The following is a 71,318-nucleotide window of genomic DNA, read 5'->3' as shown; positions in this document are numbered from 1 at the left end:
ATGTAAATGAAATCAAATTCTTATGGGTAAATTTAAGTAGCCATTTGAATTCTCTTAAGGCACATGCGTGTAATCCCAGCACTTGGGAGCTAGAGGCAGAAGGATCACTGCAAATACAAGGCCAGCCTGAATTACACAGCAAGACCCTGTCTCAAAATTAAAAAATTTTTAAAAGCACTTACGTACTTTTAAAATCTTTTTATATCTAATTGCTTTCACCCTGTTTCCCTGTTTGGCTTCTGCAGCACTATGCTTGTGGATCTTTGTCTCTATGACTTTTGCTCCTCAGTCTCCCTTAGAGCTCTCTATCCACTCCTTCCCAGTGTGTCTTTCTTAGATTTCCTTGCTAATTTTCTCTTTTTAAATTCCTGAACTAGGACAGTGGCAGCTATAGAATGATCATTTTTTGGTCTGCTCTGTCCCCTTTATGTTGTTGACGTTTACTTTCCTGTGCTTAGCTTCAAGGCCACTCTTGTTTGGAGTCATCCAAAGGTCTCCTGCTTTTACAGTGGCCAGCATCTTTGATACTGTATTGTAAAATTTTCTTGGCGGGGTTGCTAGGAAATCATATCAGAACCTTGTAGAAACTTATTCCTGTGCTGCTCCCCCAGCCTTGTAATGATTTCTTTATCTGCTTTCTCCCTTAGACTGGAAGTACTCTGAGGGTAGAGAGTACCTTTCTTTTATGTCTCTATCCCCATTGCCTATCTTAATGCCTAAGGTTCTTATACGCCCTCAAAGTAATTTGAATAAATTAGTGAATGAAGAGGATCAAGAGATGGAGGGAGGAGAGAAGAATGAGAAGTAAAAAGAGTCAAAACGTGCTATGTACGAAGGCCTGCTGCCCATGATCAATGTAATCATTACTTTCTGCAAACATATACTGAGAAAAAAATTGTAAAATTTAGTGAGTGAGGTACAATCGTACTTGGGTGGTACTGAATGTTTAGAGGAAAAGCACCATCCAAGGTGAAAATTTCCAGCCTTTGAGAGCTGGGTGCACTCTGACATGTTTAATTCAGATTGGGAATAAAGGAAGAAGAATGGTTTTTAGCAGGTGCAAAAGTAAAGTCAACTTGAATTTGGGAAGTTTAGTTGAAAGTGTGGGGACCTTCAGATACAGATTAAATATTCTGAAGTTTGAAAATAGCTAAACAGTTTTCTTGTTTCATACTTGAGAATTCTCTTTTTTAATGTTTTGTTTCTTACCATTCACGTTGAGGTGATGAATAATATCTGGTGCAAGAAAACTGAATTGGAGCAGTGAAATTTTACCTTGGGGTGTTGGTGATAGAAGTTCCTTTTTTTGCCTCTTTTTTTTTTTTTTTTTTGGTCTTTTTGAAACAAGGTCTCGCCATGCAGTTCAGGCTGGCCTTGAGCTCACTTTGTAGCCCAGGCTAATCTCGAACTTGAAACGATTTTCCTGCCTCAGCCTCTCTTCCTGCCTCAGCCTTGTGAGTGCTGGGATTACAGGTGTGTGCCACCACGCCTGGCTTGCTTACCTCTTCACATTTCCCTGTTTGTATAACTTCAGCCATCTCTTCTTCCTAGTGTTTAATGCCTGAGTACTTTGAACCCTTGATAGAAGATGTAAGTGAAGCTGCCCTGAAGGAACGAATCAGGCTCAGAAAAGTCAAAGCTTCTGTGAACATGTTTGATCAGCTCTTGCAAGCAGGTGACTCATTTTGATTAAAGCCTCTCTCCTCATAGGCCACAGTTATGTGATCCAGCAAATGGTACTGAACTTCGCTTGTTAACGGTGTTTCTGTTTTTAAGTTGAGTAAGCAATCTCTCATATACTGCTTTACCTTTGTTTTAAAATTACAAGCAAGATTGAATTGCAATTTTGTGCGGTCTGAGCATATACCTCAGTGGCATAGTGTTTTTCAGTGTGTGAGAGGCCTTGAGTTTGCTCAATATGTCATCAAGAAAAGTTGGATCTTCGTTAGTTGATTATGTTTTGAGCTCTATAGCAGTAGTGATGGTAGAGAAATTATATAACCATTCTTTGTTTAGCTTCTACTTTTAATGTTAGGTAGGTATATATCTTGAGTTTTGGAAGGGAGGGCCATGTAAAGCAGACAGATATACTTAAAGAGCACTAATCTAGGATCAGGGGTTTGATACTGCTGCTGGCTCTGATGGTGATTGTTCTGTGGCCTTGAAAGTCACTTAATTCCTTACCCTCTAGCTCTGAAATCCTGTTGCACTCTGGGTTAGATCTGGCTGAACCTCCAGGGATATACTTCTAAATAGCACAGCTGATTCACTGCTATGAGAATATTCATACAGAACATCGGAGTCAGCTGGCATGACTTCTTTAAATTTTGAAGTTTGGAGCGCTGTTTGGTGATATGGGATGAAAATCTGGTAAACGCAGAAGTGATGAGGCTGAACTGGACTACTCAGTGTGTACTTGAACACAAACATTCGCATAAAACTGTGTTGGAGAACTTCCATACTTAAGCTGTTACAGTATAAGGTGTACAAGTGAGTCACTACAGCAGATTATAAATTGGTGAGGCTGTTCTTGTCAAATGTGATCAACACCTGGTATCAGTCTACATTAAAGTTCTTAGTCCCGTATATCCTTTTATAGTTGTTTTACAGTTTTTACCCACAGTGATTTTGTTGTGTGCTGTCATCCAGTGAACATTTTTTAAACACAGTGTGTCAGAACCATAGCTTGGTAACAGTGAGCCAGCTCACTGGGGAGGCTGATGGAGAAGTACGTTCATTTTCAAGCGTCTGTAAGGGCCACACATTCTGCTAGCCATTTCACATGCTTCATTCGATTCCATAGTGCCTTGTAAGTTGATGTGTTTAATAGTCATTTTGTAAAGGAAACTGACTTTAGGCCATTTTTTAGGCTTGCACAGCTCTACGATACAAGACTAAGTTGTGTCCTCTTTACTCTGCTTTCCCTTTTCTCAGCTTTTGGTTTCCTGGTGAACACTTACTATCAGTGTATTTTCTTTAGAAAGATACCATCAATTATCTTAATGTAGTAAATTGTGTCTCATATCTTCTCTCTTCACTCTGCCCTTTTCTTTTAATGAGTACCAAGATGGAAGGGTTTGTTTTTTTTTCTTTTTGAGACAGGGTCTCACTGTATAGCCCAGGTGGCCTGGAACTCACAGTGATATTCCTGTGTCAGCCCCCTGAGTGCTGGAATTACAGACCCACCATCCTCAGCTGTAGCATGTTTTGAATAACAGGTTTTTTTTCAGTGCTACAGCTTGAAGTGAATAATAGCTTTTAAAGGCTACTCTAATTAGGTATTTATACTAGTATTTTTAGGCAAGATTTTAGTGAGGGTCTTAATCCAAGTGGAAGATTGTTTGTGTTTGTTCATGCTGTCTAGGCCAGGAGAACTAAGTGGAAATAGTTTGCAGAATGGTTGTTTTGGAATTGATAGTTAAAACCATGAAGTTGTTTGTAAGAGTATGTAAAGTAACAGAGCACGGGGTCAAACTCATCTCATATTTTAATCTTTTCATTCAAACTATATGACACTTGAGGATTTGTCCCTGTCCTCGTGTCTTTTGTATTTGGGCTGATGTTGAGTGCATGGTCATTAATTAATAAAGTGGTAAATGATGTTAAGTATGTAGCCAAAAATGCCACTGCTAATAGAAAAAGTGAAGGACTTTAACAGGCTTTAGTTCTTCTTTTTTTTTTAATTTTAAAGAGAATTGAAAAAAAAAGAACAATCGCAAAATGCTAACAACATAGACAAAAACAGAACAAAGTAAAAACAATAAGAATGTTACAGGGTTTTAGAACAAAATGATTAACAGTGGTTGTTATATTACATATTTTTATCTTCATTGAAGTTGGTCAGATTACCAGGTGTAAGAATGGAAGATTAATCAAACCATTAAAGAGAATAAAAAAGGAAAACAAAAACTATAAACAATGCAGTTTCACCAAACAAAATGATAGGAATTCAACAGTGGTTATGTTGCATATTGTTGTCTTCAAATTAGTTGTTCAGATTATCAGATATAAGCATGCAAAATTGGTCAAAAAAAAAGTAAAGCATTAACTGTTCTTGCAATAAACCATTGGACAGCAGCAGTCAGGCTTTAGTTCTTGACAGCTTGAAGTTTTTTTTTTTTCTTTCCCATAGGAACCACTGTCTCTCTTGAAACAACTAATAGTCTCTTGGATTTGTTGTGTTACTATGGTGACCAAGAGCCCTCAACTGAATATCATTTTCAACAGACTGAACAGTCAGAAGAATTGGTAATGACTTTTGGCTTTTTTTTTTTTTTTTTACTCCTCAAAATAGAACGTGTGCTTGTGCCATACGTCATTGTAGCAGTAAGACAACTGTATTGAAATGTGATACAGTAGAGATGATAAAAAGTGGTGCTGGAGGAAGAGAGAGTTTTAAACAATTATTTTAACCCTAGACTCATGCTTAGAATATTTTGTCCTCACTTACTATGTATTCATGTAAAATTTTGACCAGAAGTGTTTGGACCAGCCCTTCTGTCATGGTGACAGCATGATTATTATAAATGGTCATACACAAAAAGACTGCATGGCTGAGCCTTTTCAAAAACTCATGAGTGTGTAGGGAGGAGAGAGCACTCTAGGCTAGAGGTGCTGTGCCGTATGCTACCTGTGGGGTGGAATCATCCTGTGTCTCCAAACTCAAGAATTTCATTTACAGAATAGATTTTGAGGAATCCTTTGAGTCAAGTAAATGAAGATACATATGACATTTTTTGTAATATGGATTTTATACTTGTAATTGCAAAGATACTGAAAACAATCCAGATGTCCAGTCATGAATGATCAAATTATGGTAGGAGGATTGAGTAGCCACTGAGAACACTGGGTACATGTTGGTTCCAATATGGAAAGATTCACTGTATAAGTGGGAAACAGTCTATACAACAACGTATAGGCTGCACATCGTTAATCTGAAATCCCTGATAAAAATTTTTGAAACCAAATTCCTCACATACTCTTTTTGAGCACCACTAGTGGAAAATTCCACACTTGACCTCATGTGACTGCTTGCCATCAAAATTCAGACGCTAAAAATACTGTATAAAGTTACATTGTGTGTCCTTTGTGTATGAAACATGAATTTCATGTTTTAACTTGAGTTCAGTTTCTGAGATGTATATATGCACATATTCCAAAATCAGAAGTCTGAAACATTCATTTTAGATAAGGAACACAACATGTATATATTCCATTTTTGTTTTTTAAAAAAGTGTTTTATGTGTGCATAAGAATAAAGTCACTAAAAGTATTTCTCAGGTATGGTGACACTACAAAATTGCCACATTCTGGAAGGCTGAGGCAGGGGGATTGCAAGTTTAAGCTCAGCTTGGGCAATTTAGCAGCTTAGCTAGACTCTGTTGCAAAATAAAAACAACCTGGTGTTGTATCTTAATGTACTTCCAAGAAGAAAAAAACTTTTAGATAATAGGATTACTGATACTTTTCTTCCGTTTATACGCAGAGTAATGTAAGTCTTCTGAAGTGCACATGCAGTGGGTTGTAGGTCACCTTGTTTCCCAGAGGGACCCTTTGCCCTTTTTTTTTTTTTTTTTTTTGGTTCTTTTTTCCGGTACCGGGAATCAAACTCACGCTTGCGCTTGCCAGGCAGGTGCTGTGCCACTGAGCTAAATCCCCAGTGCCCCCTTTGCTCCTTGCAGCACCTGAGGCTACAGCCTGAAGCCAGCACTGGTCTCTGCAGTGCTAGCCAAGCCTGCAGGGCAGCTTCATCCCAGAGCCTGGCTTCTGAATCAGATGGCAAGGCTTAGTCTTTAAAAAAAGGTCTTGGCTTGTTTTTCTCAGTTTTCTTTGCCTTTGTAATTTTAAGTAGTCTGACTGGGAGATTGTATTCCATTGTCTTCTCTTGGTTTTTCATGATAATCCAGGAAGAGGCCACAGAGGAAAATAACAAGAAATCTAAGGAGAAGACTGGTCATCAGTTGTTCACTACTTGGAAGTAAGTTACACATAATTAGAGTTTTGTATTACAGTGGCATACAGTGTAGAGTATGCTGCACCACCTCCTAAAGGTGATGTTCTAAAATAGAATTTGCAGTGGGGCATCTCTCTATCCCAGCACTCAGCAGGCTGAGGCAGGAGGGTTGCAGCAAGTTAGAGGCCAGCCTGGAATGCCTTGTGAAACCCTATCTCAGAAAATAAACAAACAAACAAAAATAGTTTGCTTTTATTGTGCAATATAAATTTCATTATATTTGTATGATTAGGACCTTTTGTCATAAAGTCTTCACCTTCAGCCAGCAGTACAAAAATCTTTTAGGGTTCATACTTGTTTTGTTTTTCCATTGTTTAATTTGGCATATTCTTTACATAGTATGGCCTTTGATAGTTTGATCAATAGTGCTACCTTGAAATATATACCCTTCATTCTGCAGTTTTTGATAGTTTTATTTACTAAAAATACACAGACAATGGAATGTGGTTCCAAATTAAAACTTGACTAGTCTGGGGATGCAACTCAATTGGGAAAGTGTTTGCCTTGCATGCAGGATGCCCTGGGTCCAGTCACCAGCACTGAGAAAACAAAAAGACGACTATTGACAAGCAAGCAGAGATATTCAGTAGTTCTGATAAAAGATAAATAACGTTTAACTACATTGAGAATTTGTAACTGAGTTGAGTGGGAGTATCTAAATATTAGAAAAATATTTCAAGTGTGCATTTAGAGAAGGAAAGCTCCTATTATCTAAAACTCATTTTGAAGTCGTGAATGTCATGGAATGGTAGATTAAATATCTTGGTCGATTTTAGTCATTTTGAATAGTTGTGAAGGGCATGTGTGGGCTTTGAAGAAAGACCTTGGTTTTTTTTTAAGTACTAGAAGAGATATGTGCACTTATGCTAGATATGACAACAGGTTCAGAAAGAACTGTTCTTAGTGGTTGCCTCTGGGGAGTTCTGGCTGAGGGGTCATACGGTTTGCTTTCTGTATGTGAGAACTTTTTGCTTCATAAGTATTTCATTTTTATCATTATGTTCCCTATTTGCAGTATTGCAGGTAATTTAAAGTCTTTTAGCCTGATCTTTCCCATTTTCAAGATAATGATAACCGTCTCTCCTTCTCGGGACAGGAAGAGTTACTTGACAGTTTGTGCCTAAAGTGCGTGACATATTGCCAGGAGTGCTGAAAACTGTTAGTGGTGGTGACTGTTTATCGGTTTTCTGTGTTTCCCTGGTTCATGTTTATTCTGTTAATAATCTAGAACACATAACAACGCTGAACGAATCTTTGCTGTAATGCCAGAGAAGAATGAACATTCTTACTGCACAATGATCCGGGGAATGGTGAAGGTACGCTTGTTTTACTTACTATGTTTATGGTCAACTAAGTCAGGGTTTTTCAGTCTCACAGCTACAGGTTGGGTGCAAAATGCTTGGAACCAGAAGTAGGATTTCAGATTAAGGATTTTGGGTATTTGCATGTACCTAATGACATGTCTAGGTGATGAGACCAAGTTTGAACACAAGGCATGTTTAAATTTCATATACATTACACACACACAGCAAAAAAATAATTTTGTACAATGTTTGTGGGCCTTCGTTTGGTCTGTGACCTGTCACATGAGGGCAAGTGTGGAGTTTTCCACTTGGCAGTATTGTATCATTGCTCAGTAAGTTTCACACTTCATACCATTTCAAATTTTACAGTTTTTGGATTAGGAATGTTCAGCCTTTATAAATGTACTGTGTCTGATGATTTGTTGGGGAATTGACCTGTGCATTTTAGAATGGAGAGGCTTGCTTGCTTCTCTCCATTAAATGTAATACTTTCCTCCCTCACCCTGCGTTGTGACCACTACAGATATCTTCATGATCTCCCAGTGCTTCCTGGGTAGAAAACTGCTGCACCAGAGTACAAACTCCTGAGAATGGGGGTCTGGTCTGTTTTGTTTACTGCTGTATTCCCATCCCTGGCTTAGTAGATGTGCAGACATTTCTGTAATGAATGAATCTGATGATTGGTTTTTCCTTCCCCTTTTCAGCATCGAGCTCTTGAACAGGCACTGAACTTGTACACTGAGTTACTAAACAACAGACTCCATGGTGAGTTTGAAGCATTCCCTTTATTCCTCTTGTCTCAGGAGTGTATGAAATGCCTCAGTTGTTGGCCCACATTCTGTTTTTCATCTTTTACAGCTGATGTACACACTTTTAATGCATTGATTGAAGCAACAGCATTGATGAATGAGAAATATGAGAAGAAATGGGATAATATACTGGTAAGGAGAAATCCTCATTTGTCTTCCAGTAGACCTTAACTCCTTCATGTGGGATGGAGACAGCGCTCACTGAGCATCTGTATGGCAGTTACTGCTCTCAGACAGCAGTTAACTTGTTTACTGACTTCCAGTAACGCTGTAAGTTCAGTAGCTGTGGCTGATACCTGAGAAGAAAAGGTTGCCTGACGTAGAGTCTACAGCTAGAATTCAGGAAGACCTGGGTTACTTTTTTCATTCTGCGTAATAGGTTTTTTTTTAAAAAATAAACCCAAGCAGTTTCTGTCAGGTAAGTTAAATTGAAATCATTGGATTGTTGTCTAGTAATTTAGGGATATAAATAGTGTTTTTACATCACACTAGTTTAGTCTTTTGTGTTTTGTTTTTTCCTTTTTAGAAAATAGGTAGAAGCCTGGAGACAATTAGACACCTTAATCATGTGGGTTGGATGACTTAGGAGGCTTCTCTGAAAGGCAAAATCACTGGTCCTGCTAATTAGTAGACAATTTTTTTTGTTTTTTTTTTTTTTTTTTTTTGGGGCTCGCCCCTTTTTTTCCCCCTTTTTTAATTGTATTTTGGTTTTTTTTTTTTTTTTGGTCTTTTTGAGACAGGGTCTCACTATGCAGTTCAGGCTGGCCTTGAGCTCACTTTGTAGCCCAGGCTGGTCTCAAACTCACAACAATCCTCCTGCCTCAGCCTCCCAAGTGCTGGGATTACAGGAGTGCATGACCACACCCGGCCAGGCAATTCTTAATTTAGGGATATAGTGTAGTTACTACCTTGCTACAAATGTAGCCAGAAAGCTAAATTCTCTCCTTTTACATGAAATAAAGTTTTGGCAAATTAACTACCAAGGACTAAAAATTATTTCTTGCTTTGAAGAGTCTGCTGAAACATATGGTTGCACAGAAGGTGAAACCAAATCTACAGACTTTTAATACCATTCTGAAATACCTGCGAAGATTTCATACTTTTGGAAAAGTGCCAGCCTTACAGACCTTACGTGAAATGAAAGCCATTGGAATAGGTGAGAGTACACCTCAGAGTCCTCGGAAGATGAGAGACTGCTGACCAAAGGTTTCAGGGCCACATAAGCACTGAAGATGTGTGGTTTCTTTTGCTGTGTATGTACTGTGGTATGTTGGGAACTACCTTTCCACTATTTGGCACACTTAGTTACATGTGCAGTTGGCTTTTGTGTCCACGGATTCAGCCACAGATCAGAAGTATCTGGAAAACAAGACTTTTGTTAATTTCTGAACAGTATTGTGTGCCAAGTGTTTACATACCATTTGTGTTAGGTATTACAGGTAATGTAGAGCTGATTTTAAATACGTGAGACATGAGTTGTATGTTACTTTATTTAAGGGACTTGAGAATCTGCCAAGGGCCAATTGTATGTACTATCATGAGGAGTGCTTTTATCATCTTCATGTTCTTTACAGAAGGTTATAATGTTACTTTAGTATTTTAATCCTTTTTTGTAAGTCTTGATTTTGTAAAAGTACTGTGTGCTAACTGATTGTGCCACTGGAGCTCCAGGTCTTGATTCTGAAGAGAACTGATCCCTTTTGGTTAGATGGTTTTTAATTCCATAACATTTCTCTGGCATAACTATTTCAACCCAAATGTGTGTCTGTTTCAATAATTACTTATTTAGAAGGTTGCTTGGAGATAAGTTCATTGTGCATTATTCTCAATGAAGAGTCATATATTCATATTATTTACATTAACAATATGGGCTGCAAAATGTCTCTTTCAAAGAATAGATAGGCATCTTTTGCTTAAATGTGAACATCAGTATTTACAGTTCAGTGTGCCTCATTAAGCTGAATTTTGAGCTGTATTTTTACTTTCTTATTTTTTTCTATCCATCTGGTAATTTGAGAGCCCTCGCTTGCAACATATCATCATCTTATTCAGGTGTTTTATCAGCATGGTAAGTATTACTTTAATTTACACTTTAATTTTTGTAGAAGATTGACCATCTCCCTTGAGTTTGTATGATTGTTGCAGGTTATCTTATCTGCCCCTGAATTAAGAATGGAAAATTCACAACATTTATGACCTGAGAAGAAAGTTACTCTTGAGGATAATGACCCTGTTTGTGATGCCAAAGTTGAGCTGGAGAGGACAGGGTTCTTAAATGTACTGGTATTTCTGGACAAATAAGAATGGACAGAGGTGTTTTAGTATGTAGTTCATTTTGGTCTCTTGAGCTCTGTGTCCAGTACAATAGTCCTTAACTACATGTGGCTGATTGAGTAAAATAAAAAACCACTTCGTGCCATTGGGGGCCAGCAGCCCTCTGTGGCTGCATATTCAGGGGTGCAGGTAGAGGACATTTCCATCTTTGTAGAAAGTTAATGGACAGTGTTGCTGCAGAGAAAAGTGTGAAGCATCTGGGAGGATCTTTAGACCCTGTTTGTCACCTACTTAGAGGTCAGTTAGTTCCCGTGGGAGCTGTGGACTTCGGAGCCAGGCACATGTGAGTTGACGTTTCAACTCTGCCCCTTACCAGTTACGTTCAAAGGGACTATGGGTGTGGGGATGAAGTGAATTGTGCAGAGTATCTTGTGCCATGCTTGGAAGGCATGTATAATAGTAGGCACTTAAGAATCTTACTCATTTGCCCCAAGCCTGAGAAAAAAAAAAACCCTGAGTGATACAGTAGTACTTCTTGTTATTGCTTCCTGTGATAGATTTTATAAAAACAATAGTAAGGAAACCTGGTTCTCTGGTTTAGAGGGCTAACTTTGCAAGGTCCACACCTTCACCTGTAGTTTTCTGTTTTATGGAGAAAAATAGTCCAACAGGTCATTGACTATCTTGGTAAATGGTTTCCACGATAATTATATCCTGTGAATTTTTACTCTTTTAAACGTGGTGAGATTGTAGCCATGCTAGTGTTTCAGAGCACAGAGCTTGTTGCTTTTTTCTGTGCCATAATGTTCCTACTTTGGTTCAATTGTTAACCAAAGTCAGAGCAGTTCAGCCATCCTAAGTAGCAGCCATGACTGTGGTGGCCAGGGAGCAAAGAGGAGTGCCTGTTTCTCTATATCACTTGGCTGTTTGCAGTAGTGATTTCTAAAATGTATCCGAAGGAGAGAGGCTACAATAATAAAGAAATGCACATATAGTATAATCGAGTGAATCTAAGAAGAATTTAGTGAATAATAAAATTGACAGCAAATGTATACATGCTTTAGGAAATTATAACACAATATTTGCAGTTATTACAGTTGTATTATCACTAAGGTATAGAAAATAGGCACGAGAAGGAAGTTAATAAATACTAGTATATACTATAGCCCTTAGACTCAGGAGGTGTGAGTTTCACCAGGTGTTGTGTATTTGGTAGTGGTACAAGAAGTGGACCCCTGGTAAATCCCTTTGCTTTCTTACTCTGCAGGAAGCTCTTTAAAAGGACACTCTCTCATCATCTACAGTATAATGAACGAATTAGTGGGAAAGACATTTTCTCCAGTGGACCTGGATGATGGTATGTATAGAAATTGCTTGTGTTTTTCCCATTGAAGGACAAGACCATTTGCCTGAGTGCTGGCTATTAGAGGTCTGGTGATGAAGGAAGGGTTTAATTATCTTTGTAATCTTTTGGGTGATTATTGGGAGGACAAAATTTCTGTCATGTGTTTCTTTAGCTTTATTCTTTGTTTTTAAAAACAGGTGGCCTATTTTGTTTACTAGGTTTTTATTATAAAACATATTTCCTTCTTAATAACACAAACTCTTTATCAATTTTGATTTCCAGATAAATTTTTTCAGTCGGCTATGTATGTTGTAAGTACCATTTCTTCATAGTCCTGATTTTTTAGATGATTACTTTCCATTTCCTGAATTTAACTGTAACTAGGTTCTTTTACTTCCTACCTCTTAACTTTTGTTCATGTCTTCACTTCTGTTTTTCTTTCTCTAAAATTTGCCTGTAAATTATATAGCATTCCTACTCTGTTTATTATAAAGATTGCCCTTTTTATGCCTCTGTTCAATAAGCTTCTGGAATATTTTATATTTGCCTGTTAACTTTTTAAATTTTTTTTTTAAAACAGAATGTTAGTATGTGGTCCAGGTTGGCCTTAAACTCATTATTCTGCTGTCTCTGCTTCCCAACTGCTGGGATTAGAGGTGTGCAACACCATGCCTGGCTGGTTAATTTTAAATTGATAAAAATTGATTTTGATTTTGGCTTTTAATTTTATAAGAAAAGTATCATGCTGTTTCAGGATGAATAAAGTATATCTTGGATCAGAGGACAATTTGTTTGCAGTTCCATATTCTCCAGGCTTTTTTCTTTTCTGTGCTAAAAAGTATGCAGAGTCAGACATCTTTTAATTGTTGATAAGAATCAGTGTTTCACAGGAGGAAAGAACTGTGTTCTGTGGGTGATTTCTTTTGGGAGCGTTTATAAAGGTATAATATTAGATCATAATAATTTTGTTAATTTTTCTAAACTTTATTTTTTTCCCAATTCAAACTTACTTGCTGGCAAACAATAAATTGAATCAGCGTAGGTGTTCCCCAAGAAAATGTACTTTTTTCTTTATGTAATGAGCCACTGTTTAGCTTCTAGGAATGTCAGAGTAATACTACTTGCAAATTTTCAGTGCTCATCCCTCAGAGATCTAGACCTTGCTTACCAAGTACATGGCCTTTTAAACACGGGAGACAACCGGAAATTCATTGGATCTGATTCTCAACGTAATTTCTATTAGTAAGTGTGCTTGGAAATGTATCCTCTTGTTTTAATTGGTAGGTTTTGAAGGTGGAAAGCTTTTGGTGGTTTTCCGTATCTCATTCCTGATTTTAAGAAGCATGCCTGTTATTTAATAATAATTGAGCACTTAGAAACTAAAGCAGTAGTAAAATTACTGAATGTGGTAGTGTGTATGCTTTGAGAGTTTTTTCTTTGTTACACTTCAAAATCCATGTACCTTTATTTTCCTATGTCCTCTATATGTATTTTCAAATTATTGTACCAGGGAGAATCCCTAAAGACTTTTTCCCAATCCCTTGCTTTTTAAAAAGTATTTGAAGATCAGTATACTGGAGACGAGGATATTCCATCAGTGAGTTTGTGTTTAGGCAGATAACAGCATGAGTTTTAGGAGGCAGCCTGAGGCTGGGGGTATAGCTCGGTGGCACAGTGCCTGCCTGGCAAGTGCAAGGTCCTGAGTTTGATTCCCGGTACCAAAAAAAAAAGAGGCAGCCTGTAAATCATTGTGGGAGGATTGTCTTTTGTGTGTTTCTGAATCCTTGCTTCACATTGAATGCTTTTAACATGGCTCGTAATACTCAGTACCTGCTTGCCAGGACCTCAGAACACTGAGGAGACACTTGGGCAGTGGTAAATGGCCCGTTCAGGGGCAGGAAAATGTTGATTGGAATGTTAGGCACAGTGAGCATCTCTTGGGTCAAACGTTGGCTCATGTAACTTAAAATTGTTTATAAATTTCAATACGTACAGTCTCACTAAGCCTAAGCTTGTTAGATGTAGAGATGTTAAACATGCCTTTTCTCTCCATCACAGTTCCAGGTTTTTCAGCTTGCTTTGTCTAATGGAACAAATTGATATCACCTTAAAGTGGTATAAAGACCTGATACCTTCGGTAAGCTGGCTCATGACTCCTCATTTATCATTGTACATGAATTTGTGGGTATCTTTCCTAATGATTTAAAATTATATTTGTGTATCTCCTAATCAGGTGCTCTTTCCCCATTGCCAAATGATGATAGATCTTCTCCAGGCTTTGGATGTGGCCAACCGGCTAGAAATGATTCCTCAGATTTGGAAAGGTTCGTAGCAGGCCTCTGTTTCTTCACTGTCCTGTAGCTTAATTAACATGTTAACGTTATTGTTAGAGATACAACTTCCATTTTGGGCTGGGTTGACTACATTAGTTGAGGTTCCTTTCATCACTTGCTCATGCTGCATATAGGACTGCATAAGTAAAACTTTGTTGAAAATGCCGTTTCTCCCTTTGTGACATTTGAATAAGTTCAGTTTTGTGCAGCACTTGTGTGATGTGACCCAGGAAAGATTAGGGCTAATTATGTGGCAGATTCTAAATCTGAGCGCAAGTCTGTGACCTTAAAGCCTCGGCTGCTCCTCTGTACACTGTTGGATCATTTTGGTCCCGTTACAACCATGTTTCTTGGTAGCTGCCATGGCATGGATGTGTGTTGTTCTGATCTATGTGTGTGAATAGGGTGCAAGATGAGACACAGATACTCTGAATCTTTATTAGGTGACTACTATGTTACCATAAAATCCATTTCTAGCTGCCTTAGTTTCCATGAATGAAACTGAACAGTCCTGCCCTGCACAAGACTGTACTAATGACTATGGAAGAGAACACTGGAAAGTTTCCAAATATGTAGATAGAGCTGGGGGCTGCCCAAACGTAGTACCTGTGTTATATTTGACACCTGCCTGAAAACAGGTGCTTTCACTACTCATTTGTTTGTACCATTAACCATCTTACTGCTTTTCTGGAATTTTGGGATAAACCTAAAATAGGAAGTATCAGCAAATGTCAGCAACTTGTGTTTGTTTTTAATTTTTTTTTTAACTTTTTTTTTTTTTTTTTTTAGTACCAGGAATTGATGCTTGCCAGGCAGTGCTTGTGCTGCTGACCTATCTCCCCAGTCCTTCTGATTTTCTGAGACAGGTTCTTGCTATGTAGCTTAGGCTGGCCTTGAACTCACTATGTAGTCTCAGCCTCCCAGGTGCTGGGATTATAGGTGTGCACCATGCCCAGCAGCAACTTTTTTTTATGCACCAAAACAATAATGTTAACAACCCAACAATGCCAAAAGTTTAGCATTTTGGTGATCACTCTTTTTTTTTTTATGTTTTAAGATAGTAAAGAATATGGTCTCCCATTTCGTGGTAACATAAGAGAAGAAATCCTGATGCTCATGGCAAGGGATAAACACCCACCACAGGTAGGACTGTCTTGAAACTCAAGTTTCATTATCATTATTAGATGTATACTCATCAGTAATCCTCTAACACTGAGGTCCTTTTAGAGGGTGATTTCTCTGGTTTCAGCTGTCCTTGTGAAGAGTTCTGCCTTCCAAACCCAGATTTAGGTTATGATACATCTAAGCATCTTGCTGCTAGCAGAATGCCAGTCCTAAAGTCACTCTGTTTCTTGTAGTTGAAAGCAAGCTGCAAGAAAATAGCTCTTCCCTATGCTGAACATAGCTTGGTTTTTAAAAAGTTTTCACATAAAAAGAAAACTCATAGTTGAATTTGAAACTACATATAATCAAATTATTTATCCCAGAACAGGGCCCTTCGTTCTTTTCACTTTTTTTATGTACCACATACATGACGTGTTCACATGGTAAAGCGTTATCTCCTGAGTTTAAATTACCATCACACTTTTTAGGAAGCATAATAAAATCCCCAGATAAGTTGAAATTAACAGGGCTCAGTTCTGCTGACTCTTAGAGCTTCTCAGCTTCAGATGGCGTTTGCTGATTGTGCTGCTGACATCAAATCTACTTACGAAAGCCAAGAAGCCAGACAGGCTGCTCCCAGTTGGCCAGCCAATGTTCTCAACTGTATAGCTCTCCTCTTTTTAAGGGCTGAGAGAGCCCAGGAAGCCTGGTGAGTATAGACCATGAGTGTAAGTTAGTAGCATTTCTGTTGAGTCTAGGACATTTACCAAAGTGCATAGAGGTTCTCTAATTTGGCTGTATGATGTGTTTGTCAAGAATGCATAGGGAATTTTCAGTGGGAACTTGGAAATACCAGCTAAAAAGCAAATTTTTGGGAGAAGATCACTGTGCATGAGATAGTTTTGAGAACAGGGTATATGCATGGGTTAGGTGGCTGAGTATTGTCTTTCCCTTCAGTGTTTGGTCACTGGGTTATTGTTGAGTGTTCCTCTCATCTCCACTCCCTAATTTAAATTGGACTTCTTAGTAATTAGCATTTACTGAATATGGCCTGACTAGAACCTGTTTGGGGTTTATGTCATTATGTGGGTTATGTTTTCATCAACACTTTACTCATATACTAACTTCTAGCAATTAGTTTTATGAATGGGAACCTTATGCATACTCATTTTCGAGAAGTGAGGAGTCAACCAAAGGATGTATTGGGGTAGTCACAGTTGGTTCTACTTTAGTTCATGTTGGATGTACATGCATTGGTTGAGGGGCCAAGGTGCACTGTGCATGGCTTCCTACTTAAAAAAATAACTTGAACATCTGACTACCAGCCTAAAACATGGCTGTTAAACTGTCTCCAGGTTATGTAAGTATGTATATACAGGATAGCTAACATAGTTGTACTGTCTTATATTGCTCTACAGAAAGGAAGAGTTAATGATTACTTGTTTGATCAATCTTGTACATCTCTGTTTTTGTTTTCCTGAGAAACCACTTTGAAGATATCAATAAGTAATACAACAACCATGGTTAATTTCCTACAACTTTGTCTGTAACTGTTTTGTTTGTATTATTCTTACGCTATTTTATACATGGATGTCTGTCTGTTAATGTTTTCCTTGTTTTATTTTTTAAAATAAAAAAAAGAAAAATAAACTATCTCCAGGCAAAGATGCTGTAATTTCTCTTAGAAGTGTGGCTCACTCAACACATGACCTGCTTAGCTCCTTCACTGCTTGTGACAAACCTAGCATTTGCATGTGTTGGTTAGCTCAGATAGGTTAGCACACTTGCTAGGACTCAGGCTGTGATGATTGGCGCAGGGGTACGGACCTCAGCTGAATCATGGGAGCTGAATGTATGTGTTCCGCCTTTGTCCTGCATGTGGCAGGTTGATGGCGTGCACTTACATGAGACTTGCCTCGATCTGAGCCTGCTCTTTGTAACAGAGTTTTAGGACAGACCCATGGTGTGTTATAGAAGGGGAGGAGGCCAGGCTGTGCTTCGTGTCTCAAGGGAGGTAGGGTGTATTCTCTAGTTCTCAGCACTGACCATGTTCAGATTTGCCCATGAAATGTCCACAAGTAGAGCCCACAAGTAGACATCTTAGGAGTTTACCATGTGAAAAGGGTGTTTAGTCTCTGAGCCCAGGGAAAACAGTTTTATCTGATGACCTTGTTTTGCTGAGTATTGATAGTCACCCTCCTTTCTCTTCTTGTACAGGAAGATGTTGGAACTTTTTAGGAAGCATAATAAAATTCCCAGGTAAGTTGACATTAACAGGTCTCACTTGGTATAGGCTGGAATTAGATGAACTTCACTCTTGTGCCTGGCTTCTTGCCTAAGCAAATAACATGCATGCCCATTTTGTCCACATCAGCCACTGTTTGGGTGCTCTGTTGAGGAAGCAAAGCCAACCTCCCATCATGGGCCTCCTGGCGCAACCAGTTTTTACCTATGCACAGTGATCATGACACTTTGGGGATATGCTGAGTAAATCCTTAAGATATGTGGAGTGAATATTATCTCTTTGGGCCTTTAGACATCGTGTAATTTGACTCCAAAGTTACTGTTTGAGGGTTTTATTAATAAACTTAGTCTGAATTTTATGTGTAAGCCTTCGAAGGGTTTCAGTTGGAGACTGTTCATTATTTTGCCCTTTTTAAAAAACAGAAGTGAACTTCTGAATGAATTTATGGACAACGCAAAAGCATGTAACAGTCCTGCCCAGGCCATTGAGGTTGTGAAGCTGGCGAGTGTGTTCAGTTTGCCTGTTTGTGAGAATCTCACCCAGAGAGCAATGACGGACTTTGCAATGGACCCAGAACAAAAGTAAGCCCCAGAACCAAAAAGCTGAGCTTGACTCTTCACCCTGAAGGAGCAGGGTGTGTATTCCTCCCAATCAGATACAAATCTCTCTCTTCTGTGTTCCATTCTTCCCTTACAAAAAGGATGTAGTGGTTTAGTGATTTAATGATTACTTCACCATCATGAGTTAGGGGAACTTGTAGATGAGGGTGCAGGAACCCCTTCCTTTGTTCTTAACATTGTTGAATGCAGCCTGGTGGGGCCTAGTGCCGGACAAGCTGTAGTGTAACCTCCATTACTTTTCTGTACAGGGAAGCCCTGGGCAACCCCACTGCACTGGCCAGTGACAGTGATGGTGACAGCAGCAGTGACAGCGACAGTGACAACAAATGAAATATTTAACCATGACACGAAGAAAACAAGAGGATGCCAGTTTGGTGAATTTGGGACTGTGAAGTAACTGGACACAACACTGACTTTAGATCAAGCTCCTTATGTCCTATTTACTAAACCATCCATGAGTGCATTGCTCAAGACGTACCATTTAAGCAGTAGCACTGCCATCTCATCTCTTCTGATACAAGCACACATGAGGTCCGTGGCTCTTATAAATGGATAAGCCCTGAACACCCACAGTGTGTTCCCATTGCCTATATTGGCATGCTGTTGCTTATCAGACTTTGCTGGCCTGTGTACTGCTGCTGCTGCTTTGAACTTAAAGGTTTTGAAATTACATCACAGTTGCTATTTGATCAGTAGTATCAATTTTAGAATTGATTAAAACAGGATAATGGCAATTTTAGGCTGCACTGCTGGTAAGTGAAGACTAAATAAATGTAATTAATCTACATATATATTGCCTTTTAGTTTTTTGAGACAGGTTTTCACTGTGTAATTCAGGCTGGCCTCAAACTCATGGCAATTCTGCCTCAGCCTCCCAAGTGCTAGGATTACAGTTGTGTCACCATTCCCAGCTTGCATTACTTTAATGTTTTAATTCTGATACAACCTACAGCTCTGTGTAAGATGAACATGGTAATACACACCTACAGTCCCAGCATTCTGGGAGGCTAAAGCAGGACGGTTTTAAGTTTAAGCCTAGTTGGGAGGTGGAGGCTGGGGATGTAGTTCAGTGCAAAGATGCAATCTCCAGTACTGCAAAAACAAGAACAAAAAAGCTATAAAGTGTGGACTGTGGATAGTGAAACCTCTGAGTAACTTTTATGACAACAAATGGAAGTAAGGACTTCCTTAGACTGGGAAAGGGAGAGGAAAGATTCTTTACATGGGATAAACTTCAGAGTGGCCTCAGACTTCACTTACCAGTGTGAAGCACTTAACCAATGTGTAAGAGTTCCAAACTACACAACAGAACATTCCAACAAAACATCAAGAACTGCCTTATTACAGTGGTACTGGAGTATTCAAGCAAAACACTCAAGAGAATCAAATAACCTCATGGATTTAGAATTAAACTGAAATCTAGCACTTAGGTGTTAGTAAATGCTGGATGACCTTAATGTTTCAACCTTTGCAGAGGTTAAAACCTTAATCTTAAAACCTTACTTTGTCTTGAGATGCAATTTAAACACAAGTCCAAATAGGCTTGGGGAAAATGTTATGCATGTGTTGTCACTAATTCTGCACTCAGGTTCTACATGGTGACTTTTGACTGCAGAGACTCAAGTCATTTTCAATGGGCAGTGCCTAGAATTTTTTAGGAGATGGATCAGAAAATACAAGTAAAAGCCAGACACAGTGGTGTATGCGTGTAATCCCAGCTACTCAGGAGACTGAGGCAGGAGGATTGCAAGTGTAAGACCAGCTTTAGTAACCTGGCCAAGATCCTGTCTGAAAATAAAAAGGGCTGGAATTGACACCTAGTGCAGGGTGCAGGGTTCAGTCCTCAGTACTGAAAAACAAAAAATACACCATATGCAGTTTTAAATTGCAACATGGATGTGCCTACAGATAAGCATGCCCACAAGTACGTGAATTTTTTTACTGCTGGTCATGGTGAAAAAGTTTTGAAAAGTACTGTGAGACAAGAGTCTCTTGGAGCATAGATGGACAAGACCAGTTTCACAGAATCATTCACAGGTTAGACTTGAAAGCTTAAGTGGGATTTTCCCAGAGAAAGGAATGTGTTGACTTAGCCATTATAGGACATGTGCTAGGACATGAAATAGTATAAAAGAAAGGTGTACACGGTCTGCGCAGTAAACTGGTCTTCACCCTAACACAGGGCAGAGCCCATTTAAAAATCCTGTCAAGCTGAACCTGCCCAGCTGTGAATATTAGAGAATTCAGGACTGCTGGGGATCAAGCCCAAGAGAAGTTCAGAAAGACTGAAGATTCTTAAAAACTGAGAACATCCAAGGGGATGTAAGGTCATGATAGAATTTATTCCCAGGACAACCTAAACTCTGCCACTTGCTCCTGTCCCAACCCTTCCAGCATCCTTCAACAGAACTAAGAAGTATTGGGAGCCTGAGGCAGGAGGGTCAAGAGTTAAGGGCCTGGAAAAAAAAGAAAAAAAAGAGTTAAGGGCCTGGGACACAGCAAGTTTAAAGGCAGCAAGAAGTACACAGAATCTGTTTCAGGAAGTGATAAAAACCAACAAGCTAAAGAATACCACCTTGCACAGGTAAAAGCTATTATAGCTTCCTCCTTGCCCCTGGATAACATCAAACCCAAAGAGACCTGGGCTTTGGGGGGATGCTATGAGGTAAGTTGCCTGACACTTAAGCCTTTTTATCTTCTGTATTAATGATTTGTTCTCACCAAGCTGAAACAAGTTATTTTATTTTATTTATTTATTTTTTTGGTTTTTCTCCGGTACCGGGAACCGAACTCATGACCTTGTGCTTGCCAGGCAGGCGCTTTGCTGCTGAGCTAAATCCCCAGCCCCTGAAATAAGTTACTTTAAAACTTGTGGGACGCTGGGCGTGGTGGCCCACGCCTGTAATCCCTGAATTTAGGAGGCTGAGGCACGAGAATCATTGTGAGTTCGAGACCAGCCTGGGCTACAAAGTGAGCTCAAGGCCAGCCTGAACTGCATAGCGAGACCCTGTCTCAAAAACACACAAAAAAACCCAAACTTGTGGGACAACTCATTAGGGATTTGGGAGACTGCTTTTATCCATAACATGTTGAGCAGAGAAGTTAATACAAAGGACATAGTGGGGTGTGCCTTAAATGACATTAATTCCCAAATTTAACACACATTCAGATTGTAAACTTTCACAGCTATACTTATGAAGTTACAGCTTACAAATGAATTCTCCCAGAAAGGGAATTTGCTCCTAAGTATCAGACTTATTATATCAAAAAGTATGCTTAATGAGTCAGGTGTGGTGGCACACATCCATAATCCCAGCATTTGGGAAGGTGAAGCAGGAGGATTACCATGAGTTCACGGCCAGCTTGGGCTATACAGCAAGACCCTATCTCAAAAAACCAAAAAGGCTTAATTTGTTTACTATTTGTTCTGGAGCTTTAAACATTAAGGAGTTTCTATCTGATACTTTTTTTTTTTCCGGTACCAGGAACAGAACTCAAGACCTTGCACTTGCCAGGCAGGCGCTGTGCTGCTGAGCTAAATCCCCAGCCCCCTGATACTTATTTTTTGAGACAGTCTCACTATGTAATCCAGGCTGGATATGCTCCTGCCTCAGCCTCCTGAGTGTTGGGATTGCAGGCCTGTGTCACAATGCCCAGCAACAGCAATCAGGATGGGAGGGAAGATAATCAATGTAAGGCTGAAACATTGAGACAAGGAAAGCGTGACAGAAGTGAAACGTTAGCTTTATGTGACCTTTAATAAAAAAGAAGTGGGAGCGCTGTGACATGCTGAAGTGAAGCTGGCCTGCCCCAACTGCCCAAGGCTGTACCCACCTCCCGCAAACCTTGATGTTTGGATTCCATTCCCTTGATGCACAGCTGAGAACCCAGGCAAGCCTCACTTTAGTGGTAAGGCCATCTCAGGAAGGCTGAGCTGTGTGGGGCCTGAAGGAGAGCAAACCAGACTGGCCAAGCAGGGACCCCTTTACAATACTGTATCATTTCCTAGTAAGCAACGGAAGTGGGAAGCTTTGTACTAGATGTGAAAGCCAGTGGTTGGTCATTTATATCTTACAGAGCTGCAATCAAGTTGCTTACTTCATCTGAAGGACCTTACAGTCTTCTTTTTTTTTTTCCCCTAGAAGTAAAACAAGAATTTCAAGCACTTCTTTTCAAGTTAATTTATTCTACAACTTCATGCCATTTCAAAGGAGGGCTGAATTTAGAACTGCCCGGTATCTCATGAAAAGCATCATTCCCAAGTAGGGCCCCAAAACCTCTACCTTCAGAAACTAAGGCATTCTGCAAACAGCTGCCCCAATCAGGGAAACTGCATGTATTTGGGAGGGAACACATCAGGCCAAAGATGAGACTAACGTATCCCAAAATGAAAGGACAACGTGTATAGTGTGCAGGGACCTACATCTACTGAAGTTGAGGAGAGGGAGGGGATACCTGTACAAACAGTGACCTCATGATTCACCTGTAGGTCAGATAAAAGCTCCTCCTCAATCTTAGGAACATAAACTCCAACAAGAAATTATTAATTCTGAAAAATAAAATTGGCAGTAGTTTTACAAAGAGGTGGTAGTCTTCAGGGCATAAAAATTAAGTCAAAAGATAGGAATTATCATTTATCCAATATGATAATCATCTCAATCTTCTGAGAAAGTTCTCTAGCTTCTTAGGGCAGTCCATGTGAAGTACACAAAATCATTTAATCCATTTGCTAGGATTCCATGCTCACTACCTCCACTCGAGTGAAGATTTATAACCCAAATACCAGAAAACAGTGCAACACAAGTAGAAATGACAAGCAGTGGTTCGAGCACAGCTTCGTGCAGATGCACACAGGTGTGTGCATACTGGGTCCCAACAAAAATACCTGCTCCTGTGGATCACAATCCAGTTTGGGAGGCATACATTTTCTCATGCTGACCACTGGAATGATCTGTCTTCAATTATAAATTGAAGACACTCAATTTAGCTGGAACATCACTCTGAATTTGACTAGCAGGAATCAGTTCACCAAAGCTAAGAAGGAGGCCTTGGACTGCTGCTAACCCAATTCACAACCTGAGAACACCAGGGTTCCGAGGGACTTTTGCTGCTGCTTAAGGAAGCTTTCTGCATATGCAACAAACTAGAAATGGCACTTTTTAAAAAGGGATAAGATAACACAGATTTCATCGTGTTGTTTTATTCCGTTTGTTCCAAGGGCAGACTCAATAGTAAAGATCACAAACATTATTTTGAGTGGCTCACAAGCCTGATCAGTAAAACCTGAAAAACAGGAAATGTTACACAAGTTGCAAAGAAAGCACTCCTGGAGTTCACTGACATGATAGCAAGTGGGAAGATGAATGCAACAGGTGCTAACATTTAGCACAGGACTGGAACCTGCTCACTTCTAGACAATTCTGGGACCCTTGTTACAAACCCTTCGTATGTCACTGCTGATTCCTCTGACAGGAAATGAGATTACACTTCTCATCCTAGACCTTACTCTTGCTGTACCTGTGTAGTTCCTATTCCTACGGCACTGGCATATGCTGTTAGGATGTCCACTATCTGTTTAGTTTCTAGGGTCATTCGGGCTTCCTTCAGCCAGTCCTGTGCCACACGTCTGGACTCCCCTTTCAGTTGATTGACAAACTTTGCTGCCAGCTCCAGATCACCATGCTCAATGCAATAGGAAGCATAGGAGAGTAACTTAAATGTGTTGATATCCTCAGGGTAGAGTTCTGCTGGTGGCTTCAGTTGCTGAGGTGGGAACAGCAGCAGTGACTGCAAGTAGGACAGGAAGTACTGGTACAAGCTATTTCTAGTTTCATCAATCATCGCTACCCTTCGGGCTAGTTTTTGGACAGCATAGAAACGGGCCCTCAGGGTCTCTTCACTGTACACCCCCCGAGTCAGGGACTCTGGAGGGATAGCTGCGGTTAATGCCTGGGCAAACTCACTATCAGAACAGCTGGCTCTGATGGCCTCAACTGCACCCCCTAAAGGGACAGTGGGTGAATCTGCTGACGAGGTCTTCATACTGTATTTTAGTGCCTCCACTGAAAGCCAGAGTTGGTGGGCTTTTCTGGCTTCTTCCTCAGCAACTGCATGACCTATGAAGAAAAAATGGATTAAAAAATTTTTTTTCTGTCCACCTGACCACATGTATCCACAGAAGTGAAGCACATTCAACAAGCCAAATCCTCGAGGGAGATGTGGCAAGAGAGACCCTTCCTACAACCCGCCCCACCACCTACTTATTTCTTGTGTTCTTTCTACTGGCCTTTCACACTGAGGCGGTAAGTAAGACAAGCCACACTTTGATGAGGCTTTGCTCTCACTAAAATAATGGAGAAGGCTGGGAGGATGCTTGCACTAAGTTTCCTTTCTTCCTGTGACACCCAGGACAATGCATGGCCAAATGCAGCACACAGAGGTCATTCTCATTTGCAGGCCCTCTAAGTCATGTTGAGAAGGAAGCAAGTTACACAAATTAGGCTAAGGTTTATGCCACTATAAATTTGCAGGAAAAAAAAAAACAACAAAAACAAACACTTCAAAGAAGTACTGTACTAGATTGAGTTTTGAACTTTGCTGAGTACCTGTATTGTTTTTATTTTTATTGTTCTGACAAAAGATTCTTTAACACTGCAAAGAAACCTATTTTATCAACATTGCCATTGTCAGGATGTGTCCCTTCCCACATGGCACAGAGACCTCAGCATGAGTATCACCCACTTGGAGGGTGGACTCAGCAAACTGCCACCTCTGAATAACCCTCCAGGGAGGGAAATAAAGGGCACACACTGGCTTTCCACACATCCAGGACACACCAGATCCAAGAAAAGCATGTGGAGTGAACTGCCTTGAAAAAGATGATCTCACGTTGTCACACAAGTTACTTATTTTTAGATTGCTCCCCGCCTCACCCCCCGCAATGATTTCCTCTCACAATGCTCTATGTTCCAAACCTATCAAGTCTGGGACAAACTTTCAAGAAACAGGTGAAAGTGGAGTAGTGACTTAAGTATCTTCACGACCTGATGTTGGTACATGTACCCCGTTACCCTAAGATGCTGCACTGAGTAAGATTGTGAGGTAACAGAGACTGTGCTCACTTTGAACAGTCTGCTCAATTCCTCTCAGTCGGGCATAGGCAGTGTTTATATCCAGAGTAAAATTGTCCACTTGCTCTTGACTGAGACGGCGAAACTCTAATTCTTGTTCAGACAGTTTCTCAGACAGGTTCTGAAATAAAACAGAAATAGTATATGAAAAAAGAATGCTAGCTGCGTGCATATCACTTAACTGGATACTAGTTTTTTAGCAACTGCCATTTGCTGAACAAAGAGAGCATTTAAAAATCTCAAAAAAGAGCAGGGCATTGTGGTGCACACGTGTAATCCCAACACTTAGAGGAGACTGAGGCAGGATTAGCTTGAGTTTGAGGCCAGCCTGGGCTACATAGTGAGTTTAAGGCCAGCCTGAACTACATAGTGAGACCTCTACTCAAAGAGCTAATGAATAATTAAAAAAATAAATCTCAAAAGAATTGTCATGAAATTTATAAGACTGTATCTGAAGAAACTAAGATCTTGAGTATTTATGACTCTATTTAACATGTAATGCTCTGCAAATTTCCTGATGGACCTATTACTATATTAGAGGAATTTAACTAGGAGAAGGTAGAAGGCTGTTAAAACAAATTGGAAACTTTAGAAAATAAACGTACTGCAACATAATAAATTATACTACATACCATCTGCGAGCTTATGTATTCATTTCCTACAGAAAAAAATACACATCAAATAAAATATCTTTTCATACTGGCAAAATTTCAATTTTCTAGAAGACTTCCTTAGAAAATCTGTCTTTTTTTTCTTTTTTTGAGACAGGGTATTGCTAAGTTGCTCAGACTGGTCTCTAACCCAAGATTATTCTGCCTCAGCCTCCAAAGTGCTGGGCCTGCAGCACAGGCCCAGCCCTCATTCCCTTCTTTCAAAACAAAATATAATAAAGTGTGGCTAATATAATAAAGTGACTTGTTGGGTAGAAACTAATTATGATGAAAGACATCACAATGTGTGATTTCATAGCTTCTCCAGGAAGTTTCCAGTTATATAACCGTTATATAACCTCAGCACTTATCATATGATGTATAGGAGTCTGTGGAAAGGAAGTAGGCAATACATGTATTAAGTATTACTGTCTGCATTCTTGAGACTCCCTACTGGGAGATACATACCTGATCATCAACACCGGCACACCATTATGTAAAAAGGAGCAGCAGTTCTGCAGATACACAAAAGCACTACTCCACCAAGGTTAATTAACATTGGAAATCTTTCCTGTTCTTTAATATCCTTAATGGTACATTAAAAGGGCTGGGATGTAGTACAAATGGCTGATAAATCCATTAAAAAATGCTCAACATCTCTGGCCATCAGAGAAGTGCAAATTAAAACAACACTGAGATGTCATCTTTAGCTAGAAAGAATGGTTATCATCAAACATCAAATAATAGAAGCTGGGTTTGCTGGTACAGACCTGTTATCCCAGCACTCAGGAGGCTAAAGCACAAGTCTGAGGTCAACCTGGGCTACTTAGTGAGTGCAAGGCTGGCCTCAACCACATAATAAGACCCATTCAAACAAACAAACCAAAAAAAAAAAAATCAATAACATGCTGGTGAAGCTGCAAGGAAAAAGGTGCTCTTCTACATTGTTAGTGGGAATGTAAACTGGTACGACCACTATGGAAATCAGTAGAGCTTCCTCAAAAGACTTAAAACTACAAATTCCACTTAACCCAATTATTCCCTTTCTAGGTTATCTCCCCAAAAGGGTTAAAGACATAATACCACAGTAATACATACACACCCATGTTTATAGCACCAAAATTCATAACAGCTAAATCATGGAAGCTGCCTATATAATATCAACAAATGAATGGATAAAGGAAATGTGGTATTTATACTCAGTGGAGTATTTATATCTATGGAGATGGGTAAGTGAGTCATTTTTACGAAAGAGGATGCACCTTGAGACCATAATGTTAAAGTGAAATAAATCAGACACACAAGTTTAAATATTGCACAACTTCTCTTATATGAGAGACCAAAATATAAATAATTAAAAAAAAACAAGAAATGGGAAGAAAGTCATTTGCAAATGAGAAGGGGATCTAGAAATGAAGGGAAGGGGAAGAAAGGGAAAAAAAGGGGACTAAAAAGAATCAAGATATGTCAAGAAATGTACCTACTCCCTAAGATGAATGTAAACATTATGTACTACAAACACGTACTAAAAGAAAAAAAAACCGGGATGTAGCTTAGTGGCTGAGTACCCATCTAGGATGTGGGAAAAACCCGGGGCTTGATTCTCAGCAGGCCACAAACAAAATACAGAAAAGGAAAGCCTGTTAAAAGCAAGAAGTTCAGGCTTTTCAACCAGTCCTTACCTGCTCAAATTCATACTTCAGTTCTTGTTCTTGCACCCTAAGGACATCTCGCAGGTGATCAGTGTGGGCAGCTGCCTGTCGGCGAAGCTGGGTTCTCATCTCATTCTCCATGGCATCTCTGACTTCCTCCACCTGTGAAACAAAACACTGTTCTGATTAGCCCTCAATCCTCCACATACACTTTTAGGAAAAGGGAAAGTCTACTAAGACCATGATTACAGCATCTGTGTCCTACAGTGTGTCATGCCCGTGCATGCTTTTTCTATTATGAACCAGGATGTATTATGGGAGAATCAAGAAATGTTTAACTTGCAATGAATACTAAATACCCAACTGGGAATATGAAGGAGGCTGCTCATTAGCAAACTGAAGTCAAAGCAGAAGTCAGAGATAGAGGATTTAGCCGGGTGTGGTGGCACACGCCTGTAATCCCAGCATTGGGGAGGCTGAGGCAGGAAGATTCTTGAGAGTTCAAGATCAGCCTGGACTATAAAGTGAACTCAAGGCCAGCCTGAACTGCATAGCGAGACTGTGTCTCCAAAAGACAAAAAAAAAAAAAAAAAAAAAAGAATTTAACAGGTACAGATAGTATTTAAACTTCAAAGGCACAGGACCAGGAAAAAGAGCCCTTGGAGACATTTAGACGGAGAAAATGTTTCTGAACCAATGCCAGGCAAGCCAGTATTTAACAGGCTGGGCAGGGGAGGTAAAGGAGAGGCCATAAAGGTAGAGAAAGGCCAGGAGTGTGTGGTGTCTGGGAGTCTGAAAAGAGGGAGTTTCGAAGGTAAGATGAGTCGTCTTCGTGAATCAGCCTGTGGATAACATGTTCAATACATGTTGTGCCCAGAAAGACTGGTAATAGAGCTACCTCATCCATGTCTACCTAGTGCTACTTAAAAACACTGGCAGAAATAAAATATGTTCAGAATTCAGCAGAGATTATTTTAGCATGCTTTAGAGGACAGAGGTTATACTGGGAAAGATGAGATAGATAATTCAGGATGCTACCAGCTTATGACTTTTCACACCTCTGCATCTGCATCTTTCCCTATAAGTTCTGAGTAGAACAGGGTTGGCACAATTTACAGCTGGTACTCTGAAGTCAGTGGCCACCACTATTACCTCTAGAAGACGACAATCAAGTTACAAGTCATTTTAAATATTAGGCAATGATTCTCATTTCTACCTTTCTGTCTTGCTCAGCCTGTACTTCACTTCTATGATGTTCTAATGCTTTCGCCACTGCAGAGTCAAATGCCCGCTTTTCTTCCAGCTTTTGTTTTTCCAAGGCCAATGCAATGTGCTGCTTCTCTGTGGCTTTCTGTTCTGCTAGCTCTCTGTTTAGCTGGTCAATGCGGCGATGTGCATGAGCAATCAGGGAGTTCAGGTCGTCGGTAGACAGCTTGTCAGCTAAACAGAACCACATCAAAAAGTTAATGACTTTCCCGAAATTTTAAGTTACTACAAGGGAGTCTGCCTCACTGGATTGTGATTTTATAGTTAAAGAAAAGCAGAAAGTACCTAACATGAAGAGAGACTTTAATTCTCTAGTTCAATCAGAAATTAATAGCTAATATTAAAGAACTAAGGTTTTTTCAGCCCCAACAAAGTAATGTAGGTAGGCTTGAGGCGCCATATAATTAATTGTTTTCCAGGAACAGAAATGAGTACTTCTAATCTTAACATATTCTAAATAGCCTTTCTAACTTACTGTACTTTTGCCTCTAAAGACAAGCTTACAAACACTTCTATGTTTTACATCATGCCTAACTGATTAGTCACAATGGGCATCCACTTAGATTATTTCCCACTAAAACTTGAAAGAAATTCAAACTTCAAAATTTTCCCAGCAAGAGTTTCTTTTCTTAAACACATACTATCTAGGATAGTAACCAGCAACTAGAACTACTCAACTTGTACAGCTTTTGAAGATATTCATGCTCAAAGATTCTCTTTTAGGCTTAAACCCATGCTATATTGATTTGTTGTTGTTTGAGACAGGGCCTTCCTATGTTGCTTAGACTGGCCTTATAATCTTCTTGCCTCAGCTTCCTGAGCCTTAGGATTACACACAAGTGCTACCACACCCAGGTGGAAATTTGTTGTTTCTTTAAAATTTCATACTCCAAGGGCTGGGGATTTAGCTCAGTGGCACAGCACCTGCCTGGCAAGTGCAAGGTCATGAGTTCGATTCCTGATACCAGAAAAAAAATAAATAAATAAAATAAAATAAAATTTCATACTCCATAAGTATTTCTACGTATAACACAAACTAAGAATTATGGGTTCAAAAAAATTATGGTTTCAATAGCAAAATACATAATGTATGTAATTCTAATAATAAATAGCTCTATTCCTCAATAAATAAGGTACAAAGCAAAAAGAAAGAATGAGAGATTTCTTGAATAAATTCAATATATGGAACATCTCCAGATATTGATTTACATAAAACCTCATTCTATGAAACAAATGAGCTATTGGAACACCAAATAGATTTTAATGAAATAAGTACTATTAAAACAAATCTGAGTGTGGTCGCAGACATCTATAATCCTACCTACTCTTGGTAGGCTGAAGCAAGAGGATTGAAACTTGGAGGCCAGCCTGGGCAGCCTTATAAGACTCTATCACAAAATAATAGAGCACCACTGGGTGTGATCACCAAAATAACAATAAAAATGAACAACCTTAAAGTATTTACAAGTGAAAGGGCATATCTGAGATCTTAAACATAAGGTAGGACAGGAGACATAGACAAAACTGACAACTGAGTTGATAGCTACTGAAGCTGAAGTTGGGTGATGGGTCCATGCGAGTTTATTAGTTTTCTACTTTTTATGTTTGAAATTTTCCAAAATAACAAGTTAGAGGTTACAAAGCAGGGCAGGTGGCACATGCCTATAATTCCAGCACTCCGGAGGTTGAGGCAGGAGTTCAAGGTCAGCCTGAGGTATATAATGAGTCCAGGCCAGCCTAAATTGCACAGCAAGACCCTGTCTCCAAAACAAAACAAATCACATCATAGAGAGACATATACACATAAGCTTCCAGTCACTTTAAATTTTATTTCCGGACAACATATGGATACCACAAATATCCAATTCAGATTTAACACATCACACACAATTCAACTTAATATTTTAGATGACTTAGTAAGAATCAGAAATATGCTAGACAGGTAACCTACCACTGAGCTACATCCTCAGCCCCTCTTACTTCATTCTGAGATGGAGTCTCACTAACATGCCTCAGATGGCCTTGAACTTGGGATCCTCCTGCCTCAGCCTCTGAAGCAGCTGAGGTAACAGGCAGGCAACACCACACCCAAAGTTCAATATTTTGAAACAAAAACAAATGCTTTAAACATAATTACTCACCTAGGTCAGACACACCTACAAAAAAAATAGAACAGTTTGAAAAAAAGGAATGTACATATTTGGTCATTTCTCATTAAATAGAAACATCCAAAAGGAAACAATAAGGAACCACAAACAAACCAAGAACAGATATTTTAATATTGAAAAGGAAAGTAATAGTTTATTTCCTAACAATTAAAGGGATTATAAGACAAAATGTATCAAGATAAACTGTAACATTTTAGAAGCCAAGAGAGTCACTGATATTAAAAATAGTTTGAGTTATAAGGGACTCACTCTTCTGTTTCACAGAAGTAATCAACTTAGTTTTTCTTCTACAAATTACAATTTTCTTTTTTCCCTCTCATGTGCATGAATTCATGGAGTATTTCACTGTCACAATGTTGTTATCAGACAACTCTTTAACATTTCAAATAGTAAGAAAGTAATCTTTTTTCCTGCAAATTTGTATTCTTTAATTATCTTTATTAGTAAGTGTTTGCAATACATGTTTACATTCCCGGTGTGGAGTCAGCACATGTGCACAGCGCATCTTCATCCCTTTCCCCTCCCCTTCCTCCATCTCTTGATCACCTTCCCATCTAAGATCTACCTCCTACCTCCTTTGCAAATGTTTAACAAGGAACTCACATCAATTGCATTAGGCCGGGCGTGGTGGCGCACGCCTGTAACCCCAGCACTCAGGAGGTTGAGGCAGGAGGATTGCTTTGAATTCAAGGACAGCCTGAACTGCATAGTGAAACCTTGTCTCAAAAAGACCAAAAAAAAAATTTAAAAAAAAATTGCATTAAACCTGTAATTATACTAAAAGTTATGACTACTTTTCTGAAGGATAATGAAGAAAAAACTGACATTCTAAAGTCTGACGCTTATCACCAGCAACAGAGTGTGAGCCTTTGACAGAAGGCGGGAAAGGCAGCCAGCCTCAGTGACTGCCTCTCAATATGAGCTTCTTAGTAACTTGTGGGTGCAACAAATTCAAAGGCTAATATTTTTCATACAGCATAGATCTGTAAGTCAAATACCAAATCTGGAGAAACAACTGAAGAAGTAGAGATTTGTCCCACTATGGCACGAGAGACTGGCAGTGTGGGAAAAGCAGAGAGATAATATGTCAGTCTTGATAAGGCACAGAAATATGAGTAGCACGGTCATTATACAATAATGGAGATGTGTCTTGGGAATATTAACCATTCATAACTTGCGCTTCAGTCTCCAACCCTGGCAACACTGGGATGCACTTTTCCAGTGGCTGCCCCTCCCTTCTCTGAATGGGGGCAGCCCACCTCATTTCACTGATTGCTGTGGCAGCTTTTAACTAGGCTCCCTGGTCATCAGGCATTCCTCCTTAAACCCTCAACTTCATAAGGATGAATCTTCCTCATTATAACAATCACATCGCTCTTCTTCTCAAAAGGCCACAGGGAGCCCCATGCTGCTGATACAAATCAGTCAAGCAGAGAATAAATAGCATGGCTAGTACATAAGAAAGAAATCCCCTCTGCCCTCAATCTTGGGCAAGTTATTTAAACTGAGTCTCAGTTTCTCATCTATAAAATGGTGATAGTAATAAAACTAAACACAATGGTCCTATAGGACCATTGTGAACTTTAGCAGGTGGGAAGTGCTTAGCCTGCAGTGCCAGGTACAGAATAATGCTCAATAACATTAGCTGTTATTACATGTTTAGCATTGCGCCCAGTTAGGGAACCACAGAAAAAGTAACATACATAATGAAGAGTGGTACACTTATAACTTAGGAAAAGAGAATAAGACCAAGGGAGGTATAGTGGTGCACACCTGTAATCTGAGCACTTGGAAGGCTGAGGTAGGAGGAGCACAGTGAGTTCAAGACCAGTCTAGGTCACTGCATAGTGAGTTCAAGAACAGCCTGAACTACACAGCAAGAAACTCTCAAAAACAAAACAATCATAAAACCAAATAATTCATAACACTAACTAATAGTTTGATATGGGGCCTAAATATGTCTTTACTTCAGAGCTAAGGAGGCCGACTGAGGGCTAGTGTAACATGAAATAATTCACTATCTCCAGAGGTACACAGCAAGTCAGCAAAAGTGACCAAACCTGGGGAGGAAAACCGCAGAGCTGTGGGCAGAAGTGAAATGCAAACTTCACCAAACACCATTGTGCCTTTCCAGTTGGTATCCTCTACTTCAAAAATAAATTTAAAAAGTAGCAGCTGCTTAAAAAACAATTCAGACTGCACTGCAGGGGACTTTCACTTTCTACATGACACAGTTCTTTACTATAGGGCTTCTCAACCTTGGCAGGACTAACATTCTGGGCCAGATAGTTCTTTGCTGTGTACTGCAGGATGCCTGGCAGCATCTCTGGCCTCTCTGCCAGCCTCATGGTTAGTAATATCCCTAAGCTGTGTCTCGAAGCTGTGTCATTAAGAACACAATGTCCTCTTGTTTCATAGCACACACTTTTCTCCCTGCAAGTACACTGCTTCACCAGCAATGTTTACTGCTGTGTAAGTTTTTGCAGGTAGAGAATCAGACAGCTGGTTTCCTTCCTTGGGAAGAATCAGGGTCCCTATGTGAATTCTCAACCTGTTACTATCACAGAACAATCAAAAAGTGTGCCCTAAGTAATTCACCACAAGTTTTTGAATGCCAAAAATTTTGAGTAATTTTATATTTGAATGAAATAGTTGTAAGAATCAAAGTTATAATCTCACTGCCATTCATTTGGAGAAACTAGAATGGGAATCAAGGATTACAGAATTAATCATGAAGTACAGAATTAAACATTGGCTGGAACTATGTTCACCATGGTTCACACCATAGGAGTATTATAACACGTATACCATCTATATGACTCTGGTGGAAATCAAGTGTTGAAACAAATGAGAAATGCCAGGGGGATCTGGATATAATGAATGGATCTGAAACAGGTTTTAGATTAGTTGATCAGTTGCTAAAAATTATAAAAAGGAAAATGCTAATATTTCAACTATACTTACTCATCCCTTTCCACCCAGGCAGAACCTCTGGAGTGATACTGTCCAGTTCTCGTTTAAAGTCATCTCGGGCTTGCACCACCAGCTCGTGATACTGAGATACAACTTTAGCCTCAGACTGAGCTGCTTGGACCTGATCAAATACAGGGAGTGGATGGTTAAACTGAACAAAAAGAACCATAAACTTCAAGAACAGAAGTAACGTTCCTTCACTTATGTCAATAATACATACAAATCTGAAACCCAGAGGCCAAGGGTATAGCTCAGGGGTAGCATTCTCACCTAAGATACACAAAGGCTCTGGGTTTAACCCTAGCACCACAAATAAAAAAAAGGCTAATGAAGTCTACAGCCAAGCCCCAATTCCATTTAAAAATAAAAGTCAGGTGTGGTAGCACACATCTGTAATCCCAGCACTCTGGGAGCCTCAGGCAAAAGGGACCCAAGTTTGAGTCCAGCCTGGGCAACCTAACAAGACCTTCAGTGTGAGTACCTTGAGTTTAATCCTCAGTACCACAAAAATTTAAGATTAAAATAAATTAAATTTTTGAAAAATCTGAACCTCAGAAAAAGCAACACAAACCTTGTCTTCATGTCCTTCAAATTACTATTCAAATGCCAGGAACAGGTCCTCTCCAATCTCACTGTGTCCCCTCTACCTCTTTGCTCTGGGCCCTACAACATCACCCACACAAGTCATCCAAGTAGAGACAGACATCTGCCACAAGACAGAAATTTTCTTTTTCTTTTCTGAGGTTTTTTTTTTGGTCCAAGGTCTCGCTATGTAGTCCAGGCTGACTACCCTAAACTCACTATGTAGCCCATACTGGTCTCAAACTCACAATGATCCTCCTGCCTTAGTTCCTAACTGCTGGCAGAGATTTTCATAAATGACTATAATGCATGAACAAAAATATTATCAATTGTAGGAAGTGTCAACAATACTGAACAATCTATTTGGTATTCAAGGTAAGTTTTTTTTTTTTTTTTTAGAGTAACACAACTAATATTCTTTGCAGGGGAAAAGGGGAGAGACAGCAGAAATCTTTTTATTTTCCTGAAGGTCGGAGATATAGCTCAGTGGCACAGCGCCTGCCTGGCAAGTGCAAGGTCCTGAGCTCAATTCCCGGCGCCCTCAAAAAAATCTTTTGATGGAAAGATATTTAAAAATATACAACATTAAGCTAGGTATAGTGGTACAGGGCAGTAATCCCAGCTACTCCTGAGGCTGAGGCAGGAAGACTGCAGGTTTGAGGCAAGTCTGGACAACTCTGTGATCCTGGCTTCAGTACACTGTATTTTATGTACATCACCTATGTGCACGCACACACATATACGCACAATATCTATGTATGTATACGTGTATATCTATATAGAGGGATATACAGATACATAGGTAAAACTGTAACAACTTAAGGAACACACCTTTTTGACCACATTATCCAGATCAACGATCATGTTGTGAAGTTTCCCTTCTGCAGAAGTTATATGAGGTTTGGCCCCAGCAACCTCTTTTTTCTTTGCATTTTCAATTACACTCTTCATTTTCTCTAACTCTTCTCTGAAAACCAGTGACAAAACAAATATTTTTTTACAAACCCTACAAATACTTAGTAGTATTCCTTTCTAACATTAAGTTGGAGATCAGTACAACATACAATTGTTAAAAGTGACTGTATGAAAGAAATATAACTTGAAAAAAATTAATCAATGCTTTTTGGTCAACAGGCAGAGAAGCTTTTCTTACCAACAGCAAAAACACTTCAGTCAGAAACTAGATTTACCAGAGTGAACCAGAAAGGCAGGGTGGTGCATGAAAATGGCTATACTTCAGAACCAGACAGACCTGGACTCAACTCCTAGGTCAGCCTCTCATTTGCTGCATGCCTGTGCATGGGGACAGAGGTGTTTCATGAAAAGTACCTGGCACCACGACTGCCACCTGCTGAGCACTCCATGAATGGCAGTTCTTGCAAGGATTAGCCTTATACCCCTGCCAGTGAAAGAAAACTTAAGGCAAAGGCAAGGCTGAGGGTCAAGGGCCTCACTGAGTGAATAAATACCTGGGTCTTGGGAGGTCTCTATGACTTAGAATGACTGCTGTACTTTCAGAAACAAATTCAGAGCCTTGAGCTTAATGTAGTACTCACTACTTTGTTAAAGAAAACAGACTGACATTTTCTAAACTCTGGTAAGACTGCCCAAAAGCACCCCAATAAAACCTGGAAATTATAGCAGAATCGCAGTAAACATGTACAGACATGTCATTGAAGCAATAATCCAAAGCAAATCTGATTTTTATATAAGATCCTTTATATCAATTTTGGGCAAATCTATTTTAGCTTAATTATATTTCATTTCCTCTCTCTTTTTAAGGCTTTTGTGTTCCTAATACCAGTTCAGAGCACACAGGTAGAAAAGAGAGGGAAGGGTTTCTCGCCTTCTTTTTATTCTATACAGATAGTACTGTACAAAGAAAACCCAGCCCAAAGAAAGCACCAGGAGCCCTAATTACTTGTTAAAGTCCATGAGTAATTACTTGGCTTTGAGAAGGGCATCGGCAGCTTCGTCTACAGCCTTTCTGCGTTCCTTCAAGGCACCCTCCACTGTGCGCCACTGAGCAGACTTCTTCTCCCCTGCAATCTGAACAAAAGAATTTAATTCTGTAAACATGACGAATCACTATTATTGTCATTGGCCAACAAGATTAATGTGGAAGTATGTGACATTAGATTCGAAGGTAAAAAGTTATATGCGATATTTCTCCAGAGTTGGAATTTGTAACTAAGCCTCACGTTTAGGTACAAGGAATTCCATAGCCATCTTGCTCATCAACTGTCCTTCCACAAAATTGTAAAAACAAACCCAAACACTGCTTTGGGAAAGTAATTTGGTATATACTGTATTATAGATTCTGTGTGCACTTGGCTTTTTACTAGAAGAAAATAAATGTGTTCATACATTTTTCTATTTTGTAACATTAACTAACACTCCTTAATCGTAATTTAACTACCATAAACTGTCCTTTAGTAGTAAAATCTGGATTATAATAGATTTTACATCATCTAACCCACATGCATGACACATTATGTGCTCATTGGAAAAGGAAATATCCTTTTATCTTGCCTACACCAAAACAGTGCCATGGACATTTAGAGCTTCTAATCCATGTCCTCAACTCAATATCCTGTACAGTTTCCACTTTGCTGACTGACTGAACTCTGTCAAGTACATTTTTTGCTTGAATTTCAAATACAAGAGAATTTTCTTTTAGGTTTTCAAAGCTCGTAGCTTCCAGGCAGCTACAATGGCTGATGCATACTTTTAATCCTACCTCCCTGGGAGGCTGAGGTAGGAGCATTCAGCCAGGGCAACTTAGTGAGACCCTGTCTCAAAATTTAAAAAAGGGGCTGGGAGTGTGCCTTGTACTGAAACTTGCCTTTTGTCTTCTTACCTACCAAATATATTTTCTACTCTTTGGTCATCTCTGATAACAATGATTAAAATGGCATTCTCGCTTGCCTTCTTTCTTTAAATGACCACGTCTCCAAAGGACCAAGTAGCAGAGCATCTACTTACCATGTGTGAGGCCCTGAGTTCAATTCTCAGAACCACAAAAACTAAACGTATAAAACATGATCTCATTCCTCCTTGGCTCACCTCAGAATTGTCCATAGCTGCTTTCAGTATGTTGGAGTGGGCAGTGACAGCCTGGACTGCAGCATTCTGGGCTGCAATAGCCTGCAGAGTGATGGAGGCAGTTTGGCTCAGAGCATCTTCTAAGCTCTTAGCTAGAGCTAGAGAACAAAAAAAGAACATTTAAAAAGCATATCCATCCCCGTACAAATGACTTTATTTCCAACTTCTTTTCCTACCAAATCTGCCACTGCATTTTCCTACAACCTTCAAATAAAATAAAATATACACAAACCCAAAATTAGGGAATCAAAGTTCACTTAAAAGTACACTGGGGCCTCAGTACTCGTCAAGTGGTTCTGGGAGGCATGATGAGCACCACATAAATTGTTCTGGATAAAAATGGCAGCTTGAGCCAGGAGGCAATAGACACAGACAATTTCCAGCTTGAGTATCTGGTTCTAACGTGAATATCAGGATGAAATGTGCCGAAAATGTGTTCAATGCCAAATTTGAGTTTCAGATCAGTCAGGTACCAAGGTCCGACTGGTTAAAATATTAATAGTAATTGAATCTGGATGTTAAATCTATCAGGGTTCATTATATTTCTTTTATAAATATCTGAATTTTTTCAGTGAAAAGTGTTTTCAATTTCTCAAAGGAGAAAAATGCTTAAAAAAGACATTTCAAGTAGAAGGGGTAAGGCTTAAAGATATAAATTCAATGTAACTACCAGCTTTTTTCATTTCAATTAATAATCACAGACTCACTAGGAAAAAGAGGTGCCCAATTTCAACTCTTCATCAAGAAGGAAAGGGGCTGGGGATTTAGCTCAGCGGCAAAGCACCTGCCTGGCAAGCGCAAGGTCGTGAGTTCGGTTCCTGGTACCGGAGAAAAACCAAAAAAAAAAAAGAAAAAAAAAAAAGAAGGAAAACTTACAGCAAAATGCCATACTACCAAGATACAGGAGATAAAGGACCAAGAAAGAAAAGGACAAGAAAACATGCAAACAGGGTTGGGTGTGGTGGCATAAGCCTGTAATCCCAGCACTTGGGAGGCTGAGGCAGAAGGATCGTTGCGAGTTTGAGACCAGCCTGGGCTACAAAGTGAGCTCAAGGCCAGCCTGAACTGCATAGTGAGACCTTGTCTCAAAAAAAAAAAAAAAAAAAAAAAAAAAAAAAAAAAAGAAAACATGCAAACCGAGATGCAAAGGCAACTGAATGGGATGTTTTTCCACAAAAGAACCCCAAAAATACAGACACCAATGTTTAAAAGGCTGCCTCCTATTATGATCACATTACTATATGCTACTTCAAAAATACCAAAAAGTAACATCAAAATGTTTTTAAAAATTAAGAAAGGCATCATTTTTAGATAACATATCAAAATAGAAAATACAGTCATTTGAAGAAAGACTGCAAATGAAAATATCAATTAAAAAATTAGTGCTATCAGAGAGGACCAAAACAGAGAATGTTTGATAGGTCAGACAAAAACAAAAGTTGAGTTTGAGCACAAGAAGCCTAAACTATAGATGAGAAAATGGAATCTTGCTGAAACACACTTGGTGCCTCGGTATCACAGGGAGGAGAAAGCTAAAAATGGGAAAATACCAAATCATTAAGGTGAGACTGCAGTTTAACTGAAGAGAAAGGGGTATAAAGAAAGTAAGAGGCAAGGAAGGGAAAGTAACAACACTTGACTACCTGGTCCACCTCCCTTGCAGTCATTCTTTCTTACATGTGGACACGTTTCCCCGGTCTAACGTGTGGAATCGTTTGAGAATTTTGCGTGGCTAACTTGCTGTGGAAGCAGACGTAGGGGCGCCAGGGTTTATGAAGCTTTGTGCCAACATGCTGCGTTTTGTCTCGCTGAGGCCATATGCCTGGCCATTGTGTGAGCCATGTTTGTTACTGTGTGTGTTCTTTTTCATGTTTCTGTTCACTTCCACCCATGTTTTCCTAGATCTTTTTTTCTCCTTCCCTTTCCCTCTTTTTGTTTCCAGTAGAATTCATCAGTTCTCCCCGCCCCTCAACATGACTATGCAGCTCCACTGCTCAGGACTTTGGAGGTGGGCGGGCCTGGAGATCTGCCTTTCTAACAAGCTCATCAGATGGTTCTGATACCAACACAATGGGAGACCTATGTTTCCAAGGCCCGCTTGGAGGGATGCCTCCTCCTCCTTCCAAGGCTTCTCCTGGTTGTTTGCAGGCTCCATGCTTTGCACTGTAGATTGCCTCAGGAAGATGCTGGGCTTAAGCTATAATGACTTCTTGCACTTACCTTCCTTGGCTAGAGCTACAAAATTCTAGCGTTTGATCTCACCCCTAGCTGTGAATAGACTATTTCTGCTCAGACTAGAGGGAAATTATCAAAACAAGCTTAAAACTGACTCTCCAATTGTGACTTAACAGGCTTGAACACATATATGAGGTGAAACTTAACGTTAGCAATACTTGTATGTTTGGGGCCTTAGTTTTAAGAAAATTCCTAAATAACAAATGCCCTAGAGCCAGGTGTGGTGGAGCACACCTATAATCCCAGCACTTGGGAGGCTGAACCAGGAAGATTACCGTAAATTCAAGGCCAGCCTGGGCTACACAGTGAGTTTAAGGCCAGCATGAATTAGAGTGAGACCCTGTCTCAAAAACAAAACAAAACAAAACAAAACAAAAACAAAAACCGCCCATGACATGCTATGATAATGTTGGATGAACATCCAAGTGCAACCAGTAGTGAGCCACTTTACGGAGCCCCACCGAAAGTGCACCTCGGGCAGCCACTGCTGCCTCACACCTCTCCAGAAGTCCAGTCATTGTGTTCTGACACTTGATTAAAAACCATACACATACATGCACCTTTTAAAAGTAAAGTTTAGGGCCAGGGATATAGCTCAGCGGCTTAAGTGCCTGCCTGGTAAGTGCAAGGTCCTGAATTCAATTCCAGGTACCAAAAAAATAGAATAAAATAAAATATAAGTAAAGTTTAGAAGAAAACAACAGTCAAAATCATAAAAATTTTCACTTTGCTCAAAATGAATGAACTGGACGGAAAAGGGGGAGACAAATAAACCAACAGATACACCCAATGCAAAATTGTAACTTAATTCAAGCTGTCCACATGATAAAGGGAAAAGTAAAAAAAAAAACCAAAAAACAGATTAAAAGATAATCTTAATTTGAAGTAGTAAAGAATTCTGGAAAAATTAAGAGCTTGGGGGTAACATACAGAAATACTTCACTTATTTAGAAATGATTGATATTTAACATTCTCAATGATCTGTAACATGATCAAGAATTCAGAACTGCCAAAAAACAAAAGATACACCCAATTGAGTGACACTAGTGCCCTCCAACTGTGTCAGTGTGCCCCTTGCACCCTTGCATACATTTCTAGCAATGGCCCATTAGAGTACGTAGAACCAATACACTGTGGGGACACAGGAGCCACTCAAGGCAAAAAGACAAACAAATGTAAGTGATGCTCCTTTGAAAAAAAAAACAAATTATTACATAATTTAAAACAAACAACTTTCTGCCCAACAAGAATATATATATTCCACTATCTCTAGAGACATCAATATATGAGAAATTGTGATCCAAGTGCCTTAATTGGAAAATACATTTTCAAGTATCTATTATCTTTTTTTATTTTTTAAAAAAATTTAATATCAAAACTTAAGGCATATGCTTGTTAGCTGAAAATCAGCAAGGTGTAGAATACTCAATCTCTCTCCAGTGTCAGGTAAGACTGCTAGTAGAAGAGAAACCAAAGGCTGGTGATAAGTCAGACTGTGAGCCATATGACTTTCACAGACAAATTTACAAGGTTTAACATGCTAAAACATAAACAACTCAATCTGTTCCCCAGAGACTCTGTTCCCCATAAAGACCTTTCAGTGCTACCATACTAGAATAATGGAGAAAGTATATGTATTATTTGGAATGTTCCTCAGCTATGCAGTAAGAGCAGTCCTGGTCACCTGGGTAAAAGTAGTTTAAATGGAAAGAATGTAAATGATGTAATGATAATGAGTGGAGCAACAGCACTAAAGAAACAAGAGCCATTGCTAGCTGACAGATGGTAGAAACTTGTCCTAATAGTTTAAGAGAGCAGCTGAGATGACCAGAAGTACTTAAGAAGCTATTTGATTTACATACACTCAATCTTAACTTGTTCTTGTTTTTCCTGTTGTGCAAGGCGAGCTGCAACTTCTTCAGGCGGTCGTTCCCTTACAGAAGATGAGGATGCTTCCTCTTGCAGCAAAAGTAAATAAGAGGAAATCAAATTTCAGCACAAAATTTTAACAGCAAACAGGGATATAAACCAGTTACATCAACACAGGGCATTCTGGTTTTCAAGACTCTAAAACCACATCATCACTCACAATGATTCCAAAATGAAGGAATAATGGATCAGCTGTTAAACTCTGAAAAGATTTACTCAGACTTAAAAATTTTATAAATTTCCTAACTAAATCTGAAGACTTAAAACCAGGATAAATGTATATGTACTTACTTAGTGTCTAGCTATTACCTATGCCAGTGATGGCAAACCTTTTAGAAGTTTCAGTGATATACACAGCCTGCTATGGCACACATTCCATACGTTTGCCATCACTGCCCTAGGCATTAACTAGTGCTGATGAGAGCATACCATCTATAAGGCAACGAATGTAAAGACAGTAATTCAACTACCTGAAGTTACAGGTGTGGGTTTTCCTCCACCAATTTCAGGGCGATCAGCTTTTATAGACTCCTCATGCTGAACCACAGGGGCTGGGACCGAAAGTGTATCACCTGCTGCAGAAATAATTTGAGCTGCCTCTGTAGGTGCTATAAATATATGTTACTCATGGTATGTATACTTTCCTGAGTTAACAGAAACACACAAGAATCTACTACTACTGTCCACTTCACACCTGACTATTTCAAAACACAAATACATCTACTGCCATGTTTGAGAACCACACAAACAGGACATTGTCCACTGCATTTGCAAATACATATAAAGTAGGGCCTGGGAAAACACAAGCAAAAGTGTTGTCAGCATCCATCTGTATTTTAACCCTTCTTATGCTCACGCAAGACTTTTAGCAAGTGTCTGATCTTAACATTCAAGAAGTAGACATTAGATTTATGTAACATGAAAGAAGACTAGCAGAGGAGAAAGAGCACCAATAAGAAAACAGGCAAAGAAAGCAACTAAAAATATTTTTAATTGCGCTGATGAAAGAAGACATGTGAGTGGAAACAACAGCTTTAAAAACAAAGTTCAAAACAAAAACAAAGGCAAGATGGTAAATACATGCAGAACAGAACTTACTTTTAGAAACATCATTTAATAACATTTTTTAAAAGAAGGTTAAAAATCAAAAGTTTGCTAATTTATAAGCAAAAGTGTTGATGAAAGAGAAAAACAATGGAGATGAAATGGGGGGAGGCAATAGAATGGTATTTTTTTTTTTTTTGTAGAAAACTGAAGGTGCCATTTAAGAAATAAGAGTGGATTATCACAATACCCCTTACTGGCTTCTGCCTTTAGTCTTTTATCTATTCACAACAGTCAGTGATCTTACTAAAACAAAAGTCAGCTATCTCCCCTGGTTCTGTCCTCCAATGCCTACCATGCCACTCAGAACATAAAATAAAATTCTTCCAAGGACTGCCACAACATGCTCTCTGCTCCCTCTGGCCACGTTTGCCACCGTTCTCCCCCACTCCACTCCAGCCTCAGTTGTGCCCTGCCTATTGCCTTTTCACTAAGTAATCCACTGGCTGGGATGCTCTTCCCCACCAGCCTTTTGCGTGACTCACTTCCTTCTCTCTTTCCAGGCTTTGTTCAAATGATACCTACTGGATGAGGTTTCTTAACCCACTCCCTGTAAAACTGCAATATTCCCTCCCCCACCATCTGATATCCTATATTCATTTTACTTACTTTGACAGGCTCTCCCCTCTTCATCCCACAAAGGAGTATTAGCAGTGTTTTTTAAAACCTGTTTTGTACATTGTTATATCTCCAGTGAATGTCTGACACAGGTAACAGATATTGGGTTAATATTTGCTGAATGTAAGTCAGGAGATTTAATCAAGGACAGAAGTAATGAAAGGGAAACACACGAAGTTCAAGTGTAACTGAACAGTTAGGCAGGTGCTATAACCTAGGGTGGGATTACTGGTAAATCCTAAAAGTAAAAGTATCTGAAGGGACCATACAAAAACCATTTTCACTACTAAGAAAGAAAAGATAAAAAAGAACTAGTAAAGAGGTAGGATAAAAGAGGAAAAGAGAATACATTTTAAGGTCCAAACTTGGAAAAAGGAAAGTCTTTTGTAGGCAAGACAATTTCACTGCTACCCTCAATCACTATTCATAAAAAGACCAACTCTGTGTTTCACTCAATCCCTAAAACAAGACCCAAAAGGACAGGTGAAAATACTACTTCCCCATAGTATGAGCTGATGACCACAAGAGTCCTTCATGGAGAAAGCTCCTCCTCTTGACTGTGGATTCAAATGCATCAGAACAATTCATTTGCCTATAGTTACTTTTTTTTTTTGTCTATAGTTTCAAAAGGGATGGTTCTAATCTGATTACCTGTTGTTGAAGCTGAAGTGTCTCCCTTCCGTTTTTGGAGTTGTGAGGCAGGCTGTTTAGATTCTTTCATTACTTCTGATACACTAGAGATTTTTAGTGGACCGGACGGAATCTTGGAAATAAAAACATTTAACACTTAAGATATGATAATATTTTTTTTTTAAATAATAACATTTTCCAAAAAAGGTAGCATATAATAATATTTTTTAAAAGTCTCTCAGGCTTATCAGCACGTATTTTACTAATCATAGTAAGAGAAGCCACTGTTACTAGAAAAATGAAGCCCAAAATTTTTATTGAAAGAGCCCATATTTTAGCACTAGTTTTTTCCCTTCCTTCTTTCTTTTCTTTTTCTTTTTTTTTGCAGTGGTGAGGACTAAACCCAAGGCTTTACCTATGGTGGGTAACCATTCTTCCACTGAGCTACACTCACAGACTAGGGTTGTATAATTTTATCAGACATTAACAGATCACTTCTACATAATGTTCTAGCAATTTATATTCTTACAATAAATATATGTATGATCTATTTCCAAATTCAGTGTTTTTCTTCCTTTAATTTCTATTGCTGTCAAAATTTTATTTTATTAAAAGTAGCATTACTACAAAATCAGTATCTGTTGTGTCTGCTGATGCCTCCAACCTCAACACTTTTTCAAAATTATCTTGGGTCGTTTCACATATCATTAATTCTTCAATATCAACTTTAAAAGCATCTTATCTGGTTCCTCACCCACTAGAAAAATCTATTAGCATTATTATTAAGAGTTGAAAATGTGCATATACATAAAAAAATCATTTCTCTCAAATACACACACATTTAGTTGAAATTAAACAGAAGTACATATATTTGAGAGAAATACATTTTTATACCTTAAGTTCCCCATAGAAACATTTATATTCATTCAGATAAGTCTTACTTCATGTCCATCAAAAAGACTTCACAGTAAGTATTCACATTGGCACTAAAAGAGTTACCATGAAATAAAATGTATAGTTTTTGAAAGCAAAAAATTGGTTATAATGTGCTAAAGTAAAGAAAGTTAAATAAGTGTTAAATAAAAGTGCTATTATAACTCAGGAGGTAAGAATATTCAAAGATCTGTACATCAAAGGACACGGGCCTTGAAGAAAACATCAGTGGGCACAGAAAAGGAAGTCATTCTATTGGAAAGAACACCACGGGGGAAGTGGTACAAATGGAAGGAATCTTTGTTATTTCTATGCTTTAACCAAGACTCTTAGAACAGTACCAAAAACATAATAATCACTTGACTGACTTGTTGAATGAATGAATGGTACATATTTGTAAGAAAGACCACTGCTAAGAGATAAGGCTGGAAAGGTAATAAATAACAGCTTGATTGCCACAGGTACCATGTGTCAACTGAAGAACTAGCAAAGTCACAAACTGTAGCAATAAAGGAATCCAGGGCTAGTTCCTAGATTGACATTCAGCCACTACCAGGTTTACTTTCTTTAATGAGCATGTAAGACAATTTTTAAGTCTCTCTAGCTTTTTTATTCTATGGTTAAACAATAGGAAAAGTCGGAACTTTCCAGTAAGTGGCATCACGAAAACATGCAGTGCTGATTTTAGAATCTTCTCTAGCATTGTTATGAAGATGGTTTAGACTCACTTAGAAGAGATCTGGGAGATGGAAACTGGGAGGAAGAGGGGAAAGACTGGTTGCGGGTAGAAGCAAGCAACAGGTCTAGTTTAGAAGATAGCAAATCCATGTTCACCTTGGCAACACACACACTAAATTGGAGTGATACAGAGACTAGCCTTGCCTCTGCACAAAGATGACATGGAAATTCACGAAGTGATCCATATTTTACAAAAAGCAAGCAAATCCAGGGAACTAGAAGTGTAGCTTAGTGGTATAGCTCATGTTTAGCAAGTGCAATATGCTAGGTTTTGGTTCTACACCTCCCCCTCCAAAAAGGCAAATTGTGAAGACTGTTAAATTTTGAGGTGGGATGGTATAGGTATATCGAGTTATGCAAGTGGAAATATTTTGCAAGCTGGCAACGAAGTGGGGAGAGGCCAAAGCAAGAATTTATCACAAAGAATCTCACTTGAAATCATGTTGAGGAAGAAAAGAACACTGCTCTACACTTCAGCCAGATCTCACGCTCCTAAAACAATTTCCAGTTATTTCTCATGGGCCATACAGCTTAAAATAGACCTAAGATTTTAGATTGAATCCATAGAATTTTGCTCTTTGATGACTGATGCTGCAAAATTATCTTCCTCAGTCACTACAGACATTTTAAAGTTCATATAAAAAAAAATAAATGATGTAGATAGAAGAGTAGCCAGAAACATTTTGAGAAAGTTTGATTGCAGTGGACCAGGGTGAGGAAGAAGTCAGAGAACACTTTTTTCCAAATATTACCTTGTGATAAGTGATAGGCTTGGTCTCTAGCTCATGCTACATACTACAGAGCAAAAGCTGACACAGCTTCTATGAAAGAACTGACTGGCCATGTCCAGATTCACAGAATAAAGAAATGCCAAACAGCACAAAATCTACATTGTTTTGTGCATGCATGTGTTGTGTGTGTGTGTGTTTTTCACAAGAAGGTATGTTAGAATGAAAAAATATTTAACATGAGTTAAAAAAAAATTCGAGCCTAGTTTAGTGGGGGAAAAGGGTGAAACTCTAAAGAAAATCCACAAAGTTCCAGGAATACTAGATATTCCTGTCAATCAATTAGCATATGCCTGAAGATTCTGTGACTTTGTTTTATGGTCTAAAGGAGCCATTACTAACTAGTGGGCTGTGTGTCATGGCTATACTACATTGTGTTTTTAGTATTCTAAGTCAGAACTTGATAGCCACAATGGTGTGGGCTGACACACAGCCATATCTGTGCTCCACAGTCCACAGGGCACAGATTACACGTCCACATGGCTACCTCTGTCAAACATGTCTCCTTCACTTACTCTATGTAACGCACAATTATTTACCACGTGGTAGCCTTCAGTGAGAGCACTCACAGAACTCCCAAAGATTCAAAATTTACATGTACACATTACTGTTAGTTTGATTTGAAGAGAACTAATACACATACATCTATCAAGCTGCGCTGAATTATATATGCATAGTATTTTCAAGATAAAAACAAGTTGCATTTAAAAGTATTCCATAGGATAAACCAAAATATTGCTTAAAACTCTTACCGACTTCTTTGGTGATGGAACATCATAAGGTGCAGAACCAAGGACCATCTCAAAGAGTTTATCCGAGTAAGGTATAGTTTTCTCTACACTTTCCCGGAAATGGGAATCCCATTTGGCATACAGAATTGTGCCACCAATACCTCCACCAACAAATAAAAGGCCAGCTCCAGCAATTTTTCCAGCAGTCACCCTGAGTGAAAGGAGAAACACATTTATAGTTTTTGGCTCTCCTGTTACCTATTTTCCTAGACCAATGAAAGGTTCTCAAAGACCTGGAGCTTCCACTTCTCTACTACTGACTCATATCGCGACTGCCAAGTTTACTACCACAGCTGCACATTACCTTTCGCCTTCCCCTGATATATTTTTAACATGTACACAATAGAAACATTTATTTTGGATATATTTTTTAAAAGACAATATCTAGAATAGAAATAATAAAGCAAAAATATTCATAATCATATTTACTCTGAATCCCCAAGAAATAACTATCACTAACTTTCAAGGCTCCTCCTCCTTAAGTAAGGATTTCTGTAAGTAAAATGAAGTAAACCTCTACAAAAGATGGTAGAATATCAAATAGAACTCACAAAAGCTTTTTTAAAGTCACATCATGCTGAGTTCTGGATATAAATCTATTGTCATAGAATAGAAATTAGCATTTGGTGGGGCCCGGGGCTCTGCCTTGGATGCCATCCAATGATCAAAAAGACAAAAGAAGCACCACTGACAGATTTGTGCCTATAGATAAATAATGCTCCAGAAGGTGCCCCAAAGATATTACAGCAAAACTGTAGTACATGTGCAGTAGTCCCCTTTATCTGAGGGGGATATATTCCAAGACCTCCAATTAGATGCCTAAAACTTTAAATGGTACCAAACTGTATATATGCTATGTTTTTTCTATACATACATGCCTATAATAAAGTTCAATTTATAAATTAAGCACAGTAAGAGATTAACAATAACTACAGGTAATAAAACACAATTACAACAACATATTATACTAAAGCTTATGTAAATGTGAACTTGCTCCCTTCTCTCTCAAAGTATCTTACCATACTATACATATTTCTTGTGATGTGAGATGATCTCACAAGCTGACCACTGGTAACACAGGCCATGAATAAAGTAGTGCTATATTCCTTAATAAAATGTTTTAGGCAGCTAATTCCATATTCAAAGAACACACATATATACACACACCCTTAGCAGCACACAGTAAAACGCTTGGTTCCATCAAATCATATTACATACCCAGAACTCCTTGAAGTAGAGTATCTACGGCATGGTCGCAATGGACGGAGAACAAACTTCCCACAGAGACAACTCTAAAGGAGAAAACAGAACAAGCAATAGTTAGATGGGCATGGTAATTTATCTGTAATACCAGTACTCTGGGAGACTAATGCAGAATGATTGCAAGTTTGAGTCCAGCCCAGGTAACTTAGTGAGATCCTGTTTCAAAATAAAAAGGAAAAAACAAAAGAAGGGCTCAGGGTAAATGCTTTAGGTTCAATCATCAATACCAAAAGCCAAACAAACAAAATAAAACAAAACACTTAAAGGAATGTGGAAAGCTTTTAGGGTTGGTAATACAGTAATATTTTTATTATAAATGTTTTCATTAAACAAAATACAACTTTACTTTCAGGATCAATTTACCATGAAACATATTTATAGATTCTTAAAAATATGAGCCCGGTGGAGGTGCACATCTATAATCCCAGCAGTCAGGAGGCTGAGGCAAGAAGATCATTGCAAGTTCAAGGCCAGCCTGGGCTATATAGTGAGTTGAAGGCCAGCCTGAACTGCATAGCAAGACCCTGTCTCAAAAAGACAAAAAATAAATAAATAAAGCAAACAAACAAATATACAAAGTGATGCTTCTTGTACCCCAAGGCTCACATAAAATTATTTTTAATATTTTAAAAAAGGATATCAGACTGACCAAATAACATTTTTAAGTGTTATGTATACAGTTATTTCTTTCAAATCATTGAGATTTTTCATATGGTTTCTTAATTGGCCAGAAAAAAAGAAATAACATAAAATATGTATTTTATACTAAGTTTACTTAGTAAACTTAACATCTGAAAAATCACCCCTACAGTATAGCTAAAACAAAAATAGATATGCATCCACTCATGGGAGAATCTAAACTTAGCTTAATACCAGAAAAGTAAGTATTCCATCTGTAAGTTAACTATGTAGGTAGTGAACCCTACAGGCATTCATCTAAATCTAAAAGCTTAGTCTTAGTTTATCCTAGTGTATCACTAGACTAAAAGCCAAGGCTTTTAGAAAAAAATGTAACTAATGTTGTAAATGCTCAAGTACAAACTATCTTCACACAAATCTACCCTTAAAGCAAAATGATGGGGGCTATGCTTCACAATTTATTTTAATCAAAGTGAATATAAACCCAAATGTTTCTTATCAATATGTGGTCTCTTAAATTAAGCAAACAAATAAGCACCTAAATACTAAGGTTTTGATGAACTTAAAATTATTTGTATTGATTTGAAAAGTCATACGTTGAATCCATAAATAATTTCTTTTTGTGTGTGTTAGAAATTAAACACAGAGCCTTGCGCATGCTAGACATTCTCCCATTGAGCTATACTCCTTGGGCTAAAATATTTTTAATACCATTTAGAAAACTAAATTGCAACAAATCAAGGAGAAAAATGCTTTCTCTATGTTCCTTAATGAAACTGTATCTAAAAGACAGGCTCAGTGGTGTGGCAGTCCCAGATACTCAATAGGCTGAAGCAGGAAGATTGTTTGAGCCCAGGAACTTCAGACTAGCCTTTGCAGCAGGAGAACATGCCTGGTACAGAGTCTCGCTATGCACTTCCGACTGGCCTTGAGCTCACTCTGTAGCCCAGGCTGGCCTCAAAGTCGCAATGATCCTCCTGCCTCAGCCTCCCAAGTGCTGGGATTACAGGCGTGTGCCACCACACCCGACTTGTTAAAAAAATTAAAAGATCCTACCTAAGGAATATTAGAAAAGCACAAACTGCCTTTTAAAAGTATTTTTAGCTTCAACAAAATATCATATGATCACAGAACAAATGAAATTACTGTAGAATTAACTGCAATTTATGGTTCATTTCCCAAAACCTACAAGTATCTAATGAATATATTAGTATATTTTTAAAAGGAAAAACAACAAAAAAAGACATGTTAAAACATACAAAGCAGATACATTTGTTTTTTAAGTATTTCAATTATCACCCAACATGTAGAATTCTCAAAATTTTTTAACTATGTTTATCAGAAAAGGGTGTTTCCCTTCTATTCTATAAAGCAGGTAGTATAAAACTGTACACAGAATTGCATCTAGTTTTAATTCTACTTTGCAACTCAGGGAGGGAAAAGCAGGACACCACTGAGGCTGTGCAATATCCTTGAACTCATAGCAATCCTCCTGCCTCAGATGCCCAGGCATGCACCACCACACCCAACCACTTAAGGTTATATTTTTAAACATCTCTGAGTACAAATAGGTATTCAGGTCACAAGTGAAGGCACTGTTAACAATGGACAAGTAGCTAATTGGAAGAGCAAGTTTAACGGATAACTGACTCCACATTTGGAGTGCAATTCAATGCTAAAGTTTCAGAACACTAATTTACATGAACAATTTTAGCCTGTTTATCCATCTTATACTTTCTTGACTTTCCTCCCTTGCACTGAATATACGGTCTGTTCCCCAGAAACTCAGTTCCCCTATCCAAAGGCAAATGATGTTTGTTTTGTTTATCCATAGGGATTTTGTGCACATTCACCCAAAGGAACACGTAACTACACCTTTCCCACCTTTACACAAATGCCACAATATGCAACACGAAAGTTCATTTAGGAGTATATATTTTTTTATTTTGGTTTTTTGAGATGAGGTTTCACTATGTAGTTTAGGCTGGTTTTGAACTTACTATGGTAGCCCAGACTTGCCTCAAACTCATGGCAAGCCTCCTGTCTCAGCCTCCAGTCTCAGCCTCCTGAGTGAAGGGACTTCAGGCATGTGCCACCATACCCAGCTCTAAGAATACATATTTTTAGATCACTGTATATTAGTACATACAAAATTTCCTCACAGATTTTACTGCAATTGGGTGTCCCGTCGTGTGGATGTTAATGTAGTGTTAATCAGCCCCTACTGATGAACACTGATGGTCTGTCTAAACTTTGGTTAGATAACTAATACTGTACATATATAACTGGGGTTGATCCTTGAAAGTAAAACTTGCCACATTGATAAATATTGCCAAAAACAGTCCTCTAGTAATAAGAGTGTATGTTTTCATTTTCTCCAAGTTATCATGCTTTTATCATTGACACTCTAAAAGGTGAAAATATAGTCGGTCATTCTAATCATAATTTCCTTTATTATATCTTTTAATTAATTACTGGTCAATTTTTTTCCTTTTCTATGACCTGTCAAAGTATAACCATTGCCCAGATTTCAAAATCAGAGTGATCCTATTTGTCAAAATGCTCTTTACAGATGAAACTAGCTATGTTTCTGCTCACTACAAATGTGTTTGTGACCTTTTCGTCTTTGCTTATAGTATTTTTTACACAATCAAATTTGTCAATCTTTTTTTTATGGCTTCTATAGTTTTTTATATTCTTAGAGGGTCACTCTCAGATTATTAAAATAATCTTTCATAGTTTCTTTTTTTTTTTGAGACGGGTTTTGCTATGTAGTTCAGGCTGGATTTGTCACTATGTAGCCCATGCTGGCCTCGAGCTTGCACAATCCTCCTGCCTCAGCCTCCCAAGTGTACTTTGATTACAGACATGCACCACCATGCCTAGCTTTTCTTCTATTTCATGGCTTATGCTTACTTTTTTTTACATAGTAGACCCTCCATCTCTACAGCTTCCACACCCATACATTCAACCAACTGCAGACTGAAAATACTTAAAAAGAAAAAACAAAACTGCATCCCTATAGAACATACTATTTTCCTTGTCATTATTCCCTCATAATACAAGTAACAAAGAATTACATAGCACTTATGCTGAAATACATATTATAAGTACTCCAGAGATGAGTTCAAGTACAGAGGAGGATATGTATAGATTATATGTAAATAGTACATCATTTCATAAAAATAAGGGACTTAATACAGAGGGAGAACTATTTAAATCTTTGAAACTAGTAGAAAGTGTGAGGTATATATTCAACTTTTCCTTCAGATGTCTATTCAGTTGTCCCTATTTTTTTTTTGAGACAGGGTCTTGCTCTGCAGTTCAGGCTGGCCTTGAGCTTACTTTGTAGCCCAGGCTGGTCTCGAACTCGCATCAATCCTCCTGCCTCAGCCTCCCAAGTGCTGGGATTACAGGCGAAAAGGTGTGTTTGCCGCGTACTTTTTTTTTGAGGCAAGGTCTCACTATGGAGTTCAGACTGGCCTTGAGCTCACTTTGTAGCCGAGGCTGGTCTCGAAGGTCTTGAAGGTCTCGAAGGTCTCGAACTCACAACGATCCTCCTGCCTCAGCCGCCCGAGTGCTGGGATTACAGGTGTGCGCCACCATACCCGGCTCTGTCCCTAAGTTATAAACCAATCCATTTTTTCCAAAATTTGAAACGCTACCTTTAATACACTAAAATTTTTTCCACTTTTAAAATTTTTATTGGGTTACTATCAAGAATTTAACAACACAGGGGCTGGGGATTTAGCTCAGCGGCACAGCGCCTGCCTGGCAAGTGCAAGGTTGTGAGTTTGATTCCTGGTACTGGAAACCCCCCAACCCCCCCAAAAAAGAATTTAACAACATGATAAAGATCCACAATTTTTATTAATACAAATGTTTTTTATATAAATTTGTATTTAATTTATATAAATTTACAATAAATTTGTATAAATGCATGTAAATTTATAGTGAAGTAATAACTGTAACAATTATTTTATTTAGGTCAACTTTATATTCATCATTTCTTTCACAGATTGGAAAAAAACTTACATACAACAATTGATCAAAAAGAAATTGAGCTCTTTGGCCAGTATCCATTTTTGGTGCTTGTCACAGAAGACAGCTGCTCCTCTATCCACAATGTATCTACTTCCTTAACGCTGATGGAATCCCCACTCTGGTCTTAAATTTACTGATGCTTGATTCTCTGGTCCAACAATCAGAATTATCCCTCCATCCTCCTACCGCCCTTCTAAGGTGGACATTTTTGTGGATTTACCATTATGTCTATCAAACTGCTTGAGTGGACGTTCCTATCCATCATTTCTGAATTTCTCACAAGTTTAGAAGTGCTTTTCAGTTAGCAATCCTAAACTTGACACTGAGTTTAAAGGGGCCTCTATCAGGATCACAATGACAAAAACTCTTCAGGACAGTATCTGCCCACTTTTTTATTCAGAGTAGGAGTTTTTCTCTCCCCTGTTCCTCTCCTGCTTCCCCTCCCCTCTTTCTTTGAAATAAAAGGTTTTGTTAAGCCATCACAGATGCTCACAGAAAAAGGACCAAGTATGAGGTCACATTTCTGACAACTACCAGCAGTAGGGCTAGGCAGCAATTGGAATTTGTCCAGACATAAAGAATTTTTAAAGCAGTAACGTAAAATATAGACCCTATTACCCTCTATCTGGTAAAGCTTAAAAAGAGAGTGACAAAGGCTGCAGGTCTCACTGAGTTATTCTCCAACAACACACAAACTCATGCATTCTATCCCTACACTACTTATCCCATGAATATTTCACATTCAAATCATAATGTTTTTCTCTCTGCTTCACATTGTTCAATCAGTATAATCTGTTTTCTCAAAAGATGAATGTTTTCTTTTTTCCAATTTTGCCTCTCAGTGTTTCTGATCACTGTTGCAAAGCCTCTGATGGTCCTAAAGCAGCATCAGATACCTGCCAGTCCCATGACCATGACCATGACCATGGTCAGCAGCACCTTCAACCTCCTCAACATCCCCTGCCAGTCATGTGGTCTCCTCCTGCCTGCCTAAAGCACCCAGGGCTGCTATGTTGCTGTGAGTTCAGGCTAGGCTCAACTGTAAATTCTTAAGAATTTCTTTTTTTTTCACTATGTAGGTCAAGCTAGCCTCAAACTCACTTTCGAAATCGCAATGATCCTCCTGTCAGCCTTCCGAGTGCTAGGATTACAGGAGTGCGCCACTACGCCTGGCTAAGAATTTAAAAAAACTTAAATTTCCTATTTTGATCCACTGATCTATTTATTTACACACTAAGAGCTCAATGTTTTAACTACAGCACTTTAGAATTAGGTTTTAATCTGGTAGGGCTAGTCCTCTCTTCCAGTATATCCCCCTCAATATTTCTGGATATTTTTGTTTGTTTTGAAGCTAGGTGTAAATTTTAGGTTTCTCATCAGGTAGTGATGAAGACTTTTTTTATATACCACTAAGGAAGGAAAAAATTAAACGCTATCAAAAAGGAAAGACTTAAGGATACATCCCCAATGGACCATTTTCAAGATGTCTTATTTACACTAGGAACTGATTTAGATGGCAAGATCCTGGTCCCAATGCTGACGCTGTGATGAGATGAAATTTCAGAGAGTTCTGGGGAAGTCTGTGGAGGTATTCATAGTTGGGAGGGATGTCAGTTGTTATAGCTGGATGGCTGAATGAAAACTGGCAGCAACAACATTTCTGTACCAAATGCTCTTTCAAAAATTTGCCACTTCTGTCAAAAATGAGTTCTATGTACCCTTCTATTAAACAAGGCGTTGAGCCGGGCATGGTGGAGCATGCCTGTAATCCCAGCACTCAAGAGGCTGAGGCAGGAGGATCACCTCGTGTTCCCCACCACCCCCGGTACTAGGAATCGAACTCACGACCTTGCACTTGCCAGGCAAGCACTGTGCTGCTGAGCTAAATCCCCAGCCCTACCTCAAGTTTGAGGCCAGCCTGAGCTGCATAGTAAGTTCAAGATCAGCCTGAACTATATGGAAAGACCCTGTCTCAAAAAACAAACAAAGAAACAAAAAGGGCTTTGTTAATAACTTACTAATACAGGGCAGTATAAAGATCCCATATGTAGGTTTTTAGCCAACAGTTATTGCTGAGGTGTCAGTTACAGTCAGTATCAACTTGACAGTAAGGAAGACTTGGAGCTGAGACTAGCCCCAGCCAGTGCGTGACTACAAACTCCTGAGGGCCAATAAGTGAGAGCTGCCCAACTGAACCCAGCCAAGCCCTAGAACTTAGTGAGGCAATTAATGACACTGCTCTACCCTAAGCTCATAGTAGCTTGTTAGCTATAGCTAATCAAAACAGTATCCTTAATTCACAGAGTTAAACACTTTCAACAGACTTACATCAGTTTTAACTGCTCTCTTTTTGAAGTCATGATTGTCCTTTCTTTGGCTAAGGGAAGCCTCTGCATCAGCCCAAAAGGAAAACTTAAGTTTCTTAAGGTTTTTTTTCATGTTCATCCACACTGTAACATGTAAACATATGTAGTTTCCAAGTCAAGTCTGTAAATGCATGTAAGTTTGTAAGTCATTTTATGGCTAAATGTAATATTCTATTATATAGATAAACTATATTTTAATGTGATGATGGTCATTTGGATTGTTCACCATTTGGCTATTGTGAACAGTGCTGCTATGAACATTCATCTAAAAGTTTTTGTTTCCAATGCTTTCTGTGCAAGGGGAGAGCTTTCAGGATCATACAGTAATTCTATATTTAAATTTCTGAGGAAGGGTCAAACTGTTCTCCATAACACCTGCATGAGTCGTTCCCATCGATGTCAGAGGATTCCAGTTTCTCTATGTCTTCATTAACATTTGTTATTTTGTTTTTATTATAAGAATCCTAATGATGCTTATAAAAGTATGGGTATCTCATACTTTTGATTTGCATTTCCCTAGTGTCAAAGGATGTTGAGAGTCTTTCCATATGCTTCTTGGCCACTTTTAAGTCCCTCACGATTTTTTGAGTTGTCTTTTTGTTAAGTTGTCAGCTCTTTACATATTCTGGATGCTAGATCTTTGTTAGATACATTATTTGAAAATATTTTCTCTCATTCCTTTCACTCTTTTGAGTATTCTTGGATGCACAAAAGTTAAACTTTGATGAAGTTTTATCTCTTGTTGCTTGTACTTTAGTGCCATATAAGTCACTGCTGAATACCAAGTATGCCTCCAGAGTTTTCTCAAGCACTAAGGTATATAACTATTCAACTTTTTTTTTTTTTTGGTACTAGGAATCAAACTCAGAACTTTAAGCTTGCTAGGCAGGCATTTGTGCCAATGAGCTATATCCCTGGCCCTAAATATCCAACTTTAATGCACAAAATATTATCTACTTCTTAGTTCTGGAATCATTTTTTATTAATAATGACCTATGTATAGAAAGGACAATACTGTTTGAAAGCAATTTGCCTTGACATATAATCTTGCCCAAGAAATGTTATAAGGTGCATTGCTGCTTCTAACCTGCAGAAACATAATTTTAACAAGCAAAAATTTTAAGCATGAAAAAATATAAAATTCCCATGTAATGTTGTTGTACAGACCATCAATCTTCTAGCTCTACCAAAGAGAAATGAGCATGTACAAAGAAATCATAATCCAGCATTACAATCTGGAAATGACTGTAACAGAAGTCTCTTCATATGAACCCTATCTGGAGGTTCTCGTTTTTACTGACCGCTGTAACTGACAGTTTGGTGGACTTTATCATAAGGATTCCTTCTACATAAACAAAAGACACCCAAAGTTGATGGCCATTTCTATATTTCAAATACATGCAATGACATAATTTTTTATTAACATCTTTTACAAGAAGTATGCACTTAGGTTAAAAAGCACATCCCACAAAAATCTAGTAAATTTGATACTAATACAGCATTATCTCTCCATGTAAGCATATTCTATATCAAAGAAAAAATGCTCTTCAGTTATTAAAATGGCAGAAATCAGTATGGCAAAAAAACAAAGTTGATACTTCTTTAGCTATTCCTGTAAATATGTGTGAATATACTTTATATATCTCACTTAAGTATACTGAATTATATAAAATGTATCTCCAAATGGTGTCTAAACCACTGATCTAGAGATATGAAAATGAAGAATAAAGAAGGGTTTCTACCTGGGTGGTAGGTGCAAACAGAAGGCTGCATAATTTACTAAACTAAACCAACTGCTAGCATGTGTGGTTAGAAGCCCTCCTACCCCCACCCGGAAGCTATTACAGTGGAATCAATCCTAAATTAGCCAGGATTATCAAACTTGGTCTTTAGTTTGTTTGGTTAACTTTCAAGAACAATGTTTTTTCCTCTCCTTTTAAGGTACAAGCAGAAAGTCTACTACACATGCAAATGAACACTCCCAAGTCTATGGTCCAGAAGAAGGCAAGGCTAGGTTGAAAGCCCAAGTCCTCCGAACCCAATGCCTGACTCAAAAGATCGGGCCCAGTGATGCAGTACTGGGTCTAGGAGAAATAAACCCAGGGATCAAAGTTCTTCAGCATGTTTCTGCAAAAAGAATAATTCATTTTACTCAATACTAACATGTAGGGAATTCAAGGTGATGAATCCAGACTTAAAAAATAAGTAGAAAGTATCAGTGGTTAATTTTGTGTCAAGCTGGCAGGTGTTTTGGATATGATTAACATTTAAACTACTGTCCATCCAATCGGCTGAAGGACTAAATACAAAAAAAGCAAGGAAGTCTCCAGCACACTGCCTTCAGAGGAGAAGTGGGCCAGCTGCTCTCTCAAGGCTGCAGGCTACCAGCCTCTGGACTAAAATTGCACCATTGACTCTCCTGGGTCTTGAGTGTGCTGGCCCTCACTGAAGATCTTGGACTTGGCAACCTTGATAACTTACAACAATTCCCATTGGTTCTGTTTCTCTGGAGAACCTTGAGTAATGCACCATTAGAGGTACCAAAATCTATGCAGGACTTAAAAAGAGGCCATATGCATCTAAAGAGATTAAGAAAAATTCATGGAACATAATCATTCTCTCATTCAAACACATCACAAATATGCTCCTAGTTGAGCATCTACTACGAGCAAGGACTGTTAGTACTGCAAATACAGAACTGAACAATATGGACACCGTTTCTTCTGATGCACACATTTTAAATGTGGGAGCTGGGCATGGTGGTGCACGCCTGTAATCCCAGCACTTGGGAGGCTGAGACAGGAGGACTGTTCCAAGTTCAAGACCAGCTTGGGTCTTGAACTGCACAGCAAGACCCTGTCTCAAAAAGACAATAAATAAATAAATAAATGCATGTGGGAAACACAAAATGAATCGACATTATAATGTCAGACAGTACTAACATCCACAAACACTGTGGTTATATTACAGACGGAGTGATGCAATGAAGGGGAAAGTAGCCTTGAGTTTATGTTGGATAAGCCCTCTCTGAAAGGAAAGTAAGATTCGAGAAAACACCAGCAGGAAGGGTATGAACTCACCAAAGATGAAAGAAACACCAAATGAAAATGCAGTGAAAATGTAGTGAGGCATATGCTGGAGATACAGAAGAACAGAGTAAGGGAGAACAGAAAGTAAGACATTAGAGTCAGACTATGAAGGGCCTAGTGGGTATGTATGGTAAGGTGTTTATGTGATGATTATGTCACTGAAGAGCATGACATGATGTGTATGTTTTTAAGATTTTAATTAAAACTGGATGTGGTGGTACACATCTATAATCCCAGAATTCAGGAGGCTGAGGTAGGAAGATCACCCCAAGTTCAAGGCACCCTGAGCCACATAGTGACTTAAAGGACATACTAATCTACACAGCAAGACCCTGTCTCAAAAAATAAAAGAATTAAGCAGGGCATGGTGGCACACACCTGTAATCGCAGCACTCTGGAGGCTGAGGCAGGAGGATCACCACAACAGCCAGGGCAGCCTGGGCTACATAGTGAGCTCAAGGTCAGCATGTACTACATAAGCAAAACCTTGTTTCAAAAAAGTAAGTAAATAAATAGAATTTACTTATCAGTACGTGAACAACTGACTTTGAAAAATAGTAAAAGCAGGAAAGACATTTAAGATGAGATTTGATGAAACTGAGTAATCTGCATAACAATTAAATTGAACAAGGGGAATTTAGAAAATTCAAAAACAAACTGGGCAGGGTGGCAGGCACACTTCTAATCTCAGCACTGAGGCAGGAGGACTGCAACTAAAAGGCCCTGCCAGCCTACAGTATATAACAAGATCCAGTCTCAAAAAAAAAAAAAAGAGAAAAGACAAGACCAGACCAAAAATATGAGTACAAGGCTAAAAAGAGGAGGCCCGAGACTCACATGGCCAGGGACTAAATTCTGAGTTGATACACTCCTAGCTAAAAGTATATATACAGATAAGAAGAGGTGTATTTAAAGATAAAAAAGCAGACTCAGTAATAGAAAATGAGAGCGAGAAAGGGTAAGATGGAGTCGAAGATATTACATGAGAAAAGCCAAAAATGTAAAAAGTTTTATAAAGTAGTAATATCAAATGCTATAGAATGATTGAGATGGTGAGAACAGATCAATGAATTCCTTAAGACAGCAATTTCAGGAAGCTTGGTTTTGTTCATACTGTATTATTTAGTTTTAATTAGTTTTTAAAATTTTCTAACTAGGAACCCAAAAAGTTGACTCTGAATTAATTGAATGTAGCATAATCACATAAAGTCTTTTAAATCTTCAGTCTACTGATCAAAAGCAGGGAAGTAAGAGATTCTGAAGTGAGAGACAAGCTCCTGGTAGCCTGCAAAAAAGCAACCATTTATGTTATGCATGACCTCTGGGAGCCCTATGGCTAGAAACTGCTGGCAGCCTCCAGAAGCTGAAAGCAGTGGCTGGCAAGAGCCAACAACAAAACTGGCAATAAAACAGTACTTCAATTCTATGCGAACCTCATGAGCTTGGACAAAGTCCTTGATCTCCAAGTGAGAACCACGGCAAATACTTCTGTTTGCAGCCTTGTGTAACTCTGAGTAGAGAACCTACACATTCATGCCTAAACTTCTATGCTATAGAAACTGTAAAATAATCAGCGCACACTGTATTAAGCTGCTAAATGTGTGGTATTTGGTACATCACAATAGAAAACCAATACGGGTCCAACTTCTCTACGAAAGAGGCTGATTCTCCTACCCCAGCAATGGGCAGAGAAGCAAACTTGGGGGGGGGGAATACTTCTGGAGTCACTGTTTTGGAATACAACAGTCTCAAAATATAAATTTTCTAAAAATCATGAGCTATGTGAAATAGGTTTACTGTGAATTTTAGAAAGTTATTTTTGACAGTTCTGCAAGATTAAAACAAAACAAAACACAAACAAAAACCACCTGGGTATCTAGATGCCTCCTTGAATGTCAGCCACAGCTGTCCCAGCGCCAGGAGACATAGATCCTCAGGCTAATCTCACATATGAGCACAAGGTCATGACTCCTATTCCTGCTTCAAGTATCAGGAGTTTAAACTCCATAAAGAAAAAATATTTTGCTTTTTAGAGTTAGGAGAGCGCAAAGGTGTACTCAGCTATGAAAAGTCAAGTCCCTCCCAGTTAATTACAACCTTGACCCCTAAAACGCGGACTCTCTCAAGCAGTCCAGGCACCTCCTTATTAAAGATGCAACAAGCCGCGGCTACGCGCGTCCCACTGGGAATTGTAGTTCTCCCGCCACGACCTTCACCATTGGAAACTCAACACGCGCCCAACCGGCGGCTCGGAGGACAGCAGCGGGGATTGGTCCGCACCGCGAGCACCGCGGTGCTGACTGGATGACAAGTCCCCGAGGCCGCGCCTCCCGCCCCTCTACCTCTCCACACCCCAGCCCGCTCCGGCAGTAACCCTCGGGTAACCCAGCCCGGTGAACCCCCGACTAGGGAGCTACCCCGGCGCGCCCCGGCTCCTCAGCTATATGCCTTTGTCCCCGGGCCTAGACAGCGCCAAAGCCTTTCCCATTTTCCCTCGGCTGTCCCGCGCCAGCTTCCTCACGCGCTTTCTCCGGGAGTCCCCGCGCTCACCTGGGCCGCAGCGGTCACACCGGGCAACTGACAGGCCCGTAGCATTTCGACAGAATGAAGAGCGTTGCTGGCGTACGCGGGAACGGCCGCGGCCGGCGCGAATGAAGGAGGTCGTGCGTGCGTGGGTACGTAGCCCTGGCCGTACTGCCTCTGCGCCGGGCGCACCGGAAGGGAAGCCAACGCCACTACGCACGCGCGGACTCCGTCTCCTGCCCGGACCCTGCTAACCCCAGAGAGTGGGCCCCGCCCAGACTGTAGAAACCTCAACCCAAGGCCATTGGGCAGAACGAGGCGGAAGGGCGGATTCTTCTTCCGGGTCGGGCCCGGCTTTCTGTCAGCTCTGAATTGGGGTTACTAGGTGAACGGGAAGAAAGGGAACGTGTGGGCTTCAATCACACACACAAAAGCCACACTACATGTGACTGTTAGGAAAATGAAAGCAAAGAGACATCTTATCTGTCTCTGGCAGTTGCATAGTTCCTAGGAAGGAGTCGATTGAGGACAAGTTATGTAAATAATGGAGACGTCTGTGTGTTTCTTTCAATAGACCCTTTTCAGGGGGATTTACCCTTAACTGGAGCACGGGAGGCACCGTTGTGCGGAACGGGTTATTCCTGTGTCTAATAATGTCAGAGCATGGTTAGGAACCCAGATTTTTCTGGCTTCGCGGCTTCTACTCCTTGCAGACTGTACCACGTGCTTCCTCCTTTTTTATTTTAGAAAAAAATTAGGCCATAATTTGTGGCATGAGTGGAAAGATACGGAAGGCAATGCAGAAACACGCTTCAAAAGTATTCCACTGAGTCTGTAATACATCTCGTCAACATAATGAACATGTATTCTATGCCATGTAAACCCAGGATAAATACAGTTAAATATAATAGAGACCAGATAAATTGTATACTGTCTATTGTGTTTGCAAAGTACTTTCAAGTCCTAACTAGGTAATTATTACAACATGATATTCTCTCTAGAGGTTGACCGCACTACCGTTCTGTTTTGTAAAATAGAGGAATGGATTTGAAAATCTAAAATCAGATAGGTGTGTTGGTACATAGCCTCTGCTTTTTGGGGTGTTTTAGTAATAACATGGTATTCTTTCACACCTTTCGCATCTACCAGCCTCCAAAGCAGCCTCCGGTGCTCCTTAGTAACTTCAGCAGTCTGGCCCCATCCCTGCCACTGCTGACATACTAGATGATGCTGGTGTTGATTTTTTAAATGCCCTTATCCTTGGACTTCTCAATGCCAATAAACATTTTTATTCTTCTAAACCCAGATGATGTCACAGCTGCATCTTGGACCCGACATTCCTTCCTTCCTCCTTCCCTTCCTCCCTTCCTTCCTCTCTCTCTCCCTCTCTCTCTCTCTCTCTCTCTCTCTCTCTCTCTTTCTTTCTTTCAAGCAAGGTCTTGGAAGTTGTGCAGGAAGGCCTTGAAGCTGCCTTTTCTCCGGCCTCAACCTGCCTCATCCTGTCTTGCCCTCCTGTGTACATGGGATTACAGGGGAAACACCACCAGCCATCTTCTCCTTAGTTTTGATCTGCCCCAAAGAATATTTTTCAGTCTTACATTCTCTATTTATCTTCCTAAGTGTGAACTCCTGCTGTGGTGACATACACCTGTAATCCCAGCACTTGGAAGGCTGAGGCAGAAGGATGGCAGAAGTTTGAAGTCAGTCTGGACTACACAATGAGATCTTATCTAAATATGCCCCCCAAAACTGATGCTTACTCATTTCAGCTACTAAATAAATGTTTATTATAATTCGTGGTCTATTTCTAGGTAGTTCTTACAGACATTTTAGAATAAGATGGTAAGAGTATTTTGTTGTCTTTCCCTGTTTGAATTTTAATATCAAAAGTATGTGCGATTACTAATTCCCAGAAATAAAATAAAGAATGTAGAATTATTCATGCAGAGTTGAGTCTGCCCTACTAAATAAAGATTATTATTATATATACTATATGATATATAATATACAATATATGATATATAATATAATAATATTGTATATAACATTATATATAATATATACAATGATTTTATATATTTTTTATATATATATATATATAGGGTTGAGAGTATAGCTCAATGGTACAGCGCATGCTTAGCACATACAAAGCACCTTGATTCAATCCTCAACACCAGAAAAAAAAGATGTAAAAAAATGTGTGGAGTGTGTGTGTGTGTGTGTGTGTGTGTGTGTGTGTGGCATCCTTAGGTGATTGCCATTCGTTTGATTATCATGCAGGTTTTTTTCCAAACATTGTTGGGCATGGTGGCGAAAGCCTGTAATCCCAGCACTCTGGAGGCTGAGGCAGGAGGATTGCCGTAAATTTGAGGCCAGCCTAGGCTACAGACTGAGTTCAAATCCAGTCTGAACTACATAGCAAGACACTGACCCAAACAAACAACAAAACAATGACAACAAAAGATTTTTTTTAATTTTATTTATTTATTTATTTATTTTGCTTTCTTGAGACAGGGTTTTTCTATACACTTCAGGCTGGCCTTAAGCTCATTTTGCAGCGGAGGCTGGCCTCAAACTCACATAGATCCTCCGGCATCAGCCTTCCCGAGTGCTGGGATTACAGGTGTGGGACACCACACCTGGTAACAAAAGATTTTTAATATTACTACTACTTTTTCCATTCAGTTGTCCTAGCATCTTCCAGCTTTTTAAAAGGGTAATCAGCCAGGCGTGGTGGCGCACACCTGTAATCCCAGCACCCAGGAAGCTGAGGCAGGAGGATTGTTGCGAGTTCGAGGCCAGCCTGGGCTACAAAGCGAGCTCAAACCAAGCTGAACTGTATAGCGAGACCCTGTCTCAAAAAAGACAAAAATAAATAAATAAAAATTTTTTTTTTGGCTTTTTTTTTTCCGATACCGGGAATCGAAGTCAGGACCTTGCGCTTCCCAGGCAGGCGCTGTGCCACAGAGCTAAATCCCCAGCCCAATAAATGAATAAATAAATAAATGATAATCAGTATTATTCTCTGAAATAAGCTTAATAACAAAAAAATTTTTCACTATATCGTGTACTTTAAGTAGACCTTTCAAGCACATGCTCGCAAACGTTTTGAAAAGCCAGATGCCTGCAGTCCCCACCATTCAAGTGGCTGAGATTGGGTGAGCCCAGGGGTTCCAGGCCAGCCTAGGAAATTTAGCTAGATTTTCCCCTCCCCCCACAAAAAAAGCCGGACGTGTCATGCATTCTTGTAATCAATCCTGACTTCTTGGGGAACTGGGGTAGGAGACGCGGCACCCCCCCCCCGCCCCCTATCCTATATGCTTAGGACTCCGGGCAGTTGCTTGACAGTGGCAAAGGACAGAACTGACCTACACCTAGTAGACATTTAGTAAAGATTGAATTGACCACGCCTTTATTCTTCCCCCTACTCCTGACTCCGCCCCGCTTTTTTTTTTTTTTGTTCTTTATTCTTTTGCTCTGGAGCTTTTACACCCCAGGCAGCCACCGTAGGTGAGGGTGGCAAGATGGCAGCTTCCGTTTTAGCGAGGGCGTTGAGAGCAACCTCAGGTCGGTGGAGAGCTGCGTGCTCCATTTATGGCTTCACGGGCGGAAAACTGGTGTGGGATGGAGGGAGTGTCTAGTCTGGAGGATAAGAGGAAAAATAGGATCATTTTTCAGGGCCAGAGGATTGCTTCTAATTTCGTTTGGGGCCCGTGTGGCTGGCAGCTCGTAGCGGGTCTCTGACTCGTACCGACTCTGGTTTGTGTTTTCCGTTTCACCTTGAGAGTCATTTAATTTTTTAAATTGAATTTTAGATTCTACAGCCGTAAAAGTCACATAATACCGCCTAGCTGGGGATTAAATAACCTCAGACGCGAAAGTGTCTTTGCGTACTGCCTGGGACACGGTAAGCTTGAGAGTCGCGACTGATTTCTAACCACAACCCTCAGTAAAAGGGGGAGTATAAGGTTTCTTAATTGGGAGATACAGGGGTGAAAGCAGGACTTGTTGCAAAAGTTAAAAATACCCACTGTGGTAGGATGATCAGTAAGCTATTTTAACATAAAAAGTGTCAAGAAGGAAAAAAAAGCCCAACCATATAATTTTTTTCCAGGTGTTAGAGAAGAGCTTTTATATGTGGGATATGTTTTGTGTGCACAAAACATAGTATGTATAAAGAAAAAGTCATACAATGTGTGTGAATGATTTAACGACTGGAAAGCAAACCTGTGTAATTAAAACCCAGGTCAAGACAAGCCCTTTCTCCACTCCTGTACATGTCCTCAGATCAGACTTCCCTCCTTCCCCCAAATACAAACAGTATTCTCATTTTTGTAATTATATGGCTTTTTTACTTAATGAGATTTATTCATTTTTCATGTACCTGTAATGTTTTCTCATCCCTATAATGTAAACTTTTATGTGACCATTCTATAATTCTCCATTCTAATGATAGACATGTGGGTGTATCCAGTTTGGAGGTCATTATGTACAATGCTGATGGACCTTGTGTTTAAGGAGTGTATAAAGTATAAAACTAACTGCGGAATTGCTGGGTCAGAGTATGTATATATTCAACACTGCCTGATAATGCCAGAGTTTTCCAAAGTGATATGCTTACTTAGTTACCCAACACTTTGTATCATCAGACCGACAAAATTTTGTCAATCTGATGGCTATGTAGTGGTATCTCATTGAAGTTTAAATATGTGTTTCTCTGATTAGTAATGAGTTTTAGTACATTTACACATGTAGATTGGAATTTTTGAGATATTTTTCCTCTGTAGTAGGGGTTGAATCTAGGGCTTTTATTTATTTATTTATTGTCTTTTTTTTTTTTTTTGAGACAGGGTCCCACTATGCAGTTCGGGCTGACCTTGAGATCACTTTGTAGCCCAGGCTGTCCTTGAACTCAAAACGATCATCCTGCCTCAGCCGCCTGAGGAACCTAGGGCTTTTGCATTGAGCTACATCCTCAGCCTTATTTTGAGACAGGATCTCGCTAAATTGCCCAGGCTGAGCTCCAACTTGCAATCTTTCTGCCTCAGCCTCCCAAAGTGCTAGGATTACAGGTGTGCACTGCCACACTTAGCTTTGAATTTCTTTTTTGAAATATCCACATAAATGTTTTGCTCATTTTTCTGTTGGGTTTTATTGTTTTATAGATCCTTATAAATTTTGCATATGTATAGCATTTTTTGTTCATGCATGTCCAGTATCTTCTCTGACCCCGGCCTATCTTTTTTACATTATTTGCTTTTGTTTTTGTTTCTGTTTTTCTTTTTCTTTGAAACAGGGTCTGGCTACGTAGTTCAAACTGACGTTAAACCACTGGGTAGACCAGGCTGGCCTCAAATTCTCAGTCCTCCTGCTTCAGCCTCCTGAATGCTGGGATTATAGGCATGTGCCACCACACCTGGCAGGGGTGTCTTTTGATGAAAAGAAATTTTTATTTTTACCTTTTCATAATCCTTGTATTTCTTAAATAGGTGATGTAAATCATATCAACTTGCTACATTTAATGACATTGAACACACTTTAAAAATGCAATAGCTTTTTTTTGATGGCTTATCTTTAAATATCAGTGTTTTAAATATATTAGAAACTATTTTCTATCTTTTTTTAGCAATTTATTTATTTATTTAGTCTTTTTGAGACATGGTCTCACTATGCAGTTCAGGCTGGCCTTGAACTCACCAAGTAGTCTAGGTTGGCCTCAAACTCACAGTGATCCTCCTCCCTCAGCCTCCCAAGTGCTGGGATTACAGTCATGCATCACCATGCGGGAGTGGTGGCATAGTTTTTGTATGTGTGTGCAGATTAACAAACATGCCTCAAATAACTTTAGAGCCTTCATAAAAATTGGGAACAAAACAAGAATCATGTGAATAGCAATCAGCTAATCTGGGGATAGTTTCTGGCTAATGTGGAATCCTTTATTTCTTTAGAATATAAAGAGACCCTTTTTTTTAGATGCCTTTGTAAACTCAGGCTATACCATGGCTAGGACATTACAAAATTTCCTCTGGCTATAGTGGTGGTACAAAAAAAAAGAAACAGAACCACGCATGGTGGTATAAGCCTGTGATCCCAGCTAGTCAGGAAGCTGAGGCAGGAAGATGGCTTGAACATAGGAGTTTGAGGTCAGTCTCAAACTGAGGGCAACATAGACTCCATTTCTAGGAAAAGATAGGAAGGAAGGAAGTTAATTGAGAGGAAGAAATTTCTTTTTGTTTTGCCCTGCCTCATGTCCACTTCTTCTTCCTGGGCATCTCTGCTACAGTCAAGCAAGCATTGTGCAGTCTCTGTCCCCTGCCCTACACATGCATGAGTGTCAGCCCCTAGACCAGTGATCGTGAACGTGTTAGAGCTTTCAGTGGTAACAAACAGCTCACTGTGACATATGTGCTATAGGTTCACCACCACTGCCCTAGAGCTTTGTTAATGTTGCTCATGCTCTCCAGTATGTGTTCCTCCTCCTCCTTCTCCTTGAAGGGCCTGTTCATATTCACAAAGAGAACTCAAATGCCTCTTCTCTTGTTACTCGGTTGTCTTTCCAGGAACAGCTTGTGCTTTCAGGTCTCTGACCTCTCACTGCCCTGAGTATAAGGTTGGGTTGGGAATTAATTTACACATGCATACCATGTCCCCTAGTACTGGATATAGAGCCAGGATACATTACACTGCATTTTGATGATAGTTGTATAATCTCTAAATATCTTAATAGTCATTGTATTGCACCACATAACATGGGTAACTTCATGGTATGTATACATCAGTAAAGTTGGTTGAAAGCTCCATAGGTAAATGTGATGCTCAGGACATTTTAATTATGTTTAATATTTGGTTGCTTTGCTGGGCATAGTGGCACACGCCTGTAATCTCAGCACTTGGGAGGCTGAGGCAGGAGGATTGTCGTGAGTTTGAGACCAGCCTGAGCTACATAGTGAGCTCAAGGCCAGCCTGAACTGCAATAGCAAGACCCTGCTTCAAAAAAGACAAAAAAAAAAAAAAAAAATTTGGTTGCTTTGGAACATTAATTTAATTTAATTTTATTTTTTTGAGACAGGGTCCCACTATGCAGTTCAGGCTGGCCTTGAGCTCACTTTGTAGCCCAGGTTGGCCTCGAACTCGAAAGATCCTCCTGCCTCTCTGCCTCTTGAGTGCTGGGATTATAGGTGTGCGCCACCACGCCCGGCCTTGGTACATTAATTTTAAATGCTAGTGCATATTTTGGAATATCATTAAATGTATGTGTTTCTCTGTATCTTTACAGGAATCTTACGCCCTGTGAATATTTTGGCATCTTCAGCCTATCGAAACTGTGCCAAGAATGGCTGTCTTAATTCTGCACTCTCCACTGGACATTTTAGTCTTCTTCATACACCAGTTGTTTCTTCTGCTCCCCGACTTGTCACATCTGTCAGAAGTGTCACATGTGGATATACTGCAACGATCCTTAATAGGTAGTGTTCATTTCAGTGAACATGATGTTTAGATAAAATTTTAAAATATTCATACCTGGGCTGAGGGTAGAATCAGTGGTAGAGCATGGTAGAGCATGCTCAGTGGTAGAGCATGTGCCTAAAATTCATAAGGCTCTGGATTTGATCCCCAGCACTGAACTAGATTAGAATAGAATAAAATAGAATAGAATAGATAAAATATTCATGCCAAGTGTGGTGGTTCACACCTATAATCCTAGTACTTGGGAGGGTGAGGCAAGAGGATCCCAAATTTAAGGAAATCCTGGGCTATCTAGTAAGTTGAAGGCCAGCCTGGATACTTAGGATAGCCTGTCTCAAAAAACCATAAATAATTAAATAAAATTGTCATGCTGGCAAGACAAGACATTTTAGAAGGTGAGTAGGATACATTCGTCGGGTTGGCGCGGTGGGTTTTGTTTGGTTATTTATTTACATTTGGGTGCCTGGGCATCGAACCCAGGCCTTTGTACAGGTCTGAACTCTACCACTGGCCAGAGCACCAGCAGGGGTGGGTTATAGAAGGCCTGCCATTGGTGGCAGCTGCCGTTCTTATTTATGCGTAGCATCTTAGCATGTTTGAAGCAATATAAAAAGTTCCCTACTTTCCAGTAGAGCGGCCTTACTCATTTCTAATTACTGTGTAGAAATAGGTGTTATTCTTTAATCAGTCTGACTGCTGGTTAATTTTGTGATATATTCCAGAGTGGCTTCCTCGCTCCCCGACATCCTGACGGTGCCAGTCAGAACTCTGACGTACTGCAGTGCACGAAAAGGCAAGAGAAAGAGTGTGAAAGCTGTTATCTATCGGTTTCTTCGGCTTCATTCTGGCCTTTGGCTAAGGAGAAAGGTGAGATTTTGGGCTGCAGATATAGCTCAGTGGCACAAGCGCCTGCCTGGCAAGCGCAAGGTCCTAAGTTCGATTCCCGGTACAAAAAACCAAAAAAAAACACCTTAAGCTTACTTTGTAGCCCAGGTTGGTCTCGAACTTGCAACAGTCCTCCGAGTACTGGGATTATAGGTATGTGCCACCACCCCTGGCCTCTTCTAGTGTTAACAGGCTGTGATTATTGTTTTGTTTTGTTTTTTGAGACAGGGTCTTGCTCTATACTTCAGGCTGGGCTTGAACTCATGGCAGTCCTGCCACAGCCTCCTGAGTACTGGGATTACGGGCCTGCACCACCATGCCCAGCTGATTATAGTTTTTATATTTAATTTTCTTTCAAAATAAATTCCTCAAAATGAATAATCATAGGTGGTGTATATGGAAGTTCTGAGTTAATTAAATGGGTTAACTCTTCCTTCACCACTCCAGATAATAGTTGTACTATACTCATTACTCCTTAGAAAAGTATCTCCTACAAATAGCGGTCCGTAGAGTGTGAAAAGAATAAATGAAGCCATGTATTTTAGAACTATACTTCTCAGCCCTTGTAACATTCAGTCCCTCAATAAGAAATGAATGTTACTACCTTCGCTGGTACTTCCTTGCCCATCCTGCACACTGGGAGAGACATAAAATGTGTAAGTGGGTGATCTATAAAATGAGAATAGTGCCATAGAAAATTGCTGTAGAGATAATGCATGTATAATTAGGTATTGTAATTATATCATTATCTTTTACCTCACTAATGCAACAGATTTACTTAACTTTATTTTCCAGAATATTAAATTATCTATTAATATTTCTTTTTCAAACTACACATGCTTTTTCTACCCACTCCTCATTGAGATGTTTCCAGAGTCGTGTTTTTGCTCCCACTGAGCCAGTAAACTATGAGTTGTAATAATAATCTGTTGTTTCCTACATAATGTAATGTTTTAAATGTTTGCAATATTATTTCACAGTCGGGGTATAAGAAGAAATTATGGAAAAAGACGGCTGCAAGAAAAAGACGCTTGAGAGAAATTGTGTTCTGCAATAAAACGCAGAGTAAACTCTTAGATAAAATGACGACATCCTTCTGGAAGAGGCGAAACTGGTATGTGGATGATCCTTATCAGAAGTATCACAACCGAACAAACCTGAAAGTATAGATTGGAAATTTTTAATTGTTATTGAATCTGTATCTTTGTGTACATGATGTCTTCCCAAAACTGACAAAGTGTAAAACTTAATAAATTTGAGTAGCTTGTGTATAAACATAGAGTACTAATGCTCAACTTATGAAAGTTTTAACTCAGTGGATTAAACATTCCCAGTTTTGGTCAAGGAACTACAAGTTGAAAGCTGTGCATTATTTTTAACAAATAGTTGTTCCAACGAGGCTTATTTAGTGCAAGAAATCTCAAGTGAGGAAAAACATGGAAAAACTCAAATTAGCTCAGACAGTGTGACACTAGTATTAAGGATGTGTGCCTGGGAACTCAGGAACCAGCGCCCCAGCTTTGCCTTCCAGCAGAACTCACCCCAGGCCTCACAAAGAGCAGACCAGGTGGTGCTCCTCAGCAAGAGATTGGAGATCTGCAGGCTCAGGTTCTGCCGAGCTTGTGACTCCATTCTCTCATATTATTGACTTGACTCTACCCACCAACCTCTCTACTTCACAGCTTGTGTTTACATAGAGTTTC

General features: G+C 39.3%; 3 protein-coding genes across 10 annotated transcripts in view; 2 read left to right on the top strand and 1 right to left on the bottom strand.

Annotated features, from left to right (window-relative positions):
- Ptcd3 (pentatricopeptide repeat domain 3) overlaps positions 1–18,836 on the top strand; it is a 26,688-nt gene extending 7,852 nt beyond the window's left edge. The window contains exons 7-24 of one of the 3 annotated variants that reach the window (XM_005385406.2): positions 1,552–1,675; positions 4,133–4,248; positions 5,907–5,977; positions 7,242–7,329; positions 8,022–8,082; positions 8,176–8,258; positions 9,138–9,282; positions 10,144–10,194; positions 11,668–11,757; positions 12,028–12,056; positions 12,881–12,987; positions 13,804–13,882; positions 13,979–14,069; positions 15,136–15,221; positions 15,743–15,891; positions 17,400–17,441; positions 17,850–18,008; positions 18,296–18,836. In XM_005385406.2, coding sequence (XP_005385463.1) covers positions 1,552–1,675; positions 4,133–4,248; positions 5,907–5,977; positions 7,242–7,329; positions 8,022–8,082; positions 8,176–8,258; positions 9,138–9,282; positions 10,144–10,194; positions 11,668–11,757; positions 12,028–12,056; positions 12,881–12,987; positions 13,804–13,882; positions 13,979–14,069; positions 15,136–15,221; positions 15,743–15,891; positions 17,400–17,441; positions 17,850–18,008; positions 18,296–18,377 — 1,653 coding nt within the window. In that variant the 3' untranslated portion in view covers positions 18,378–18,836. Of the gene's footprint in view, positions 1–1,551; positions 1,676–4,132; positions 4,249–5,906; positions 5,978–7,241; positions 7,330–8,021; positions 8,083–8,175; positions 8,259–9,137; positions 9,283–10,143; positions 10,195–11,667; positions 11,758–12,027; positions 12,057–12,880; positions 12,988–13,803; positions 13,883–13,978; positions 14,070–15,135; positions 15,222–15,732; positions 15,892–17,399; positions 17,442–17,849; positions 18,062–18,295 lie in introns of those variants that run through there. The other 2 variants (XM_013514671.1, XM_013514672.1) reach the window with 2 other exon arrangements.
- A 4,381-nt stretch (positions 18,837–23,217) lies between these two features.
- On the bottom strand, positions 23,218–61,612 carry Immt (inner membrane protein, mitochondrial). 6 transcript variants are annotated; one of them, XM_005385405.2, is made up of 15 exons: positions 61,291–61,612; positions 48,558–48,631; positions 47,301–47,490; positions 44,111–44,222; positions 42,208–42,345; positions 41,671–41,766; positions 37,535–37,671; positions 36,414–36,517; positions 35,300–35,435; positions 33,878–34,007; positions 30,887–30,901; positions 28,696–28,919; positions 27,510–27,641; positions 25,169–25,298; positions 23,218–24,163 (listed from the first exon to the last, which is right to left on the bottom strand). In XM_005385405.2, exons 1-15 carry the CDS (start codon positions 61,333–61,335, stop codon positions 23,550–23,552), a joined length of 2,277 nt encoding a protein of 758 aa, XP_005385462.1. In that variant the 5' UTR covers positions 61,336–61,612; the 3' UTR covers positions 23,218–23,549. The 6 variants fall into 6 exon arrangements, with proteins under 6 accessions (XP_005385462.1, XP_005385457.1, XP_013370124.1 ...); XM_005385400.2 differs by having other exon boundaries at positions 42,208–42,312; positions 61,291–61,510; XM_013514670.1 differs by lacking the exon at positions 30,887–30,901 and having other exon boundaries at positions 42,208–42,309; positions 61,291–61,511.
- A 3,111-nt stretch (positions 61,613–64,723) lies between these two features.
- Mrpl35 (mitochondrial ribosomal protein L35) lies at positions 64,724–70,963 on the top strand. Its single transcript, XM_005385398.1, has 4 exons — positions 64,724–64,830; positions 68,540–68,729; positions 69,453–69,597; positions 70,596–70,963. Exons 1-4 carry the CDS (start codon positions 64,788–64,790, stop codon positions 70,782–70,784), a joined length of 567 nt encoding a protein of 188 aa, XP_005385455.1. The 5' UTR covers positions 64,724–64,787; the 3' UTR covers positions 70,785–70,963.
- The last annotated feature ends 355 nt before the right edge of the window (positions 70,964–71,318 follow it).

Source organism: Chinchilla lanigera, unplaced genomic scaffold (genome assembly GCF_000276665.1).
Source record: "Chinchilla lanigera isolate Chin_1 unplaced genomic scaffold, ChiLan1.0 scaffold00023, whole genome shotgun sequence".
NCBI classification, from domain to species: domain Eukaryota; kingdom Metazoa; phylum Chordata; class Mammalia; order Rodentia; family Chinchillidae; genus Chinchilla; species Chinchilla lanigera.
This window is presented reverse-complemented; position numbering and strand designations above follow the sequence as displayed.

Coding starts and splice junctions, on each gene's coding strand:
- Immt (XM_005385405.2), bottom strand. CDS start 61,335: ATGCTACGGGCCTGTCAGTTGCCCGGTGTGACCGCTGCGGCCCAG. Junction 48,632..61,290: donor GTGTGACCGCTGCGGCCCAG/GTGAGCGCGGGG, acceptor TTTCTCCTTTAG/AGTTGTCTCTGTGGGAAGTT. Junction 25,299..27,509: donor TGAAGTATGAATTTGAGCAG/GTAAGGACTGGT, acceptor GTTTTATTTCAG/AACCTGTCTGAGAAACTGTC.
- Mrpl35 (XM_005385398.1), top strand. CDS start 64,788: ATGGCAGCTTCCGTTTTAGCGAGGGCGTTGAGAGCAACCTCAG. Junction 68,730..69,452: donor ACTGCAACGATCCTTAATAG/GTAGTGTTCATT, acceptor GATATATTCCAG/AGTGGCTTCCTCGCTCCCCG. Junction 69,598..70,595: donor GCCTTTGGCTAAGGAGAAAG/GTGAGATTTTGG, acceptor ATTATTTCACAG/TCGGGGTATAAGAAGAAATT.